Source organism: Malus domestica, chromosome 13 (genome assembly GCF_042453785.1).
Source record: "Malus domestica chromosome 13, GDT2T_hap1".
NCBI classification, from domain to species: domain Eukaryota; kingdom Viridiplantae; phylum Streptophyta; class Magnoliopsida; order Rosales; family Rosaceae; genus Malus; species Malus domestica.
The window spans coordinates 31,214,221-31,286,309 of record NC_091673.1 but is presented as its reverse complement, the minus strand read 5'-3'; the positions used below and the strand labels follow the sequence as shown (position 1 = coordinate 31,286,309).

Genomic DNA, 72,089 nt, shown 5'->3' with positions numbered 1-72,089 from the left:
TGCAAGAAGGGAGTTTCTACAGGAAGAAATTCAAGTATGCTTTGAACGTCCTACGTACCTTTATAAAAATCAGCACGCGATGAGATTTCAGAGATCGAAGAGGCGAGCTCAAAAATCAAAGAGGCCAACTCAAAAATCAAAGAGGCGCTAGCTTTCTCAAAAGCTAGGCTTGCTTAGAAACCACGGCCAATCTTCTTTTCCAGATTTGTCCGCACTTATCACATGCAACCTCGGCACTTGACAGGATTTCAAAGATCAAAGAGGCAATTCCAGATATCGAAGAGGCATCTGCTTTTCCGGACGTGTCAGCATCTGTCACATGCAGAGTAAGCTTTACGGAAATCACGGGCAGTTTGTTGAAGCGTTTTTCTAGACGTGTCAACATCTGTCACATGCAGAGTCAGCTTTGCGGAAATCACAGGCAGTTTGTCGAAGTGCCGATTCCAGATATCGAAGAGGCACTTGCTTTTCCAGACGTGTCAGCACCTGTCACATGCACAGTCAACTTTGTAGAAATTACGAGCAATCTGTCGAAGACCTCTTGTGAAGTAGAAAGCACGTGAAGTTTACTATTAAATCATCCAAGGGTTGCTGACAAGAGTGAAAAAATAGTACCAGTTATAAATTCTTATAAACGTCACCCTTCACCCTCTATTGCAAGGCAAACATACATAACCCTTCTTCTTCTCCGAGAATGCCTTTCCAACAAACCCTCTCGAGTCACTCAATGTTCCTTATTCCTTGGGGTACCTCTGCAAACAACTCATCCAAAGCAAAAGTATTTTATATCATGAAGGTTGAAAGCAAGAATATCTCATATCATGCTTTCTCCCTGTCATTCTCCTTGTCGTTGTTTTGGGACAAGTAGAAAGAGAGCAATCAGCCAGCACTTGGTATCAATTTTTCGATCTGGAACCGACTGCCTGGAACCCCTTCCTGATTTCTTACGTAGCCTTGCTCTTGAGTACTCATCTTCATCATTTTATGCTTCATCTTCGTCTACCACATCTGCCTGGGGAACAGATAAGGGAAGTGAAAATGATACCTCGAAGCATGTGGAGACAATTTGCCAATTCATCCTCAGCTAGGGATAAGGAGAAAGAAAGCAAGAGGTGGGCACTTGGAAAGATTGAAGAAAGAAACAGACCAACACCTCTACCTCGTGCCTGCTCGCCGTGCAGAAGAAACAAGCAGAGAAGAATCCAGACTGCATAATCAAATCAACCCAGCAGAAGGAGTCTGATTTGAAACCAAGGAACTCTCATATTCCTCGCTCAAAATTCCAAACCAGTTCGAGATCAAAGCTGTGGAAAGATAACAAGATCATCTATCTCTAAAACCAGATTTGCATTCTTAAACTCTACTCTGTCTAATTTTTACTTTGCCATACTTGTCATGTCTAATTTTTACTCTACTCTGTTAAAGAGAGTTATAAACATGGATGAAAATTTGATTTACTCTTTGGTGTACGCTACAACCTTGTGAGACTTGAGCCTAAACGTTTATTTGGAGAGTTAATAATATGTGCATCATTGTTTTCTAAAGTCGTTGCATGATCTCATTATTCTTTGCTTGGTTGCTACTTAGAAGTCGTTTCATCAGTTAGTTCCAAATGCTAGAACTCATGCCTATTTCATTCAAAGCATGTTTATGATTTGCATAATACATATTCAAGATGAAGTTGTGTAGCGACCACCATAGCCAAATTGCCATGCCCTATTTCATTATGTGTTTAAGTTTAACCCTGTTGAGCCTTGTGTAGCCTATGTTCTTTGTTAACCCACACTATCCTCACCTAGCCTAGATTAGGACCATCCATACCCTTGTTCTTGAAGCATAGTAAAACATATTTTAGAAGGAATTCCTTTTGTTGAACTTTTGCAGAAAAAACAAGTGTGGGGGAAGTGATTCTTATGTGTGTGTGTGTGTGCCAACGTCCTTAATAAGGCACAGGTAGAAAAGAAAAAGAAAAAAAAAAAAAAACCATTCGTGGAAAATAGAATGAAAAGAAGAAAAGTTGTGGAAAAGAGCCCTAAGTGTTGCATGAATCTTCCCTTTGTATTTAAAAGTTGATTCTGCATTCTAAAGTGAATTTCAAAGTGTCTATTTCATTGCTTTGCTTGCTATCGCTTTAAGAACATTTGTTATTCCTATCCTTTCTTTATTAGCCAATACCCCAAGCCCGGTTACAACCCTTGACTTCTATCTTCAGTTTTATGTGTTTCAATTTGTGGAGTTTGAATTTGGTATGAGTATATGGTGTCACTGGTTCTCGCATCTAAGTAGTAGCATTCCATTCATGAGATCATATCTAAACATGCTTATTAATACCAGAAAATGCTTTCTTGTTATACATATATGTGAGTACTAGTTTTCATGTTTACATCAATCTTCTCACATGTACCTAGTGTAGGGTGTGTAGTCAGAAAATCTGAGGGAAAATTGAGTGTATATCTTGTAAGGAATTGAGCAAATTCTCTAAGGCATGTTACTACATTCAAAACAACGTTTTAATTGGTTAAATGTGAAATAGTAAGTGGTGACTGTGATTAAGTATGTGCTCAAGTGTTAAGTTGACTAAAATCTGTGGGAATGATGATTTTTAACTTGTCATGTGCGTTGGAAATCCTTGAGGCAAACGTTGGAAGGTTTAGGTTGTGTTTTGTTTTCTTTATTTTGCTCAAGAACTAGCAACAGTTAAGTGTGGGGGTATTTGATAAGCTCATATTTATATATATTTTACATAAAATTCACTTGTCTTTTCTTAAATAGTTCCTAATATTTTTGAGCTATTTACTATGTTTTTGTGTTTTGTGTGATTTATCAAGCAAAGAAAAGAAAAGTAGCACAACTGAGATATTAAGTAACAAATTCATCAAAACTGCCTGTGCAGATTAGCTGAATTTGGAAGCATGTTACGAATAGCTCAGAATGAATGAGAGAATGAGCCTTATATGTTTGGAAAGTTATGGATGTCTATTTTCTGGAGCAATTTACGGATTGTTAATATTATGTTTCTAGAAGAAGTTATGAGCATTATAACACTGAAAGGTTCAGAAAAGGGCTAAGCAGATTTGGCTAATAAAATGAGAAAGTAAAGGCACTTGTTTTGTGTTTTGCTTTGTCATCAACACTCAGCAGCAAATGGGGTTATGATTGCACTCATTTGGCTTTGGAGCAAGTGGAAATGCACAACTAGAAAGAGAAGGCATGGCACATGCAAAAGAGAAACATGGACAGCTACACACATGCAAACTGCACAGGTTGGAGGGCATACACACACTCTACATGGACAGCACACATACACCAAGAAAGGCACGGCATGGAGGGCTTGGCATGGGTAGAAAATGGGTGGATTGTTGGCTGAAATAATGAAGAACATGTGTGTGCAAATGCAAAGGAAAACACACACACATGGGCAAAGGAAAGACACACACATGGGCAGAAAATGGGTTGATTTGTGGCTGAAATGATGAAGAACATGTGTGTAAATGTAAAGGAGAAACATGGCAGAAAATGTGTTTGTTTTGTGGCTGAAATGATGGAGGTAATGTGTGTGCAAATGTAAAGTGAAACAGGGACATCACACACCCATACAAACTGCACATGCAAGGAATTGAAGTGGTCATCTCCTTAGCCTATAAATATATCCACCATTCCCCTTCCTAAGAACCATCTTGATCCATCAAAAAAGAGCTTCATTCACAAACACAAGTCCCTTTCCGTGAGCTCCATTCCAATTCATCCATACATTCAAACACATCTCCATACACTTCCATTTTCCATGCCATGAGATCCATTCCATCCATACATCCATAAATCCCACATTTCATAAACACAAATACATTTTCCTTCCCTTGGCCGAGACATTCACCAATCCTAAATACATTCCTAACCTTTCCATATATCCATACACATCCTAGACACTTGTGCCGCAACAAAGAGAAGAAGGAGGAGCCTTGGACGTGCTTGCCATTCAAGTTGGATTGTTGGAGCGTTTTTAGGTGTTTTCATTCTTTTATTTTCAATGTCTAAATTTGTTTATCTTTGCTTTGTGAGTATGAGGAACTAAACCCCCCTTAGCTAGGGGGGAATTCAAAGCCATGAACATACTTGCAATATGAATTCATTACCTTCAGTTGTGATTCATAAGTTGTGAATTCAATTTGTTTAACTGCTTGATTGATAACTTATTTGTGTATGTTTATTAAGAGTGCACACTTAGTTTGTTTGCATGAATATGATGCTAGAGTATAAGGGAGTTTCACCTAATAGTTGCAAACTTATATTTACAAGTAGTGGAGGTCGCATATAAACGATCTCGTTAAATGAATTCTTGGTAGGAGTTTCATGCTCATCATAGTAACGAATGCCTCATCAATACTTATAGTTTTCATAATGCTTAATGATCTTTGATTGTATCTTTATTGTGTTGTTCACAAAAAGGACTTTTGAAGAATGCTTGAATTATTGTATGCACTTTCCCATTCAACTCAATAACTTAAGGAGAACTTGAAGGTTAATTTAAGCGGACTTAATTAACCGGGGGTGTTGAGTTTCATGATTTATTGAAAAAACAACTGAAAATTGGTTTATGTGCAAGTGTCATGTGTGGAGAAGAACCCTCCTAGCTAGCCTTCCATCCATTCAATTTACTCAAATTCGTGCAGATTTCATTAGTTCTTTAATTTACTTGTTTTGTTTTCAAATTCATCAAAACCAAAACCCCCTTTACCTTGTTGAGTCATATTAGTTAGAAACTGATTTAGTTTGTGCTTTTAAGTATTTTGAACCAAGTTGAAACCAAAATTCGTCCAAAAGTGTGTTTAGCGTCCAAATCTGCCCAGTTTGTGTTTTTAGGCAGATTTGAGTGTTTTTAGCTTGTTTTGAGTTCTTTCAGTTTGTTTTGAATTCTTTGAGTCTAGTTTAGTGTTTTTAACTTTGTTTATGAAGGAAATTTTGTGAAAACTATGTTCATTTGAGCAACATCTATGGCATGCAATTAACAATTAAAGGCGGAATCATGCTTGTATGCACTCAAAAACAAAACATTACCCATGTAATTCAAAGCCTAGTAGAAAGGTGAACCAAGACTCAACTCAAGAACAAAGTGAGTTGAGAGATTTTATATCTTTGTTGATTCCTCTTTGAATAAGCAAAGGCTAATCACCCAAGGAGAGGGCCTTCATTCCTTGCTTCTTAGATCCATGGATTTCTTGGATGAAGATGGTTGAAAGGATTCTCCAAGTTCCCAAAATTGAGAACCTCTAATTTTTCCACACCAAGGAAGGACTTGAAGAAGAGATGAGTGACCTTGGAGGATGAGAGATTGCTAGCTAATCTCTTCCAAGGGGGCCGGCCTCTTATAGAGAAAGGGAGAAACTTGGTGTTCTCATCTTTTCTCTAAAAGAAACCCTAATGAAGAAAAGGCTATAAAGTCATATTTCTACCTACCTTAGTGGCAAACTTGTAATAAGTCTAAAACCCACTACTTTATCAATATGGCCGGCCATAGAGTGTTATTGGGTTGTTTGGGCCTTTGTGAATATTTAGTCATTAAGTTGTCATACAACTTAAGTCAATGGGCTTGACGTTCGAAGCCCATTGGACCTTGAGGCCCAAAACTAACCCGAGGTTTTTAACGAACTTTATTCGTTTGATTAATTAACATATTAATTAATCCTTGCCATAAACAATTAAACCATTTAATTATTCTTACTCCTCTCCGTTGTTTCTTCAATCTCTACCTTACACGGTGTACAATCCATTAGGTTCCTTTTAGCGAGGCAGTGGGCGATTAGAACTTTTTCAAATCGATTGTGAATTGAAACTTACTTTCAATTCTCCCTTTAGTGATTATACACGTTTAGGGCTTCCACAAACCATGAGTGACACCTAGCAGTATGTCATGGTTACCCAAGCTAATCAGAAGAGGTGGAGAACCTATTAGTTTAGGATTACAATGCAATACGGTATTTCTCTAATACAATTCTCTTGACCACATTGTTTGGTTTGATAGTTTAATCATGTCTACTATCCAATGTGATTCATTTACTTATATGATTACCTTGAATGTGATTTGGAACGACTTCCTAAATCTCATTCATACTCTGGCCAAAGATTCTTAATCGTATCATAGAGTATTCTCCCTCAAACGGTTTGAAGGTTAGAGATCCCTTGTTGCGCATTCACTTGCCTCCATGGCTAAGTGACTTAACCCTAACTATGCTGTGGACACCTTTTGATAGAGTGACTTTGACATAGTCAAAGATCAAGGACCTATCCACAAGACAACTATGATGCCTCAGGTCAAAGAACTACTTTGCATTATCCCAACCATGAGTTCTCATGTGACATGAGTATGAGAACTCCTTATTGATCGCGTTCAGTGGACTCATTCTCTATTGAGCACCTACATGCTTGTCTTGATGTCAAAAACACCAATGACTCGAGACCAGTCACTCTCCCTGAGAGAAGACACATCGCGTACTGATCTTAACGGACTGTCAATGCCCAATTGGCAATCCTATGATAAAAAACGTTTAGGATATGTATACGAAAGAGAATGGTCTCATGAATCTAACTTCTTTAAATTACATTCTCCTAATTACATATTCCTTGGACTTTTCGTTTAAGCATATAACATTTATATGAGAGGGCTTAAAAGAATAATCTTTGCCCTTGATATTAAACTAGATTAGTTTAACATGTGAAATGTCCGTAAAGTATCATCATATGATTGGTTTTAGGGCACATTTCCAACAATCTCCCACTTGCACTAGAGCCAATCAGCTTGGTCATCAATGATGATACCTCTTCTGTAGTCATTTCAAAATTGGCTGAGTAGTAGGCTTAGGCAATGGATATCTATATGTTATCCATAAAAGCAACCATGAGAATAAAGTCACTATTATACATGATTCTCAATCATATGGTTCAGTCTCTCATTTGAGTTCGGATCTTGATGAGACCGTGATTCCCTGGCTTGAGCTATCGCCCCATTAGTGTCGTAGTGTCCATACACTGGAGACACTTTCTGGTTGGAACCGAATAGGGAGTTCATAAATGAACTTTCCCATCCAAACAACATTGTTGTAAGCTTCTATATGGCAATATATTTTGCATTTATAATGGAACACACTAAAGTCATTACTTTGAATGTTTCCATCCAAATATCTCTTTAGTCATAATAAAGAGATATCTGATTATCTCTTCATTCATAATGAAGAAACATCCAATAATGGATTAGATTCATAATCTAATATATTTACGCTTCCATTACGTTGCTCTAATTCTTCCTCATTCTTGAGGAATCCATCCTTTATTATTTCTCAAATACTTAAGGATTCACTTGACAGTTGCCATGGTTCTGATCCTGGGCTTGCATTGATATCGTCTTGTACCTATCTTGGTACAACTCATATCAACGTTTTTCATACAATATGAAATACATAAATCACCTTTCTGTGTATGCATAAAGGATTCTATTTATGCATTATTTCTTTGGGAGTCAAAGGGTACGTTCCCTTTGAGAAGAGCTACCTCCTAGTCTCACTAGAGTTGTTCTTCTGATTGAAGTTTATCATCATATGATAAACTTCCTAGCATCTTTTGTCTATTATTAGGGATTGATATAATCCAATTATATCTTGAAATCTATCATTGTAGATTTCCATCCCATGTATATAGACTATGTCTCCCATATCCATTCTATCCTTATAGAATGTTTAAAGTCATAACTTTAACGAAGAAGTATTCTTTTCATTTCCAAAATTAATATATCATATATGTGTATATATATATATATATAATCAAATTTAGGAACATGATTAACTCCCACTAATCTTATGTAAACCTAGTAAACAAAAGATTCGTTTACATCTTTATGAGAAATCAAACGATTTGATCTTTTCTCTCATAAGACTACGTTAAAGATGGTTTCTTCAAAGTCAACCAATGTCTTTGATTGTAGTCACTTTAAGCTACCAATTAGCTATAAAGGTTTCATTATTTCGGGTCAAATGGTATTTTACCATTTCCTTGAGTATATGTTGTATATACACTCAATGTGGTCATAAGGATTTTCATTCTTATTTCTTTCGAATTAAGAGGTGTAACTCTATGACATAATCATAAATTTCAAACCATTCAACTGATATAGTTTATAAATCCTTCTCGACTACCTTGGAGATTGTGGTATAGGAAATAGGTTGTTATATTTGTTGATCACTATCTTGTCTCTCAAAGAACCCATTCTTTGAGTTCTATCCCTTGTTCATTTGCTCTATCTTAGGCAAATCCTAGTGTAGGATTACAATGAACTACCCAACAAACAACATTTGTTAGTTGGTTTATAGAAGTGATATCCAAATGTTAATTTAAGGATACTCACAAGATAATTCTTTAAACAAATATTGCTTATTAGCACACAACCCCAAATCTTAACATGATTAAGATTTGTCTTTCTTTCCAACTACATCCTATGGAGTCATGAAAATCTTGGAAGATCTTCTAATTGACAATCATATTGTCTGAGAAGTGTATATCTTATATATGGGTAATTGATAATATCCAACGAACTAAATCTTATTTGAGTTCGTTCTTCTCTTAATGGAGAAATCCATTATCTTATGATGCTTCTTTCCTTGATATCTTTCAAGGAAACTGTTCTAAAGTGTTACCTTTCCTTGGATCAAATCTAAGGAGGTAAATACTTTAGACATCTTACTCCTCAACTTATATTTCTTAAATTCTTTGAAACCTTTTGCAAAGTATTCGGACTTGTGTTTATTCAAAATAAATGATAGTCCCACCGAGAGCGATCTTCGTTGAATGTCATACAACATGAGTAGTATTATGTTGTGGACAAGTGCCACTAACATCTAAGTGAATTTACCTCAACAACTTTGTGATTCTTTCTTCCTTTCCAAAAGAATAAAGATTCAAACATTTTGCCTCTATACAATTCTAACACGAAGGCATTGGATCCGGATCTAACGATCCAAAGCATCCATCTATGACCAACTCATAATTTATGTTTTAGAGGTATCACAACTCAGTTGGGTTTAGTCACTACCTTGCAACCTTTTGGGTTTTAAGCATCGTTATATTCTAAACAGTTAACACTACCATATGATCTCTACTATAGAGATAATCAATTAGATTACAATAATCTAATCATTCATTAATAAAGAACAATGTTTTGTCAAACAAAACATTCATCCATCTCTCATAGTGACGGAATTAAGTTCCTTAAAATTGGAATGTAAAGACAATCTTTGGTTTTTCCAATTTCTTTGGTAGTACTTTCTCTTCTCTCATTAATCTTCTACTTCTTATTAGCCACACTTTTACAACGATTGTAAAACATAGTTACTAATACGGAATCAAGCATTCAAGTAGAAGAACCAACTGTTTTGAACATTTCAAGAACAATTTACAACACCTTCAAAAGGTGTGTTCTTGACACTTGCAAGACATTTCTAGCAAATACCCCTTCCAATGTCCATCCTTTCATAAAGAAAGCTTGTTCCCTTGGAGTTATTTCCCCTTCTTCATTTGACTTCTCCTTTGACTACAATAGTCATGGTCCCTAAACTCCCACTATCTCTCTTGAAACTTATTTCAATTGTGTTATACACATCAAACGATTTGGAGAGCGTGTGGTTATTGTTCACTATATAGTTTACAATAAACTTAGTGAACCATTTGGATAGGGACACAAAGGTGAAGTCATTGCCTAGTTTCCGTCTCTAGAAGTGGTTTAACACTTCAACACTCAATGATTCAAAATCATCATAAGTCCATGTTGATGGACTATTTTTATCAACCAACCATTATGTTCTAAACATAATTACAAACTTTCAAGAGTTGTTCAAGGCAACTCTCATTTCTTCATACAACAATTTATAAGTGAAGAATCATGGCACACAGAGTGTCCATGTCCTTGTGCTTACTTCTCAAGTTCCTTGTTCATGTAACAAAGAAACAAGCACTAATGTTTGCATTAGCTAAGGGTTGTTCAAAGCAACTCTTATTTCTTCATACAACAATTTGTAATTGAAGAATTATGACATTAAAAGTGTTGTCCTCTTTATGATAGACTTATCTAACATGTTCTTCCAATGATACATTATCAATAGGAAGATTGTGAGTATGAGATTTCTTAGGTACATATACAAGCCATTATAGATAATCTATGGGATTGTAGTACCAAGTCCGGAAACTAAAGCTTTCGGCTTTTCTTTGTCAAATTTTTGGATAGCGTTTGCAAATATATTGATAAACAAATACATAACGAATATAAATTGATTTTAAGCCATTTGATCCGGGTCTTTAAATCAAATAGCACCACCCACTATTTTTGGCAAATTCCATATCCCTCATCGGAATTCGAGAGTTTTGGAGGAAACTCTTAGTAGGGTATGGGAGACTTATCATTACCAAGCCCACCTCACAATGATATGATGTTGGCTAGCATCAATAATAATGAGAGAGTACGCTTACTCATTTGCATCTCTTGCAAGTACCCATCTTATTTGGCCTCTAGAGAATGAAGCCTCACAATGATATGATGTTGGCTCCATTGCATTCAGTTAAGTCATTCCCACATGCAAGTTCGAGTAGGGGTTCAAGAACAACCTCACAATGATATGATGTTGATCATTCTCATTGCCTACCTTCACAACATCATGTATGCATATAGAACTCTTCCTGAGTGTAAGTACGCACTTTGTACTCCCCCATGATAGGGTGAAGTCGGTGTACGAGTCACAAGCGATCGGAGCCTACCACGGTGGAAGGCCACGAAAGAGTGTTCAAAGCACTCTCACGCTTATAAACTTAATAATGGTTTGGTTGAGGGTTTTAGGTCTCATCACATATAAACATACATTTTAATCTTATTAAAACAATTTGGTCCTATTACAACTATTGGTCCATATGATTGATTTAGTAGTATATGATACTCCAACTATGCTTGTAAAACGGTTTTTAAAGCAAGAGTATATGGTACTACTAACATAAGGTTTGCATTCCTTGATGGACTATATAGTTGCCTTAGAGCCTTAGGATGACTATGAACCTTTGATTAGATCGAACACGAGCCTAGTGTTGGATCTCGGTCTAGGGATGGTGATTGATTTTAGTTACGCGTTTAATCATATTAAGGCGCGTTTCTCCTATTCGGTGTTGGACCCAACTACTCCAATTTCATGCATATCAAATAAAACAAGAAAATGAGTACTTCAAAGTAAAGAAAAGCTTATGCTCTTTTACAACATTTGATCAAAACAAATTACTTTAAAGTAAAGAAGAGCTTATGCTCTTTTACAACATTTGATCATATCAAATTACAACCAAAATCTAATCTACACATTCCCATGGTTCAAACAAATTTGAGACGGCCTTTCACATAGCTCAATTATCGTAGGCTTAGGTTCATAATCACCCTTTCTTTAATTAATTAACGCTTTAACTAATTAAACTTGAATGCAACATTTTCATTTGGTTTTTGTTTCCATAGAATTGATTTAAATGGAGCTAAATGAAATGAAAATCCAATTCTCATTTACAGATACAAAACTATTTTGTTCTCAACTAATTTGGGCCAAATGCAATAACCACAACTTTTTGGGCTATGTTGTAAAACACAAACTTTTGAGGTCACTTTGTAAGAACACAAAAGTCCACTACTTCATGTAATTACAACTAGAACCCAAAAATTTCATCAAATACAAAAACTTCATTAAAGGAGCAAAACAATTTGTCCTTTAGTGTTTTTGGGCCTTTACGTAAAAACATAAACTTTCGAGTCAAAGTACAAATAAACAAAAGTATCAAAACTTTATGTAATTGCATAAAAGCCCCAAACGTACCCTATTTTAATAGGGTGGCCGGTTGGTGAGAGTGAAAAAAAGGAGGGGGGAAAAGGTTTTGGTGAAAAATTCAAAATTTGAAAGTGTTTTGTGCAAGTGGATAGGTAGGTGAGGAAAAGTTGATTGGGATGGGTTGTAAGAAAAATGTTTTGTCAAACAATAAAGGCATAAATCATCCATCACCAATCAATAATAAACCAAAACTTTATTCAAAGCAACAAACAAATTGAAACAAAACACCAAAAGTCACCTTAAAACACTTTTAACAAGACAAACAAGAACCCAAAAAACCACCCTTTGGATTTGGCCAAATTTCCCCAAAAACATGGCACCAAATTTTAGCTCCAAAATTCATGCTCATATGAACTACGTCTACAACATTGGAGATGGCAAATTTTCTAACAAAATTTACATTCAAAGAAGCAAGAATAAAGCTTCTAACAATTACAGCATTCAAATCAAAGACTATGAACTACAAAACCCAAAAGGATTCACCAACTACTAGACCCAGGCTCTTGATACCACTTGAAGGAAATTTTGTGAAAAACATGTTCATTTAGGTAACATCTATGGCATGCAATTAACAATTAAAGGCGGAGTCATTCTTGTATGCACTCAAAAACAAAACATTACCCATGAAATTCAAAGCCTAGTAGAAAGGTGAACCAAGACTCAACTCAAGAACAAAGTGAGTTGAGAGATTTTATACCTTTGTTGATTCCTCTTTGCATAAGCAAAGGCTAATCACCCAAGGAGAGGGCCTTCATTCCTTGCTTCTTAGATCCATGGATTTCTTGGATGAGGATGGTTGAAAGGATTCTCTAAGTTCCCAAAATTGAGAACCTCTAATTTTTCCACACCAAGGAAGGACTTGAAGAAGAGATGAGTGACCTTGGAGGATGAGAGATTGCTAGCTAATCTCCTCCAAGGGGGTCGGCCTCTTAGAGAGAAAGGGAGAGACATGGTGTTCTCATTTTTTCTCTAAAAGAAACCCTAATGAAGAAAAGGCTATAAAGTCATATTTATACCTACCTTCATTGGAGTGGCAAACTTGTAATAAGTCCAAAACCCACTCCTTTATCAATATGGCCGGCCATAGGGTGTTATTGGGCTGTTTGGGCCTTTGTGAATATTTAGTCATTAAGTTGTCATACAACTTAAGTCAATGGGCTTGACGTTCGAAGCCCATTGGGCCTTGAGGCCCAAAACTAACCCGAGGTCTTTAATGAACTTTATTCGTTTGATTAATTAACATATTAATTAATCTTTTCCATAAACAATTAAACCATTTAATTATTCTTACTCATCTCCGTTGTTTCTTCAATCTCTACCTTACACGGTGTACGATCCATTAGGTTCCTTTTAGCGAGGCAGTGGGCAATTAGAACTCTTTCAAATCGATTGTGAATTAAAACTTACTTTCAATTCTCCCTTTAGTGATTATACACGTTTAGGGCTTCCACGAACCATGAGTGACACCTAGCAGTATGTCATGGTTACCCAAGCTAATCAGAAGAGGTGGAGAACCTATTTAGTTTAGGATTACAATGCAATATGGTCTTTCTCTAATACAATACTCTTGACCACATTGTTTGGTTTGATAGTTTAATCATGTCTACTATCCAATGTGATTCATTTACTTATATGATTACCTTGAATGTGATTTGGAATGAATTCCTAAATCTCATTCATACTCTGGCCAGAGATTCTTAATCACATCATAGAGTATTCTCCCTCAAACGGTTTGAAGGTTAGAGATCCCTTGTTGCGCATTCACTTGCCTCCATGGCTAAGTGACTTAACCCCAACTATGCCGTGGACACCTTCTGACAGAGTGACTTTGACATAGTCAAAGATCAAGGACCTAACCATAAGACAACTATGATGCCTCGGGTTAAATGACTACTTTGCATTATTCCAACCATGAGTTCTCATGTGAATGAGTATGAGAACTCCTCGTTGATCGTGTTCAGTGGACTCATTCTCTATTGAGCACCTACATGCTTGTCTTGGTGTCAATCACACCAATGACTCGAGACTAGTCACTCTCCCTGAGAGAAGACACAGCACATACTAATCTTAACAGACTGTCAATGCCCAATTGACAATCCTATGATCATGAACGTTTAGGATATGTATACGAAAGAGAATGGTCCCATGAAATTTAACTTCTTTAAATTACATTCTCCTAATTACATATTCCTTGGACTTATCGTTTAAGCATATAACATTTATATGAGACGGCTTAAAAGAATAATCTTTGCCCTTGATATTAAACTAGATTAGTTTAACATGTGAAATGTCTGTAAAGTATCATCATATGATTGGTTTTAGGGCACATTTCCAACAGTTTATATGTTTTTAAGTTAGTTTAGAGGTTATTAGCAAGCCCTCCTAATCCCCGGTCCAGAATGATCCCTACTTACATTCTTTACTACAATTGACAACACTAGGGTTTAATTTGTGTGTTAAGTTAATTTTCGCATCAGAGTTCAGCAGGCAAACTCCCTTAGAGTTTGGCCAAGAATTGTACCTCCATTGATAACATAAAGCAATACAACTAGGCCAAAGAAACAACAAGATACTTGATGGAATCAATTGATAGAGCATAGAAGTGGAAATGAGACAAACAACCAATTGTCAATGACACTATTGTACTTTTAATGGTAAGCAACCAAAAACTAACAAAAAAGCGTTTTTCCTATTATTTTATAAAAGATACAAAATCTCTAATAAAAAAATCTTTTATTTGTCTACAGTATTGGATTTGTGATCACAGCCAAATCATCAAACCAATAAAAGGAAAGGAAAAACGCTTGCCAACAGCAATCAAGTGGGATTTCTCAGTTCTTCATGAAAAAAAAAATGAATAAAAAAGCAAATGAAAATTTGGAGGTAAAACTAATACTACATGTACTTTTGTGTAAAACTGGTGATGCATGTGTGATTCTGTATGTACTTGTTGTGTGTTGTTTTCAAACAATGTATCAAAAACCAACTCTTAAGACTTTCATAGATAGACAATGCAAAACCAATTGAGGATTCAGTTGAACAAGGATTAAAAGATGATGATGATGACTTTGTCGATCCTCCACTTGCATGAAAAAAGAGGAAATTGGAAAAGAAAGTAGCTAGGAAGGAGTCGAAAGCCAAAAAAGCTAAAGCAGCAAAAAAAATGGTGCTTGAAGATGCATAACCTAAAGAAGATCAAACCGTATTGGGGCCTAAGCAAGTAGCCAAAAAGGATACAAAAGTCAACAAAGATAAAGCAACAAAAAAATTGGTGCTTGAACACGAAGAACCTGAAGAAGATCACACTGTAAGGGGACCTGCACAACCTCCACAGGATCAAGTTACTGAAAAAAAAAAGATGACGACAATGATGAAAGAACCATATCAAATGGGATGGCAAAAAGTGTTGCTCAAAATGAAAATGATGATGATGAGATAGATGACATTCAACAGCAAGAAGAAGATGATGATGAAAGAACAGTTTCAAATGTTCCAGAAAAAGGTGATCATCAAACATATGATGAGGATATACAAATGACATTAGTTGCAGGGAACATAAAAACACAAAGCCAAGAGAAGCTCCAAAATCAAAACGAAGACTAAATAGACAAAATGATAAATCCAAAAACAAAAACTAATTATGCTTAATTTTTATGTGTATGTTTTATATAAACTAATGAGTTTGCATAAAATATTAAATGCCATCAACTGAATGATTATAGTGTAATTAATGTTGCATACTAATTCTGGTATAACTGATGTTGCATGCTAATTTTAGTATAACTGATACTACATACTAAATATGGTATAAGTAAATGATGTACGCTAATTCTTTTATAACTGATGCTCGATACTACTTCTTGTATAAGTAATAATGCATGCTAAAAACTTATATAAGTAAACATGCATACTAAAAATTAGATAAAAGCAATGATGCATGCTAATTCTTGTATAACTAAAATGATGAATAATAAAATTAGATTCATATTCCTGATTTATGTTATAACTAATGATGCATGATTATTCTGCTATAAACTGAAGCTTTGTGATTATATTCCATAACTGATGTTGCATACTAAACCTGATACAGTTGCTGCTGCACACTAATTCTTTGGATAAGTAATAATGCATACTAATTATGGTAAACGTAATAATGCATAATAATTTTGGTATATGTAATGATAGAATCTGATAATACAATAAGTAAATTTGCAAACTGATTTTTCAAGCTGATTAAGCACACTGATTCATATTCTTGATTTTGCATACTATCAGGTTTTGCATACTATCAGGAGGAAGAGGGGGCGAAAATGAAAATGATGATAACTTTGACACACTAGTTGATAGTCAGAGTATCTTTAGCACCCAAATTTTGAATGAGCAAGTCCAAGATGACCAAGATATTGCACATGATTCTGCCCATCCAACTATTGAAAGTGAGGAAAGAAATTTGGTTATTTTCCATATAGAATAGGCAGTACAAAAAGTGGCTCTAAGTACCTCAATTGAAGAATCAATTCCTCTAGTGCAATAAGAGGTAGTTCAAAAAGAGGCTCTAATTCAAGAATCAGTTCCTTAAGTGCATGAAGAGGCAGTGCAGAAAGTGGCTCCAAGCACCACAATTCAAGAATCTTGTCCTCAGATACTAGTTCAACATCAGGAACAAGCAAAAACAAATGTAGAATTAGTTCCTCAAATCCCAGTTCACCCTTAGGGACAAGAAGCAAATGCAGAATCAGTCCCTCTACTGCCAGTTCAAACTAAGGAGCAACAAGTACATGTAGCATCTGTTCCTCAACTGCCAGTTCACCCTGAGAAGCCAGCAATCAAGACAAGGAAACAACAAACATTCTATGAATGGCTTCTTGCTCCACTTACGAGTGAAGACAAATGGGAATTTGAAAATTCAGAGGAAGAATTAATACAAGAAGAGCTCTTGCAAAGCCAAACAGATCATGCAGAGTATTAGAAAATGAGGGCGAAACTTCGGCTTCAGATGTTGAAGAAGCAACAAGAAGAAATTGCTGAGCTAAACAATAATTCAGGTTTCATCAATGAGGTTGAAACAGAAAAAGAATAGTAATGTGAGGAACCTGTTAATCAAGCTTCTTATACTGATTCTGCAACTAAAAGTGAACCTGTTAACTCTGTGAACAAAATCGTAATTGCCTTTGATCAAAAGGTAGATATCCAGTCAAAACAGGTTCTGCAAACTTCATAAAAAGTACCAACATTATCTTAAACACATGTTCAACCTCAACTTCAAACTCGAACAATGGTCCGGCGCATCAAGCAAAAAGCCAAAAGGAAAAAGAGGGATATGCATTTCCATTACACGGCCATGGAGAAAACAAGAGAATTAAATAAATTTAAAAGCCATCCAACATACTTCCTCCTAACCACAATGGACAAAAAAGTCATCAACCTTTTTTTGAAAAAAGCACCAGTGTAAGAAAATTTACATCTGAATCTATAGTTTATGTTATACTTCCAATACTAATTCTCCATTAATATATTTCTATGTATATTGTATTTCAGGGACATATATTGGTCATTAACTGTAAATGAGTTCAACTACTATGACAATATTGTGATGAAAAAAAGATATGGATGGATTCCTTGGAGACGACAGAATTACAAATACTGTGATTGATGCACACAACTACATTCAAAAGGAAGAAGAACGCAATTTGGATTATCAAAACTTCTACTTCTCGGTCATTCTCTTTGTAAGTTATAAAAACTATTGAATGTCATTGAAACTAATTGATACTACATACTGATGCTTCATATACAAGTATCACACTTGATGATTCATACTAATGTTGCATATGATTCTACAATAACTGATGTTACTTACTAATCCTGATTGCCCATATACTATTTATATTTTGGATAAACAGATGAACTTCACCAAGGATGAAAAGGACAAAGCCCAGATGAAAGCATTAAAGCACAATTTGGGGGAATAATTAAATGAACAAATAGGAGTTGCGCGAAATTTTTTAATACCTCATCCATATCACAAACACTATACACTGTTTGTGTTCGACATAGAGGATATGTGTTTCAATTTTTACAACTCTAATAAAAAAATCTTCAAGAAGGTGAAACAAACATGCATAATGACAATGCATATAAAGTGATAAGTCTAAATATAGTATCGCTTATCTTTTCAGTGATTTCCTAGTACATTTTTCAAACCTACGCTTAATTTGTACACAAGTCAAAATGATTGAAGAATGGTACAACAATAGAGATAGGTTATTCCATTTGCCGTTGAATGAAAGGGAAAAAACAACAAATGACTACATGCAAAGGAGCCCTACAAATGCAACTTTTGAGATGGATGAAGATAAACAATATCCAATCCAGCTTGGCTTGTAAGTATAATTGTGTGTTTTGATTGTTTTAATTGAATTACTGTTCTTGGTTACATTCTTCCATAACTCAAGTTGTATACTTATTCTACGATAACTGATGCTGCATATTGAAGCTACATATTCTTCTATAACTAAAGATGTACACTTATTTTGCTTTAACTGATGCTGCATATTAATTTTGTTAAAATTGATGGTACATGCTAATCATGCAAAACTTATTTTATAGAGATGTTTTTATGCTGCACTACATACGAACAATAGCAAAGGGCAGACAAATGAAAAAGTCCTTAATCAAGCGGGAAGTCAACTGTCTGCACCGTGATATTCCATCTCAAATAATACATCATCGCTTGAACTGGAGCATGAAGCTTGAGGTGGAAAAACAAGCAACTGAAGGAAAGGATAATCAAAAATCATCTTGAAGTTTGAGCTGGACTTCTAACATTTAAATTGTTATGAATTTTGATGTTTAAAATTACATTGTTATAATTCACTTTTGAGATATTACATATGTTTTTCGAATGTTACATTTCTTTTTCAATCTATTCATCGCTAAATGTTACATAGCTTTTTCAATCTATTTATTCATTTTCTCTATTATAAAAAATTTGCAAAATTGGAAATAACAAGCTTCTTACTGCCTTTTTTCAATAACTCCTTGTTATAAAAACATGAATTCAATGCTAACTAAAAATTGCAAAATACAAAAAACTGATGTTGCATACAAAACAATAACCTGATTCTGCATAAAAATCAAAAATTGGTTCTGCACGAAAATATCAAAAATAGATCTAATAATAAACTTCCAAAACTAAAATAAATAAATAAATCAAATTAAAGTTTGACATGTCTGCTTGTTGTGGTGTGAAGTCTGATGACAACAACTGCATCTTACACCTCTTGTCTCATTTTTAGACTTGTAACAATGAATCCGTGGTCTACCACCTTGTCTCCTTGTAAGAGGGGGGCTTAATAGGAGCATTTATTAGATCAAAAGTGGGCTTGTTCAAATCAGAAATTGGAACAATAGGAAACTGATAGCTTAGCTTATAAGAAGAAACTTTCCAATAGTCATCCACGAAATCCTCAATATCACAATGATCATGTAGAATAACTTGCAAAGCATGAGTACAAGGAAATCCTTTAAATAGAATTTACAGCTTAATTCTCATTGTACTACATAACTTAAAATATATACAAGATACAATCCTTGTTCTATAAGGAAACAATATTCAATAAAGGACACAAACATATATCCTTGCTAATAAAGGACTCCTAATATTTACAATATATTTACATCCTCTTTTTAATTTTACTCATGGCAATACTCCCTCTCAAGTTGGAGCATAGATATCGCACATGCCCAACTTGACAAGTGAGTCACCAAATGACCTACTACACACAGCATGAGTGAGGACATCTGCAAGTTACTCTTCCAAGTTCACAAATGGTATTGACACAATCTTCTTCTCAAGCTTTTCCTTAATGAAATGACGATCAACCTCCATATGCTTTTGTTCTATCATGTTGTACTGGGTTATCTGCAATTTCACATGCTCACTTATTATCACAATACAAATTTATGGCCTCATTCGGTTTGAAACCTAGACCCTAAAGTAACTTACACAACCAAAGAACTTCACATACTCATTGCACCATACCTTTGAATTCGACATTAGCTGAAGACCTAGACACCACGTTTTGTTTCTTGCTCCTCCAAGTAACTAGATTTCCACCAACAAACGTAAAGTATCCAGAAGTAGAGCGCCTATTAGTCACATCACCTGCCCAATCAGCATAAGTAAATCCCTCAATCTTCAGATGATCGAAATTTTTATACAAAAATTTCTTTTCTTGGAGCTGACTTCAAATAAGCTAAAATCCGCATAACAGCTGCCATATGATCCACACTTGGTGAGTGCATGAACTGACTCACTACACTTACTGCATAGGCTATATCCGGACGGGTATGAACTAAATAAATTAGTCTTCCTACCAGCCTCTAATATCTGCCTTTATCTACTGGTTCTTGATCTGGATAAATCCCCAAGTAATGTTTTTCCACAATGGGCGTATCCACGGGTTTACACCCAAGCATACCTGTTTCCTTCAATAAATCTAGAACATATTTTCGTTGAGACAAGAAAATACCTTTGGATGAACGAGCAACTTCAACTCCAAGAAAAAATTTTAAGTCACCTAAACTCTTCATCTCAAACTCTGCAGAAGGGTTCCTCTCCAGTTTAACAATCTCATCTTAATAATCACCTGTTATTATCATATTATCCACATAAATAATCAAGGTTGTTACTTTACCATTTCTCTGCTTCACAAATAGTGTATGATCAGACTGACTCTGATAATACCCATTCTTTCTTATGGCCTGAGTGAATCTCCCAAACCATGCACAAGGTGACTGCTTAAGCCCATACAATGACTTCCGCAGTCGACACACTCCCGATTTTCCTCCGTTACTATATCCCAGAGGAAAATACATATACACTTCTTCCTCTAGATGTCCATGAAGAAACGCATTTTTTACATCAAATTGTTTTAGTGGCCAATTCAAATTTGCAGCTAATGAGATAAGGACTTGTACCATGTTCATCTTAGTCACCAGAGAGAAAGTTTCCTAATAATCAATCTCGTACATTTGAGTGTATCCTTTCGCCACCAACCTTGCTTTATGCCTATCAAGTGATCCGTCAGCCTTCTATTTAATTGTAAAAACCCATCGGCACCCGACTGGTCTTTTTCCTTCGGCAACTCAACTACTTCCTATGTATTATTTTTCTACAATGCCCTCACCTCTTCATCCATTGCTTTGGTCCATTCTTGACTTTTCAAAGCATCTTCAACTCGAGTTGGTACTTGAATTGAATCCACATTATTCACCTAAACTTGACATTCGGATGAAAGGTTTTTACATGGCACATAATTGGCTATTGGATACTTCACTTTTCCTTCTAGAGAAAGCCTTGGTGGCAATTTATACGTACTTATAACATCATTAGTTACATGAGCACCACTAATACTTACCTCAGGAATATCCAGAGAAGACGTATTGGACAATGACATGATTGAGCTAGAGAAAGGGAGAGGGAAGCAGGCTCGGCAAGAGTTTCGGTAGTATTAGACTTGGCAACAACCTAATGTAGAGTTGTTTCTTCTTCGGCAGAAGCTGGCTGAACGCCAGCACACTCTTCCTCAGGAAGACCTGGTTGACACGCTGCACTATTCTCAATAGACGGCAACCGAAGCCTTATAACATTCTCTGTAGTTTCTTGCCGAGACCTATCGTTCTCATTGTCATCAACACACGCTCCCCCTGAACTACATATCACATTTTCTGGTATCTTTAATCACCTAAGATCACCCTGATCACCACTAGTATTCTCCCCCTGGTAATTTAAAGGTGATGGGATCAAAGAATAAAATACTCGGATTCAGAAAAAGTAACATCCATGGTCACATACATATGGCGAGTTTCAGGATGATAGCACTTATACCCTTTCTGTTAGGAGGCAAACCCAACAAAGACACATCGAATAGCACATGGATCCAATTTGCTACGATGAATCTTGTGAATATGAACATACGCTACACATCTAAACACACAAGGAGTTAGGGTGTTGGTGGATACTACGGGAATATGTTCTATAAATACTTGAAGAGGTGTACGGAAGCCCATAACCCTAGATGGCATACAGTTAATCACATATACATCATAGGTAACGGCTTCAGGCCAAAAATGTTAAGTCATAGACGCACTAATAAGCAAGGCACGATCAGTTTCCAAGATATAACGATTCTTTCTCTCAGCAACCCCATTTTGTTGCGGAGTATGCGAACATGTAGTTTGATGAAAATCCCACGATCTTGTAGAAACCGGGATAACTCAGAATTTATCTACTCTCCACCATTGTCAGAATGTAAAACTTGAATATCAGAGGAATACTAAGTTTTAACCATCTGATGAAACAGACGAAAAACATCACAAACCTCACTTTTATTTTTCAACACATACAACCACGTCATACCAGTGCAATCATCCACGAAAGTAACAAACCACTTAATTCCTGAAATAGTACTAACAGGGGAAGGCCCCTACACATCCGAGTGTACTAGCGCAAATAAAGAAGATCTTCTATTCATATTTGGAGGGAATGAAGCACGATGACTTTTAGCTAAAATACATACTTCACATTTCATTTCTAAGTCTTCAATATTACTGAACAAATCAGGTAATATATGTCTCAAATAACCAAACGATGCATGCCCCAAACGACGATGCAATAACAATACCTTCTATAGATTAATATTACGTGACACACGAACCAAATTAGCTCTTCTAGGAACCATGTCATCCACATAATAAAGGCCCTCTCTTAGTGCCATGCCCAATGATCTCCTTTGTCTAAATATCCTGAAGCAAGCACAATGAAAGATACATTAATACAACACAATCCAATTGTTCAGTGACTTGGGGTACAAACAATAAGTGATGGGACAATGTCGGAACCAATAAACAATTATGTAAGGGAAGAGATGGTGTAAGAGACACTGTTCCAGCTCCAACAACAACATCAGTAGTACCATTGGCAGTTGCCACACACGTTCTATGAGGATGGGTCATAGATTGAAACAAAGTCTTATCATACGTCATATGATCCGTTGCACCGGAATCCAAAATCCAACTTGTATTCACCATTGTAATAACACGACTGCGCAAGAAGGTACGATAACAACGAAGGTTACGGTCTTAATTGCAGCTGGTGCAATACACAAGTTGCACTATGTGACAGCATTGCACACCTCATGGATAAAAAACAACCAACTCAATATGCTGCAATCCCAGGTAGCAGCAAAACCACAAACAATACCCACACGGCATAAAAAATCCAAAGGCCCAAACTAATTGCTGTAGCAATTATCGAAATACAGTTGCTTAATGCACAATTGCTACAATCAGTATAGCAAAGCAATACCAAAGTCCCTCTTTCTTGTTTTCTTTTTTCTTTTCTTTTTTATCAATAGCAGCGGCAAATCACTACCCGGCACAACCAACAATTGTTAGAGTACAACAATTACCACAGGAACACACACTCGGAGCAGCACAATACAAGACAGAACTGCACATCAGTTAGTTTTTTGCGGCAGGGATGCAGCAAAAGAACAACCAGACACTAGCAATTTTTTCTTTTTCCTTCTACACGACACAAGCAGCAAAGGAAAAAAAAGACAAAAAATTTCAAGGTCCCAATACAAAACTCCAAGATCCTAATAATACTCACAGCAAAGGCAGCACGCACAACCTTCGCAAATTTCTTGGCAGCATAATGGCACGGGATGGGTATTTTCCTGGTTAGGGTTACGACAACTAGCCTCTGATGACAAATAGAATTTTACGACTTAATTCTCATTGTATTACATAACTAAAAATATGTACAAGATACAATCCTTGTTCCATAAGGAAAATGTTTATACCATATTTAGGGCCTCGTATTTAGACCTTGTATAAATACTCGGGGGACTTAAATGTAATTATATAATAAAGGAAGGGGCAAATATGTAATTATTGGACGAGCCCTTATTCTATAAAAGGGCCTCCTCACTCACAAATCCTAAGCCTCCGATCTAGAGCAAAGCTCTCACACTATCTCCTTCACTTCTCAAAGAAATACAATACAATCAGTGTGGACGTAGCCCAAACCTTAGGGTGAACCACGATACATCTTGTGTTATTTACATTACTTGTAGATTCACGGTCGGATTTACGTAATATTACTCATGGCAATACTTTATGCTTCCATTGAATACATGAACACTGATGTTAATCAAACATAACAACAAAAGAGTTCTTATCCCCTCGAACCTCAAATACATCATTAGATGACCTACTAACTATCCAATGACTACCTTATTGAACAAAACCTCTAAGATCATCTTTTCTTTTTTTTTCGGACATAACAAAGAAAACCATTTTTTCTTAAACACGCCTCCTATCGGACATCATAACCATCAACCTTCCCCTAATTGATTAAATCAAATCAAGAATAGGCATGCGACGCTTTTCAGAAACCATTGCTTTAAATAATTTTGCAGTTGCCTTACTCATTTCGCCTTATTGATTTTCCTAAAAATGTATAATAGAATAATGCTTTGTAGGAAGATCATCTAAAAATGAATCAGAAATTTATCTGCCAACACTTCTTATTTTCTCAATATTGCTATCCAAATCTTCAACACTACATGCATATGCACAAGTTTTGAAATACTCACACAACTGATCATTCAAACACTTATTACCCGCATATTGCCTCCCTAAATTTTTCCTCAAATGTATAATGCAGAAACCATGAGAAGCAGTAGGGAAGTACTTTCGAATAGGATTCAAAAGTCCATGATGTCAGTCGGTGATGAACGTGGTCTTTCTTCTTTGGTAATTTAATATCCAAGTCAAATGTTTAACAAACTACATCCAATTGTCTTCATTTTCTATGTCAACAATACCATAACACACAAGAAAAATCTCTGTTTAAAAAAAATTAATAATTACATCACAAAACAGGTTATGCAAGTAAAAATAACTGATGCTGCACATTAATAAACTAATGCTGCACTTTAATAACAAAATCTACATAGAAAGAATAAACTGAATCATTAATAGTTTTTCTAAAACTGATGCTGCACAAATGCTAATCAAAAAGTTGAAATTCTTAAACGTATATGCCCCCTTCCCATAAATTGATTCATAATCCATTAACTGTTTCCTAATTCATTGCACATTAATAAATTGATGCTGCAATTTAATAAACAAAATCTACACAAAAAGAATAACTTGATTCTCCAAAATAAATAAATATTGAAATTTAAAACAATATCACAAATCTATAATTTATAATAATTAAAAAAACTTAGCATTATTTGCATTTTTAGCACAACAACCAAGAAGAGTACTGGTATATATTCGCTTAAAAAATGTACCATCAACGAAAAACATTGGTCTACACCATCGAAATCCTTTAACACAAGCTTCAAAAGGTATGAATAACCTTTCAAACCGATTACTATCATTATCAAGTTCTAGTGCATAAAAGGATCCATCACTAGCATGCACAAACTCATCAAGATACCCAGGCAAATATCAAAAAGAGAGAGCTTCATCACCATTAACCTCGTTATACACAATTTCTTTACCACACCAATCTGCATGGTATTTAACATCAAGACCGTAACTCTCCTTCATTTCTCTCATAACATCCTTTACCTTGATAGATGGATTCGAACGAACATTTGCAACCAACAAAGAAGACAAAACAGAAAGACCAAACCTTTTATTCTCCTTTTGACGAATACGTCCACTGCAAGTATGAATATTATTTAATATTTTAATAATAAAACAACCACTAGGCTGTTGCACAACAACATGAACACACCATTGACACCCCTCTAACAATTTCTTTGAGCAAACAACAATAACACGCTTTCAATCATTCTTAGTGTACTTGAAAACAAAACCAATCTCAATAGAGTATTGTACATTTTCTACGAAACTCAAATGCACCGTCTTCATAACTTTGACCCTCATAAGAAATATAACTCTACCACTCATTTGTTGCATAATTGTGAGCTCCATAAGAGCCATACTTACCCAAATATTGGTTCTCATATCCATTACTAGTAGTTTCACTTAGACAAGAAGACGACACACTACTAATAGAAATAATAGACATCTCATTCTTAACATGAACATAAACATCAACAACTAAATTTGAAATCAAAATTTTCACCAATAGAAGTGTCTGAATATCTTCATTGCACTACATAAACAGTTTGGTTCACCTCCATATAATGAGTATTTCAACAAAAAGCCTCCTGATGACAAACTTTAAAACCTAGAAGTTAATTGCCAACACAAATCCTCATAACTAGAGTGTGGATAAAGAGGCACAACTACTGCACAATTTTTCTATACACACTTAACAACAGACATGATGTACACAAAAAAAAATAATAATAAACATAAAATTAAATTGATGTTGCACATAAATAATTAAATATATACATGCATTTCAAAATGTAAATCTAATAATCAATAAAAATTGATGTTGCACAAAGGTTTCAAAATGATAAACTTCAGAAGATTCTGTAAAACTGATGCTGCACAAATATTCTGTAACACTCATGCTACACAAAATGCCAAATGATTAATAATCCATTGTCCTTTTAATAAAATAATGTAAAATGATTCTTTATGATTTTGTAAAACTGATGTTGCACATATTGTAATCGAAAATTGAAAATTATTAAATATTTATGGGGAGGGGGGGACCCCCCCTAAAACATATGCCAACTAATACCACATGATTCTAAAAACTGATGTTGCACATGTCACAGCCCATCCTGAATTAGTACTATCGATGATGTAAAATGACGGACTTATCTTTGGACGTTGAAATTGTAGTGTGTGTGTGTCATACTATGGGGACTTAGATGTTAAATTTTGTGACTTTGGATTGGTGACACACGTGGATCACACACACACACACACACTATCCCTCTCTTTGTTCTCTCCTGTACTCTCTCACCCTCGGACTCACTCTCTCTCCTTCCCTCACGTACGGACGAGCACCAAACTCACACTTCATGCACGGATCGACGTTTTTAAGGTGATATTCTTATTCCTTACAAGCTATTGAGTGCATATATGTCCTTTTTAGTACTTGAAACAATGAAAAACCTGAGAAACCATAACCTCTTATTTGAGGTACTGTTCATGTAAACGTAAAATCTTATGTTTTTGGGGATTTCAAGCTCATAGGTAGCTTAAGGAGGTCCTCAAGAGGCTAAGAGTGGTTCGTTGGAAGAATTTGGACTTCGGAATAGCGAGAACGATGAGTTTTAAGTTTGGCCAGATTATCGAGGCTTTTTTCGATGGGTTTCTGGTGGTTTCAGGGCTCAACTCAGGTATGATTCGATTCACCTTGGTGAGATATTTAAAATGGTTCAAATTTCATTAAGTTTGGTGTTGAAATGAGGCAAAAATAAGGATTTGAAGTTTTTCCAAAAACCAGCGAACAGTCGCCGGCGTCCGGTGACTCGTCGGGGAAGAAGGGTATATTCCGTCAGTTTTGAATGAATATGCTAACGACGTAAGGTGACGCTGTTAGTTTTTAGACGAAATATTCCAGAATTTAACAAAATATTCCCTAACACCGTTACTACCACCGTCAGTGTGCCAGGCACGTGCCCGTGCATGGGCGGCGCTTCTGGCCGTGCCTTGGAAGGCGCATGGCAGCGCGTGGGTGGTCGAAATTTTTTTCTAAAAATATGGGGATGTTCATGGAGTTGTGTAGATCACATTGGTATATTCAAACACCCCATTTGAGCATTGTTGGAGAAGTTATTAGCTAGTTTTGTCTATGTGTTTTAAATAACGTTTTATAGTTAATTCGCATATAAGTGATACTTATCCTGAGGACGAGCACGCTCAAGGGTGACTCGGGGGCTACGACCCTTCAACATACCTGTGAGTGGGCTTTTGGTTTTCAGTATATATTTATATACTTGATATTTTCTTAGAAAATATGTTTAAATGAGATTATGCCTTGAATGCCATGCATATGAATTATATTTCGTATATGAATTGGTATATGATGCATTATATATATAATTGTGGTGCAGTGGACGCTCAAGTAAGTTCAGGTTAGTTATACTTGGTTATGTGAATTATCGATGATGTCATATGTGATTGAATAACGTTGAGCTCTTAAAACTGTACCTAGGGTGATTGCAATTTAGCCAAAGATATGGCACATGCCTGTTTATAATGTCACTCCTGCACCATATGCTCATATTGGATCCAATTTTGGGTGCACAGTCTTGTCGTACAGAACTTTACTATGGTTCCGACTCGTAGGTGACTAGCGATTTATCGCCCAACTATTATATGAGAGTAATATTGAGCATAATTATATTATACCCAGTATTGTCGTACAAACCTTTTCATTTGGTTCTGACTCTTGTGCAGTATTGTGCCATATAGGTCATCGTAGTGACTACGGTTAGTTTAACTTTTGAGCTATGAATTCAGCCGTACAGACTACCACAAGGGTTCCGGCTAATATACTATATTTCTTTGAAGTTATTCTCACCTGAATTACTTACTCTGTTATATCTTGGCATGGCTTACATATGAATATGATTATGTGAAGCATGAATTGAATTGATATATTTACATATATATTTATGTAGATGCTTATATTCTGATTTTGGGAAAAATTATACATGTTTTACAGCGAGGGGTCAGAAATGTTAATAAATGAAATGGTTTTGTAAAACATTTGTTTTTGCCTACTCACGTTTTATGTGTTGCGCCCTCCAGGTTTTAGGTAAGCTTGCTGTTGGTGGCCTTGAGGACTTTGGTGGTTCTAACATAAGAAAATAATTGTAGGACATCTTATGGTCTTGTATAACTAGTACTTGTCCTACTGGACTACACCTAGACTTTCCATGCTCTGATTAGGAGTATTTACTTTTGTATCTTACTGCTAACACTTCCTATTTACTAGTGCACTCTAGTAGTTTAGGTTTTTAATTATTAATATATTTCATATCTTTATTGCTTCCGCACTGTGCACATGGCTACGTCACCCTCACGTGACGGCCACTATGCTTTGAGTACGTTGATCGTAAGAAACAAGAGTTTACCTATTTGAAGCAAGGAAAGATGTCAGCTATTGAGCATTACAGGAGGTTCACTGATTTGTCGCGTGATGATCCGTAGGTTGTTGCTAATCCGGTTGAGATGCTCCGTCACTTCAGGTTGGGTACTAAGAAGAAATGGTGTCCTATAGTGACATCGACTCCCTGGGCCACGTACCAGGAGTTTTATGAGGTTTTAGGATTCAGAGAACATGTCAAGTTAAAGTGAGGATGAGGAAGAAAAGAATGGGAACTAGAGGCGAGATGATAAAGGAAAGGGGTAAACATCTCAGGGACCTCGTAAGACCCAGAGTTTTAAGAGAAGTGGTGGCAGTTCCAGTTCTTCAAATGGAGGTTTGAGTTCTAATTTGTAGAGGAGAGGTGGTTCAGGTGCTCCTTTATGCTGCAAGTGTAATAATAGTCATTTTGGGGAGTGTAGGAGAGGCAGCGGCGAATGCTATACTTGTGGACAGATGGGTCATAGGGTTGCTCAATGCCCTTAGAATCAGCAGAGACCCCAACAGGCTTCCTTCCCACCACCTGTACCAACCCAGCAAGCTTCAGGGTCTAGTGGTTATACCCAGACTGGAGGTACCTATCATTATCAAGGCGACGCCGCTCCTTATACCTCAGGGCAGTATCAGTATTCTCATGACCCTCAGTATCAGGGAGGTTCTATGTCATATCAGCTGCATTCATCCAGTGGATCATAGTGGTACCAAGGGGGACAGCCTCAGCAAGTCGAGATTGCTGTTAACAGTGCAAGATCTTCGAGGCAGTCTAGTCAGCCAAGATAGGGACGTGGCGTTCATGCTAACAGAGGTCACGGTGGACGACAACAGAATTAGGGGCATATCCATAACATGTCACTGTAAGATGCTCAGAACAATCATGATTTAATCATAGATACATTAAATATTCTTGGTCATTTTGCTAAAGTACTAATTGATTGTGGTGCTACGCATTCAGTTATTTCTCATACATTTGCTCAAGTGACGCAACCTCATCCTACACCTTTAGGATATGATTTAGAATTTTCTATGCCTATAGGGGATAGATGTTTTGTGGATCGGGTATATCTAGGATGTCCAATGATGATAGAGGATGTTGTTATGCCATCTAATCTTATGCCATTGGATATTATGGATTTTGATGTGATTTTAGGCACTGATTGGTTGCATTATAATCATGCCAAGATAGATTGTTATGGAAAGACAATCACCTTTCATCGTCCTGGATTACCTGAAGTTACATTTGTATGAGAGCCTAGTAGAGTGAGGCATGGTATTATTTCTGCCATGAAAGCCAAAAGATTGTTGTCGAAAGGTTGTCAAGGATATTTGGCTTATGTGGTACTGAACGATGATGCTCCTAGTAATGTGGAGGATGTATATGTGGTTAGGTATTTTCCAGATGTATTCCCTGAGGATTTGCCTGGATTGCCACCAGATAGAGATGTGGAGTTTGTTATTGATCTGCTTCCAGGTACAAATCCTATATTTTTGACTTCTTATAAAATGGCTCCTGCTGAATTAAGGGAATTGAAAGTTCAGTTGCAAGAATTAGTGGATAAAGGTTTTATACAACCTAGTACTTCACCTTAGGGAGCTCCAGTCTTATTTGTGAGGAAGAAAGACGGAACCTTGAGGCTATGCATTGATTACAGGCAATTGAATCGGGTAACGATTAAAAATCATTATCCATTGCCTCGTATAGATGATTTATTTGATCAACTCCGAGGTGCCTGTGTATTTTCTAAGATTGGCTTGAGGTTGAGTTACTACCAGTTGAAGATTAAAAATGAAGATGGCCCTATAGCCGCATTTAGGACTTGATACGGTCATTATGAGTTTCTTGTGATGCCACTCGGGTTAACTAATGCGCCATCAGCTTTTATGGATTTGATGAATCGAGTATTCCAGTCATATTTGGATAGGTTTGTTATTGTCTTCATTGATGATATTCTGGTATACTCTAAGTCTAAGGTTGAGCATGCCAGACATCTTAAATTGGTGTTGAACAGTTTGAGGGAACACCAGCTATATGCTAAGTTTAGCAAATGTGAATTTTGGTTGAATCAAGTGGCATTTTTGGGACATGTTATTTCTGCTCAAGGCATTCAAGTGGAGTTTTAGAAAGTGGCAGCTATAGGGAATTGGGAGCAACCTTGAACCGTCACTGAGGTACGAAGCTTTACTGGCCTAGCAGGCTATTATAGATGGTTCGTTAAGGATTTTTCAGTGATTGCCTTGCCACTGACGAGATTGACTCGAATGGATGTTAAGTTTGAGTGGGATAATAATTGTGAGCAAAGTTTTCAGCAGTTGAAGTATATCTCACTCATGCATGCACCTGTTCTAGCACTCCCAGATGATAGCGGTAATTTTGAGGTTTATAGTGATGCTTCTTTGAATGGTTTGGGTTGTGTATTGATGCAACATGGTAGGGTGATTGCTTATGCTTCGAGAGAGTTGAAATCTCATGAGAAGAATTACCCTACTCATGATTTGGAGTTAGTGGCAATCATCTTTGCTTTGAAGATTTGGAGACATTATCTTTATGGTGAGAAATCTAAGATCTTTACGGATCAAGAGAGTCTTTAGTATCTTTTTACTCACAGAGATCTTAATCTTCGGCAGCGGAGGTGGATTGAGTTACTTAGTGATTATGATTACACGATTGAGTATCACCCTGGTCGTGCAAATGCAGTGGCAGATGCATTTAGTAGGAAGACTCGAGCTAGACTTAATGCCATCTATAATTGTCATGTTCCTCTTCTTACGAATTTGAGGTCCACTAGAGTAGAGTTAGGAATTGAAGATCGAGAGGAAGCATTGCTTGCTAATTTTCAAGTTAGGCCAATTTTAATTGATCGTGTGCTCGAGGCCCAGATGAATGATGAAGAGACCCAGGAACTAATTCAAGCAAGGAATCAAGGCAAAAAGAAAGATTTCAAAATTCAAGAAACTGATGGTATGCTTATGCAGGAAAGCAGAATGTATGTGCCGAATAATGCAGAGTTAAAGAAAGAAATTTTGGATAAAGCACATATTTCAGCATATGTGATGCATCCAAGAGGCACTAAGATGTATCATACCATTAGACCATTTTATTATTGGTTGGGTATGAAAAGAGAAATTGTTGAATACGTGAGTAGGTATGCCATTTGCCAACAGGTTAAAGCTGAAAGGAAGAAGCCGTTTGGATTGATGCAGCCACTTCCTGTTCCACAGTGGAAATGGGAAAATATTACTATGGATTTTGTGTACAAGCTTCCTCGTACACAGAATGGATATGACCGCATTTGGGTAGTAATTGATCGGCTTACTAAGTCATCACACTTTATTCCAGTGAGGGAAAAATATTCGTTAAGCCGATTAGGTAAGTTATTTATATCGAAGATTGTGAAGTACCATGGTGTTCCAGTTTATATTATCTCGGATCGGGTTCCTAGATTTACTTCCCAGTTCTGGGTAGCATTCCAGGAACCTCTTGGTACGAGATTACTTTATAGTATGGCATATCATCCTTAGACAGATGGGCAATCTGAGAGGACTATTCACACACTAGAAGATATGTTGAGATCTTCAGTGCTGCAGTTTGGAGATAGTTGGCATGATTGTTTGGATTTGATGGAATTCACCTACAACAATAGTTACCATTCGAGTATTGGTATGGCACCATTTGAGGCACTTTACAGGAAATCTTGTCGTACGCCTCTATGTTGGTCAGAGGTAGGTGAAAGAGTTTTAGTGGGCCTTGAGATTATGGACGAGATTACTCAAAATGTTCAAATAATTAAGTCTAACATGAAAGTGGCCTAGGATCAACAAAAAAGCTTAGCAGACAAGCATGCCACTGATCAGAAGTATAATGTAGGTGATTGGGTATTTATGAAGTTATCACCTTGGAAAGGTGTTGTGCAATTTGAAAAGAAAGGCAAGTTGAGTCCCAAGTACATTAAACCTTATATGATCACCGAGCGAGTCGCTTACAGGCTTGAGTTGCCTTGAGAGTTGTCCAAGGTACACGATGTGTTTCATGTTTCGATGCTTCAACATTATGTCTCAAATCCTTCTCATGTGATTCCTCCTCAACCTTTGGAAATTAATCCGAATTTGACTTATGATGAGGAACCAGTGACCCTTTCGGATTGGAAGGATAAGGAACTAAGGAATAAGACTGTGCGTTTGGAGAAAGTATTATGGAAAAATCATTCAGTAGAAGAAGCTACTTGGGAGACACAAGACCAGATGAGGGAGATGTATCCACTTCTATTTTATGATTATTAGTGGATGTATTTGTTGCGTGTAATTTTGAGGATGAAAATTTATATGGTAGGTAGATTATCATAGCCCGTCCCGAATTACTACTATCGAAGATGTAAAATGACGGACTTATCTTTGGACGTTGAAATTGTAGTGTGTTTATGTCATACTTTGGGGACTTAGATGTTACATTTTGTGACTTTGGATTGGTGACCCACGTGGACCACACACACACACACACACTATCCTTCTCTTTGTTCTCTCCCGTACTCTCTCTCCTTCCCTCACGTACGGACGAGCACCAAACTCACACTTCATGCACGGATCGACGTTTTTAAGGTGATATTCTTATTCCCTACAAGCTACTGAGTTCATATATGTCATTTTTAGGACTTGAAACAGTGAAAAACCCGAGAAACCATAACCTCTGATTTGAGGTACTATTCATGCAAATGTAAAATCTTATGTTTTTGGGGATTTCAAGCTTATAGGTAGCTTAAGGAGGTCCTCATGAGGCTAGGAGTGGTTCGTTGGAAGAATTTGGACGTCAGAATAGCAAGAACGATGAGTTTTAAGTTTGGCCAGATTATCGAGGCTTTTTTCCGGCGGTTTCAGGACTTGACACAAGTATGGTTTGATTCGTCTTGGTGAGATCTTTAAAATGGTTCAAATTTCATTAAGTTTGGTGTTGAAATGAGGGAGAAATCAGGATTTGAAGTTTTTCTAGAAACTGGCGAATAGTCGCCGACATTCGGTGACTCGTCGGGGAAGGAGGGGTATATTCCGTCAGTTTTGACAGAATATGCTAACGGCGTAAGGTGACACCGTTAGTTTCTAGACGGAATATTCCCTAACGTCGTTATTGCCACCGTCAGTGTGCCAAGCATGTGCCCCCGCATGGGCGGCGTGTCTGGCCGTGCCTTGACTGACGCGTGGGTGGTCGGATATTTTTTCTAAAAATATGGGGATGTTCGTGAAGTTGTCTAGATCACATTGGTATATTCAAACACCCAATTTGAGCATAATTTGAGAAGTTATTAGCTAGTTTTGTCTATGTGCTTTAAATAACGTTTTTATAATTAATTTGCATATAGGTGAGACTTATCCCAAGGACGAGCGTGTTCAAGGGTGACTTAGGGGCTATGACCCTTCGTCATACCAATGAGTGGGCATTTGGTTTTCAGTATATATTTATATACTTGATATTTTCCCAGAAAATATGTTTAAATGAAATTATGCCTTGATGCCATGCATATGAATTTATATTTCGTATATGAATTGGTATATGATGCATTATATATATAATTGTGGTGCAATGGACACTCAGGTAAGCTCAGGTGAGTTATGTTTGGTTATGTGAATTATCGATGATGTCATATGTGATTGAATAACGTTGAGCTCACAAAACTGCACATTGGGTGATTGTGATTTAGTCAGAGATATGGCACAGTGTTTATAATGTCACATCCCACACCATATGCTCATATTGGATCCAATTTAGGTGCCCAGACTTGTCCTACAGACCTTTACTATGGTTCCGATGCGTAGGTGACTAGCGATTTATCGCCCAGCTATTATGTGAGAGTAGTATTGAGCATAATTATATTACACCCAGTATTGTCGTACAGACCTTTTCATTTGGTTCTGACTCTTGTGCAGTATTGTGCCGTATAGGTCATCATAGTGACTACGGCTAGTTTAACGTTTGAGCTATGAATTCAGCCGTACAGACTACCATAGGGGTTCCGGCTAATATGTTATATTTCTATGAAGTTATTCTCACCCGAATTACTTACTATGTTATATCTTGGCATGGCATACATATAAATATGATTATGTGAAGCATGAATTGAATTGATATATTTACATATATATTTATGTATATGCTTATATTCTGATTCTGGGAAAAATTATACATATTTTACAGCGAGGGGTTAGAAATGTTGATAAATGAAATGGTTTTGTAAAATATTTGTTTTTGCCCACTCACGTTTTCTGTTTTGCGCCCCTCCAGGTTTTAGGTAAGCTTGCTGTTGGTGGCCTTGAGGATTTCGGCGGTTCTGACATAAGAAAATAATTGTAGGACATCTTATGGTACTGTATAACTAGTACTTATGCTACTAGACTGTGATGAGTAGATTTTATATTATATATTTTACCCTAATCTTAGTATATTTTGGTTAATATTTTGGAAGAATTTTGATACTTTGAATTGTATTTTCAATATAAGACATTCAACTTCCTCTGGAGCAAAACAGGATCAAAAAGGCGAATTTTGGAGTACTTTCGAAGCACGTTCATGAGTCACTTAGCTTGATTGTATCAAAATTTGGGATTTTTCCCCCAAGCGGTTATTTTCTGGTGATAAAATAAAGAGCAATGCGCGGTGCTGGAAAATGACATTTCTGGACTTAAATTGCGTTTTTGGAGCCCAAGATGACCTCGGATGGGTTCGTGGCCCTCTGGAGAAGTGTTCAGAATATTCCAAACATAAAATCTAGCTATATTGGGCCAATTCTGGAATAGCTTATGGGTCCAAAGCGTGGCTGTTCAGATTTTAGGCAAATTTTACCATTTAATTTAGGGTTATGTTTCTTAGTGGAGATAAAGGACCTATTTTTAGGGTTTGTGTGGGGGCTTAGCAAATATATTGCTTGGCCGTTTATAGTTTTTCACTACGCTTTATTTTAAGCAATTTTGGAGACAGAGAGAATTGCTAGGGTTTTGGAGATTTTCTACTTGAAGGTGTTTTCAATCATTTTCTTAATAATATTTTTCAATGATTTTAATTATGAATATGCGTAACTAATTTCTTTTGCTAGGGAGAAACCTTGAGCCTTTGCATGCATATGTGATTTTTATTTAATTGCTTATGATTGATTGCATGCATACTTTGAACTATTAATCACCGGGATTAAAACTATTTAATTGTCTTAATGCTTGATCACCATTAGGATGTTTAGAAAAGTAATTTGATGCAATTTTGGTCAGAAGGTTCCCTGAAATTAACACTGGCTTCTTGTGATAAATAATTGTAATTTCACTTAGGATGAACACCACGTCTTAAGGATTGCATGATTTTTTAAAGGGTTTTCATAAAGCATAATGAGTCTTTCATGTTCAGATTTGATCCGAACGTCCAGACGGGTTGCAAGTTAGATATACATTCTATGTTGGAGGTTCCAAGTAGAATATAAATTAGGAAAACCTAACCTTCAAAGTGGCATGTGTAGATCATAAGTATTTGGTAAAAGTTCATAGGATTGCTAGGTGATGGTGGAACCCTAGTGTTTTCTTAATTTGATTTCTCCCAAAACTGTTTTCTTTTCCTTCTAGTTTTCAATATTGCATATTGTCTTATCTTTAATAGTTAAATTCGTTTTTAATTTAAGTATATAAAATCAATCATCTCAATTTCTACTTTACAATAATTAATTGGAATTTAGTTTGCTTTGAATTATTTAATAATCTCTATGGAGAACGACCTTGCGAGATTCGTTTATACTACATCAACTTTGTGATTGTTGCAAGTGTAATAGGAGTTTTTAGCCCGTTCACATGTGTAGTAAAATCCCTATCAAGAAAATGGTGCCGTTGCTAGGGATTATTTAAAATAATTCCTACTAATCAGATTTTCAATTAGTTATTGCTGTTTAATTTATACATATAAAAAAATTAATTTTCTTTTTTATTTTATTTTTCTCAGATTACAACAGTACATTGCATATTATAAAGATAATCTGTCCATGGTCAGCACCCGTTCAACAGTGCAGAAATTGCTTCCTTTTGATCCAGAACTCTTTAAGGAGACGCAGGGAGAAAAATTTGCAGTGGGTTCCTTCTCTGCAAGGGACGTTTCTGTAGTCTTTATTTTATGGGGATCTGCACAATAAGGAAACAATGGCATTTGTAATTCCAAAGACTGGTCAGCTCCTGGGTGATTCACTGACAGCACACAACACTAATATACTAAGCTGCATTACTTGTCCAGCAGTGGATGAAGGGTCTACAATCGAAATAAAGCAGTACATGTTGAATATTCTACCTACATTTCATGGGTTATCAACCGACGATCCTAACATGCATATTGCAGAACATTTAATGGGATGCAAAAATATTTTGGTGAGAGGATTTTCAACTAAATCTATTAAGCTCAGTTTATTTCCATATACTCTAAAAGATCAAGTAAGGAGATGGCTCCTCACTCCCATCTGGAAGCATTAGTACTTGAGCCCAACTTAGTGAAAAAATTTTAAACAAGTATATCCAGCTTCAAAGACTCTTGACATGAGAACTCAGATTTTATCTTTTGCCCAAAAACCAAATGAAGAGTTTCATGATGCATGGGAATGGTTCAAAGAGTTGATTAGAAAATGTCAACATTCCGGTATTAACAGTACATATCAAATGCATATATTTTTCAGTGGGTTAAATATGACTACAAAAACTCTTGTCAACGCTTCATGTGAAGGTTCATACAAGGATAAAACTGCACAAGAGGCTTGTTTATTATTTGAAAAAATGGCAGCAGATACACAACAGTGGGCAGTTGAGCAGCCACAATCTATATCCGTTTTTGAGATGTCTAATGGTTCACAAATTGAAAAAATGGATAAAAAGCTTGAAAGATTTGATGCAAATCTGACATGTTGTTACAAAGAATTTCAGGTTCACAGGTTGCTGTACAGCAGCCTTTACAAGCTGCTTGCAGCATTCGCAGCATGACAAATCATGATTTTTTGAGCTGTCCACATAAAGATGCTTATCCGGAGTTTACAGCATAGCAGTTTAATTCATTTAATAATTTTCAACGTCCCCGAAATGACCCTTATTCAAATTTTTACAACCCGGGTTGGAGAGATCATCCTAATTTAAAGTGGGATAGAGATCATCATGCTAAATCACAATTTCAACAACAGATACAACAACCTGCTGCACCTAAGGCTACTTGGGAGATAGCAATTGAAAAATTAGCTAATACTACTAGTCAAGAAATCCAAAATCTGCATGCATCAATGAAAAATATGGAAAAACAAATTGAGCAGATTGCGTTGCAGGTTTCAGAAAGAGCTCCGAGTACATTTCTTAGTCAAATAGTACCTAATCCAACAGGACGAAAAGAATGCAATGTTGTACGGACTTTACGGTCTGGCATAAGTTACGACAACAAACATGAAAATTCTACTGGAAATTCGCGGGCAGCAGAACTACCCCAAACTAAATCTGCAATTTTTGTAGATTCTGGGCAGTCCCAAGATAGATCCGAAAATACCACAAAAAGTGCAGAACGTGTTTATGTGCCTCCTATGCCTTATCCTGAAAGGTTGAAGCCTAAAGCTAAAGATCAACAGTTAACAGATTTTATGAAGACTTTGTCTAAAGTTCAGATTAATCTACCGTTAATTGATGCAATCAAGAACATTCCATATTATGCCAAGTTATTGAAAGATGTTTGTTCAAAGAAAAAGAAGCTTGGGGATTCCAAAAAAGTGATTCTAACAGAATAGTGCAGTACGGTCCTATTGCATAAATTGCCTCCAAAGAAAAAATATCCTGGGAGTTTTACTATCTCTTGTACTATTGGCAATTCTGATTTTAAAAGTGCTTTAATTGATTTAGGTGCTAGTGTAAACTTAATGCCTTATTCTGTTTTTAAACGTTTAGGTGAAGGAGAGCTAAAGCCAACCTCCAACATTATTCAATTGGCTAACCGTTCAATTACCTATCCTAGAGGGATCATTGAAGATGTTATTGTGAAGGTTGAAAATTTCTATTTACGAGCTGATTTTATGGTGTTGGACATGGATGAGGATTTGACAACACCCATCATTTTGGGCCGCCCATTCTTAGCAACTGCCCGGACTCTTATTGATGTTGAAGCCAGAACACTAACATTTCAGGTCGAAGATCAAACAGTTGTTTTTAGGTTGTTTAAAGCAAGCATACATTCAGGTGATAAGCAAGAATGCATGCGTGTTGATGCATTAGATGGTTTACTAAGTGCCGAGTTTATAACCAGATCATTAACTGACCATCTGTCCATAAAGCCCCCGAATTTGACTCATGATTGCATAAGTCCTAAACCACAGCAGCAAAGGGTGTTACATGATGACCGGCCGATTAACATTAAGAAAAAACATGAAAATTTGCCAGACAGCCCACATGTTAAGAAAATACAACCTGGTAAAAAGGTGTGGTTGTTAAATTCCAGTTTCAAGTTAATTCCAGGGAGACAAGAGTCTCGGTGGAAAGGACCTTATATGCTTAAGCAGGTTTTTTTCAAAATGGTAATGTGCAGATCACGGCTGAGGGCAAAGATTTCCCATTTAAGGTTACCAAACATCAACTTAAACCATGCATATGGAAATTTGGTGCAAGCGAGTCTTTGACTCTGAAGGAACCAGTGATCTAGCCACTGGACTTCTGCGACGTCTAGCTACAGACTTAAAATAAAGCACTTGCTGGGAGGCAACCCAATTTTTCTAAACTCTTTCCGTATTTTATTTTTCGTTTGATTTTTTTTATTAGTTAAATTTCTAGATGCATTTACATACCTAAGTTTTAATAAAAAATAATAATAATAAGAACGTGAAAAATCCAAAAATATTTTGCTTTCTTTATTTACGCAGTTGATTTTTGCTCTGTTTTTAATATTCGCATATATTGGTTAATTGCAGGTTGCACTCATGGAAACTAAGGGAAAATAGAGACAGCTTATCTTATACTGGAGTCATGCACCCAGCAGCAAGTCTACATTAACATCAACCACATCTACACTATGCTAAAATTTAAAGCAATTAATATGAGCTCATTCAACGATGCAAGTTAGGGGGTGGGAAATTGCAAGGATATGAAATTTTACCTCCCAGATGCACCGATCTGGGCTCTGGAAGCTTGTGCCGTTTTTGTCAATTGAAGCTGATGTTTGTCCATCCACTTTCCTTCCCACGGATCTATCAGTGATCCACCTTTACTGTACAAAGACCACACCATTATAATTACATGCAACGGTAATGCAGCCACTGTTTCACAGATTGGGGTTCATCACTGACAGCGAACAAGATTTTACCTTTGCAATACCTGGATCTGCACAATCTTCGTTGTTTTCTCCTTTCCTTTGCCGTGTTCAGCTTCTAGTTCGTGGATTTTTGCACTCCAACGACATACACAGCACACCAACATGCATCAATCACAACATAATGGTGCTCTACCAGTTACTAAGAACACAAAATAAACAAGGGCTGCGGTGACTGAGTTGTACTTACAGATGGATGGTGTGACATTTTTCATTGTGCACCCGAGGATCCTCGCAAAGGAATAGATCAGCATGTGTTAGTTTTGTTCTTTTCTATCTAAAATCATTAGCTGGACATATAAATTGAGCAGGACATGGGCGATGATTTACTTTTGAAGGGCGTGTGGAGCTTCAATGTACCATCATTTCCATGGCAGAGTCGATTGTTTTGGTTTTTTTTTCCGAGCCGTGGGTGTGGTCGGCTAAGGGTGAGAAGGGGAGATATTTTTCATTTTACAGAGAAATGGGGTCTGAGAGCAAAAGAGAGAGGGGGGCTGAGGAAAATGGGAGACTTATTTCTGATATGGATGTGCGTTTGGGGTTGTTAGTGAGAGAGAGATGGGGTCTAAGGGAAACGAGATAGGTTTGAAGAAAAAAAATGGAAGGTTTGTATGAAGAAGGGTGCCAAACTAATAAGACAATGGAGAGATTAAAAGCCCTTTCAGATTTTCTAGAGAGAGAGAGATGGGCAAATGGGGTTTATCTTAGCCTTTGATTTGGAATCCTAAGAAATTAACCACATGGATGCATGACATGTGGCCAGCCTTGTCTGTTGAAAGGGATGGTCTGACACGGAGAGATAGAGAGCCGTTTGAGACTCTGGGCTCGAGGTAAAGGCAAAGATGTAGCAGCTGCTAGGGTTTTTCAATTCAAACAGGAAGTTGCTGCATCAGCACATATTGTAGTTGTCACTGCACTTTGCAACAAGTGTGGACTTGAACGTGTTGGTCCGTGTTTCTTTTCACTGGCACCAGGTCTTCAGTTCGAATCCAGGTGCTCTTTGTCCTTTTTTCTTCTTTTATTTTTGTTTTATTATTTGTTTATTTTAATTTGTTTGTTTCTTTTCTATTTCCCTTTTTCTTCTAGTATTTAGTCTAGGCTTTTGTTTTATTTTTTTTCCAGTTTGGCGTTTTGTTTTGTTTTTTTTAGTTTCTATTTGTCCTTTTTCCTTCTTTTCTTTTTGTTTTATTATTTGTTTATTTTAATTTCTTTGTTTCTTTTCTATTTTCCTTTTTCTTCTAGTATTTAGTCTAGGCTTTTATTTTATTTTTTTCCAGTTTTGCGTTTTGTTTTTTTTTTAGTTTCTATTTATTTTCCACACCTTGAGGACAAAGTGTGATATAAGTTTGGGGGTGGGAAAGTAAAATTTTAAGATTTTAGGATTTTAATTTTTATGTTAGTTAAAAATTTTCATTCTTTTTAAGTTAATATCCATAGATTATTTTAAACGTTATAACAAATGGACATGGTAAAGATTAATGACACACCCCGTCCCGAAGGAGGGCATGCTGGCCGTCACGTGAGAGTGACGTAACCATTTGCACAGTACGGAAGCTTTAAGATACAATTTAAATTGATACACCCGAAGGTGAGTCCTAATTTTGTCCAATCTGTCAGAACACCGTCGAATTCCTCGTAGTCACCACACCTTTGTGATTCCTGAACCTGGAGGGGCGCAAAACCAAAATTGAGTGGGTCAGTAAAACAATTCTTTTCCAAATCCAAACATTTCTCAAAACGTTGTAACCCCTCTCCGTAAAACCTGTATACTTTCCCAGAAATGTAAAATATAAATATACATATATATTCTCAAAACTTCATTTTTACTATCTCAACATTATCTCTTTATCAATCATGCCATGCCATGTCATCTCAACATTTCTCATATTAATTATGCCATGCCACATCATCTCAACAGTAATAAGGTATGAATGCATCAACATAATCATATCAGGTGCAAGAAAGTAATCAACCGTAGGCCCTCTAATAGCCCTATACGGTTGAACCTAGAGCTCAAAATCTATCATTATCACTCTACCGGAGTCACCTCTGTGACCCGTCCGGCCTTCTGCACACAAGTTACGCTCTAGTGCTTCTCATAAATCATCTGTGCACATAATCTAAGGTCACCCACCAGTCGGAATCTCACTAACACTCTCGCGACTGGTCTGTCGTACCCACTCCGCGTGGACTGTACGACTAGCATCTACTTGGATCCAAGGCGAGCGTGCGATGCGGTGAATACTATAAGCACTAAACCATGGTGCAGGATTTGAGCTCAATATATATCATCATCATCATAACAGTAATTAAATACTCATCTGTGCGTCCACCGCACCATTTCATACATATGCATCATAAATCAATTCTTACCTGTGCGTCCACCGCACCAATTCATACATATGCATCATATATTAATTCATGTATGGCATTTCAACTCACATTTCTATATACTTTTCATATCAATTCTATGCATGGTATTTCACTTCCCGTTTTTCCACATAACTCATATGCATTTCATTTTAAACATAATTTCATGCATTTTCAATTTCTGGGAAAACGTTAAGTATATATATATATACGGAAAACAAAACTGCCCACTCACCTGGAGTTCGCCCTACAACTCCCTAGCACAATACGCCAAGGCGTCATGACGATCGGCGCCTAAAACAATAATCAATTCCAACCTCAGAATTCATATCGATAGAATATATAACTTATATAAAATACGTCACTACGTAGATTGATCCGGAAGATCCACCCCTCAGATTTTAAATCCATAACTTCCAGAGGTCCACATTATACCTCTAGGACAACATCCTAAAATTTCATTACCATCCAACGGTCGGATCTCCGTCAATTTCCAAAACTAAGTGACGGTTAACATTTTATATTATGGACTTACAATTCCAATTCCGGAAGATCCGTAACTCGGATTCCCAATCCGTAAGTTCCAATAATCCTCAAATATTACGTATTACAACGTATCAAAGTTTGGTGACGATCCAACGGTCGGATCATCAATTCACATTTTCACCTAAATGTGAAAACTATAAAACGTTATTTGAACACCTAACCAACAATCTTCAATAACTTTCTCATACGGTGTTCAATTTAGGTATATGAATATACCACAGTGATCTACTCGACGTCACGGACGTCGACATATTTTTAAAATAATTTTATTTTTATTTTTTATTTTTACTGTAGCACCTTCTTCTTCCTTGGGTCGCCGGACTGGTTTTTCCGGCGGCCGTTTTCTGGGCAGTTTTTCAAATTGCCATAACTTTGTCATTTCTCAACGAAATCAAGTGATTCAAAAACGAAAGTTGTAGCCCTTGAAGAGACAAAGAGAATGGTACCTTTCCCAACACCTAGTTCGCCGTAGTTTGGCCGGAAACTGCCTCGAAAGCCTCGGAGGTCGCCGGAAACTGGGTATTTTTCAAATGAGTATAACTTCTTCAATACTCAACGAAATTGAGTGAAACAAAAAGGAAAGTTGTAGTACTTGACGAGACGAAGAGATTGATACCTACCTCGACGCCTAACTCGCCGGGGATTCGCCGGAAAATGCCTCGAAAGCTCCGGCCAAACTTTGAACTTATCGATCTCCGTGTTCTTACGTCCAAAAACTTCCAACGAAGCACTCCGAGCTTCCTTGGGACCTCACTAAGCTCACTATGAGCTTGGATTGTCCTAAAAATCAACCAATTCAAAGCTCATGAACAGTACACTTTCATGGGGAGTTTAGAATCTAGGTTTTCCGAAGTAAAACTTACCTGAAATGGATACCAACGTGATCGTGAAGTCCTCAGGATTCCAATTGTGGTCTCAAACTTGACATTGGTATAGATTTAGGGTGGTTTTGGTGGTGGTCCGTGTGAGTTCGAAGGAGAGAGACAGAGAGAGTGAGAAATCGTGAAGGAGGAGAGAGAAAGACAGTGAACGGGAAATGAGGAGGGTTTTGAGGGATGTGGGGATCCCACGTGGTCCTTATTCCCATCTCCAAACACCAAACTTTAACATTTTAACCTAAAAATCTAAGTTCCATCCTTATTAAATTCCATTTTATTTTCAAAACTTCGGAACCTAGATAATTAGCAACCTGAGCTTCACAAACTTAGTATTTCTTAAGGGCAATTTCGTCCATTCACAGCCACGAATATAATAATTTGGAACGGGCTGTGACAATCTTCCCTCCTTATAGAATTTCGTCCCCGAAATTCCAACAACCAATCCAAACATCTACTCATACCAACCTCGGTAAATCTCTCTTATCCGATTCTCTTTCTCCAACAATTTTCTACTGAATGATTTTCTTCACAAAACTTTTACCACTTACTCTGTCTTAATTCTCAGGACCTTCTTTTTCCAATCCAAATTATACTTTTCTATGGTGAACACTTCGAAAATATAAAACCATTTACCTTATATACTCGATTAGTGGCATATCCATCTGTTGATCTCTTTTGTCATTCCTGGCTACCTTCAGGTTAAACTTAATCACCTGAATACTTTGAGGAGACTCATCCATAGTCTCAGGGTCTACTAAAACTCTTTCTTGATCGAATCTTTCTCTACCCAGAAATATTCCATTCACAAGTCAACAAAACACACACATGACACACTTCATGAACCTTATGGCTTCACTTCGGAAACTGCGCAACCAACATACTTAAGAAACTTAGCAGTTCCGTAAACCAATTCTTCTTTCTATAAAACAAATAAGTACCGTTACTCAACCCTGGAGTAAATGTACTAACTTGGTACATTGACCAATCAACACCTCACATTCGATCGTAACCATCTTGTATACAAGGAAACTTGTACACATAGTCCAATGTAATATCTTTCCATTTCCGTTTCGAAACAGAAAATAGCTGTCTCAATCCAAAGGTTTACTTCTTTCTACTTCAATCTGTTGACCAATAAAAACGTCAAATGGTATACTAGATCTCATTACTTTTGGAATATTGCAGAAGTTGTACAGTGTACTTCGTCCAAAATTGCTTGCTTTAAATCCTCAGCATTCGGTACATACTTCATACTTTCTTGTATCCACATACCATTTGATTCACGAATCATGTACTTATTCTTTTTCCTTTCTTTCCTTGCCTTGGTTAATTCTTAAATTCCTCGTCAAACATTTAAGTTTCGAGTACGACCTTACCAAACAGGCCTAACTTGAAATTGAACAAGTATAACTTCTTCTCGATCTTCCATTCTTAATTTTTCTTCCGTTGGTTTTCAATCCACAAGATGATACTCTTGGCAAACGTGCCAGACATTAATCATACCGTAGTCTTCTCACCAAGTGCTTCAGCTACAACAATTCACGATCACCCTGATCGTACCATCATAATCACTAAGTAATTCAATCCACCTTTGTTGCCTCATATCAAAATCCTTCCGAATAAACAAATATTGGAGACTCTTTTGATTTGTAAAATCTTGCATTCTTATCAACATATAATGTCTCCACAACTTCACAGCAAGGATGATAATCGTGACTTCCAAGTCACCAGTAGGGTAATTCATCTCATTAGGTTCCATTTGTCGTGAAACATATTCAATCACCCTAACATTTGCATCAATACATCTCCAAGAATATTTAATGTACCATCACCATAAACCAATAATTACCACTATCTTCTAGGATTACTAAAATACGTGCATGAGTGAGGAAATACTCCAGTTGTTGAATCCTTTGCTCACAATTTCCTTCCCACTCATACATAACCTCCTTTCTCAACAGTCTTGTCAATGATAAAGCAATGACTAAAAATTCTTTCACAACCATCCAAAATAGCCTGATAAGTTAAGAATTTCCGAATCTCAATTATGGCTTGTGGTTGTTCCAATTTCTCAATTCTGCTGCCTTTTAAGAATTCATTTGAATACCTTAAGCAGATATAACCAATCTCAGAATGCCACCTGATTCATCTAACTTTCGCATTTGCTAAACTTAGCATACAATCGACATTCTTCCAATCTTTGTTCCACCGACTTAATACGTTTACATGCTCTGCTCTTGCTCAGAATATGCCAGAATATCTTCAACGAAAATGATATCAATTATCAAAGCATTATTGGAATACTTCATCCATCAACTCATAAAACAGCATGAGTATCCATATAGCATCACCAAACTTCATAAAGACTATAACAAGTCCAGAAAACCATCTTATGATCAACGTCACTTATAATATTCAATTGGTAGTAACCAGATCTCAATTCAATCTTTGAATCTTCGCAATTACTTCTGAGCTGGTTAAATAAACATCAGTACATCACGATGGATAACGGTTCCCAATCGTTACCCGATTCCATTGTCTATAATCAATGGATAGTCTTAAAGCCCATTTTCTTCCTTACCAACGAACTGGGGCTCCCCCAAAGCGTTGTACTAGGTTGAATAAAATTTTTATCAACCAATTCTTTCAACTGAATTTCCAATTCCCTTAACTCATCATGAACCAATCTTTAACATAAATTTATACCTGGCAACAAATCAATAGTGAACCTCATATCTCTGCCTGAAGGCAATCCAGGTATACTTTCAGGGAAGACATCAAGAAAATCTAACCCTTTCGACATTATTCACACTACTCCAAACAACATCATTTAGCACCACATGAGCTAAGTATTTTTGACAGCCTTTCGAAAACAATCTCTTTGCTCTTACAGTATAAATAACGGCCTGACTCAATCCACTTTGCATACTTACAAAAGTAATCTTTGGTCATCCAGATCGATGGAAAATACTGGTTTCCCGTAACATTCCGTCTTGTCACAATTATAACCAACCAATCTAATGGAACAAAATTAACTGATACAATATATATTCTATTATTATTAAGCATTCTAAATAAGTACAATACTAACATAAAATAATCTACCGGGTTGCTTGCTTAACGAATCCACGAATGAGTTATTAATATTACGGTCTGCAGCCCGCAATACTGATAAATCATCGTTGTCTCGATAAGTAGGCAACCACTCTCAAAGATATAACATTACTATTTTGTCACTCAATGCAAAATACATACACTCGTCTCAACTACATTTATTTACTACTCTCTAGGTAATAACATACATAATAAGAAATATATCAGCCGAAGTCAACTAGAATGATCAATACGGCTGATTCAACTCTTATCTCAATAATACGTCGGCCGGATCCACTCCGCGTGGTCGGTACGGCCGAACCTATAACTCACCAATTTCTCATGTGTCAGTCGAATCCATTTCTCATGGTCTGTACGGCTGAACATATAACTCATCAAATCTCTCTGTACTCACGGTCAATCCGACCAAACTACTAAGTCCATAACTCTGCTGAATCGACACTATGATATCATGGAAAATTGTTGAGTACAACTGATTCTAGGGACAATTCACAATTCTGCGTTCCCTCTGTTCACATAAACACATTTATTAATTTCACACTTCCCAAAGTGTTAATTTTGTACCTGCTGCACAAGGTACATTTCCTTTACTCGAGACACCTTGTCTCAAATATCTGGATGGAACGAGGCAAGTCTGAAAACTTTCTATAATATTCATTTATCGTCAACTTCCTTGATTCACATTTGCAAACTCTTGCTTACTACCATCGATAAATGCCGGAGGGATAAACTTTTCCTTAAACAAGTCCTTAAATAATTCTCAATCAGCTGTTTCCTCCGGTGACAACAATTAACAATCATGTTTCCACCAGGATACAAATTCATACCCAAAACCAGGTAGTCGTCTCGACCCCTTGTCAGAAGGAAATTTCCTTTAACTTGCATAATCTGAAACATCTTTTCCAAATGGTTAAACCGTTACTTCGCTCCCTCAGGTTCATCATTCCATAAGGTGATTCAAATTCAACTCATAACCCGTCTTAAAATGTCCATTTTGATAATATACTGAATCACCATAATAATAGTTTCCTCTAAACCGCTAAATCAGGGAGACTAAATTCCTCTAACTACGTGGTTTGCTACGAGGCGGTGTAGTTCTGACAGAATTCACTAGAAACTTCTCAAGATGTCCAAGATTGCAACCATGCTCTGATACCAACTGACACACCCCGTCCCGAAGGAGGGCATGCTGGCCGTCACGTGAGAGTGACGTAACCATTTGCACAGTACGGAAGCTTTAAGATACAATTTAAATTGATACACCCGAAGGTGAGTCCTAATTTTGTCCAATCTGTCAGAACACCGTCGAATTCCTCGTAGTCACCACACCTTTGTGATTCCTGAACCTGGAGGGGCGCAAAACCAAAATTGAGTGGGTCAGTAAAACAATTCTTTTCCAAATCCAAACATTTCTCAAAACGTTGTAACCCCTCTCCGTAAAACCTGTATACTTTCCCAGAAATGTAAAATATAAATATACATATATATTCTCAAAACTTCATTTTTACTATCTCAACATTATCTCTTTATCAATCATGCCATGCCATGTCATCTCAACATTTCTCATATTAATTATGCCATGCCACATCATCTCAACAGTAATAAGGTATGAATGCATCAACATAATCATATCAGGTGCAAGAAAGTAATCAACCGTAGGCCCTCTAATAGCCCTATACGGTTGAACCTAGAGCTCAAAATCTATCATTATCACTCTACCGGAGTCACCTCTGTGACCCGTCCGGCCTTCTGCACACAAGTTACGCTCTAGTGCTTCTCATAAATCATCTGTGCACATAATCTAAGGTCACCCACCAGTCGGAATCTCACTAACACTCTCGCGACTGGTCTGTCGTACCCACTCCGCGTGGACTGTACGACTAGCATCTACTTGGATCCAAGGCGAGCGTGCGATGCGGTGAATACTATAAGCACTAAACCATGGTGCAGGATTTGAGCTCAATATATATCATCATCATCATAACAGTAATTAAATACTCATCTGTGCGTCCACCGCACCATTTCATACATATGCATCATAAATCAATTCTTACCTGTGCGTCCACCGCACCAATTCATACATATGCATCATATATTAATTCATGTATGGCATTTCAACTCACATTTCTATATACTTTTCATATCAATTCTATGCATGGTATTTCACTTCCCGTTTTTCCACATAACTCATATGCATTTCATTTTAAACATAATTTCATGCATTTTCAATTTCTGGGAAAACGTTAAGTATATATATATATACGGAAAACAAAACTGCCCACTCACCTGGAGTTCGCCCTACAACTCCCTAGCACAATACGCCAAGGCGTCATGACGATCGGCGCCTAAAACAATAATCAATTCCAACCTCAGAATTCATATCGATAGAATATATAACTTATATAAAATACGTCACTACGTAGATTGATCCGGAAGATCCACCCCTCAGATTTTAAATCCATAACTTCCAGAGGTCCACATTATACCTCTAGGACAACATCCTAAAATTTCATTACCATCCAACGGTCGGATCTCCGTCAATTTCCAAAACTAAGTGACGGTTAACATTTTATATTATGGACTTACAATTCCAATTCCGGAAGATCCGTAACTCGGATTCCCAATCCGTAAGTTCCAATAATCCTCAAATATTACGTATTACAACGTATCAAAGTTTGGTGACGATCCAACGGTCGGATCATCAATTCACATTTTCACCTAAATGTGAAAACTATAAAACGTTATTTGAACACCTAACCAACAATCTTCAATAACTTTCTCATACGGTGTTCAATTTAGGTATATGAATATACCACAGTGATCTACTCGACGTCACGGACGTCGACATATTTTTAAAATAATTTTATTTTTATTTTTTATTTTTACTGTAGCACCTTCTTCTTCCTTGGGTCGCCGGACTGGTTTTTCCGGCGGCCGTTTTCTGGGCAGTTTTTCAAATTGCCATAACTTTGTCATTTCTCAACGAAATCAAGTGATTCAAAAACGAAAGTTGTAGCCCTTGAAGAGACAAAGAGAATGGTACCTTTCCCAACACCTAGTTCGCCGTAGTTTGGCCGGAAACTGCCTCGAAAGCCTCGGAGGTCGCCGGAAACTGGGTATTTTTCAAATGAGTATAACTTCTTCAATACTCAACGAAATTGAGTGAAACAAAAAGGAAAGTTGTAGTACTTGACGAGACGAAGAGATTGATACCTACCTCGACGCCTAACTCGCCGGGGATTCGCCGGAAAATGCCTCGAAAGCTCCGGCCAAACTTTGAACTTATCGATCTCCGTGTTCTTACGTCCAAAAACTTCCAACGAAGCACTCCGAGCTTCCTTGGGACCTCACTAAGCTCACTATGAGCTTGGATTGTCCTAAAAATCAACCAATTCAAAGCTCATGAACAGTACACTTTCATGGGGAGTTTAGAATCTAGGTTTTCCGAAGTAAAACTTACCTGAAATGGATACCAACGTGATCGTGAAGTCCTCAGGATTCCAATTGTGGTCTCAAACTTGACATTGGTATAGATTTAGGGTGGTTTTGGTGGTGGTCCGTGTGAGTTCGAAGGAGAGAGACAGAGAGAGTGAGAAATCGTGAAGGAGGAGAGAGAAAGACAGTGAACGGGAAATGAGGAGGGTTTTGAGGGATGTGGGGATCCCACGTGGTCCTTATTCCCATCTCCAAACACCAAACTTTAACATTTTAACCTAAAAATCTAAGTTCCATCCTTATTAAATTCCATTTTATTTTCAAAACTTCGGAACCTAGATAATTAGCAACCTGAGCTTCACAAACTTAGTATTTCTTAAGGGCAATTTCGTCCATTCACAGCCACGAATATAATAATTTGGAACGGGCTGTGACAATTAATCCCACAGTAGAGTCTTTTCTATTTATCGTTACTTAGACACTAATTCATGAATTATACTTTGACCTTTGCACATCACACCAACATGGTTTGTGGGGAGTGAGATTGAAACACTTACTTTTAGTCTAAGTTTATTTTACATTTTTTATTTAAGTAAAGTCAGTTATTATTGTGTTATAAAGTAATAATTGTCTCACCCGAGATTTTGCCTAGTAACCAGGCCAGTCCTGCCTAATCAGCAATGATTCTCGCGTCAAACGGTAGAGTTTTGGCATGGGGCAGGGTGGTCAGTTGGTTTTGTAGCCTTTTCAGCTCAGGTTAATAAGTCTTTAGGGGTGTTCTACACCTAGTGCCCTAAAGCCCTAGTGGTTTGGGAGTCATTGACCTAAAGCTCACTACATGGGTCGAAAGTTTAAGTGAACCGACATTGCACAACCACTACTGTTACTGAAAAAAAAATTGAAAAAGAAAAAGAAAGATAGTTATATTCAAAGTTAGTATGTATGAAATAAAGAAGGACGAAAGGTAAGACTTTTAGTCGAGTCTCCTTAACTACGTTGGTTCACTTTACACCAAAGGAAGTTTGTGAATTCTTTTCTAATTGATTCTAAATGGTTTAGACTCTGTGTTGGGATTAGTTGGAACTTTTGAAAAGATGTTCTAGTTTTTAAAATTTGCTATGGATTGCAACTTGAAGGTGGAAGTTTTGTCTTGGTTGAGTTTTAGCTAGTTGTCAAGTTTGTTAAGTTTTTATTTTTGTTTGAGTCTTGTTTGAGTCTTAGCATATTTTGGTTACTATTTTGGAAGAATTTTGATACTTTGAATTGTATTTTCAATATAGGACTTTCAAATTCCTCTGGAGCAAAACAGGACCAAATTGACGAATTTTGGAGTAATTTCAGTTGGAGGACATTCGTGCGTCACTTAGCTTGATCGTATCAAAATTTGGGATTTTTCCACCAAGCGGTTATTTTCCGGTGATAAAATAAAGGAGCAATGCGTGGTGCTGGAAAATGACGTTTCTGGGCTGAATTGCGTTTTTGGAGCCCAAGATGACCTCGGATTGGTTCGTGGCCTTCTAGAGAAGTGTTCAGAATATTCCAAACATTGAATACAGCTATATTGGGCCAGTTTTGGAGCAGCTTATGGGTCTAAAACGTGGCTGATCAAATTTTAGGCGAATTTTACCATTTAATTTCGGGTTATGTTTCCTATTTTATTTGATTATTATTTTTAGTTTCCTAGTGGGAATAAAGGACCCGTTTTTAGGGTTTATGTGGAGGCTTAGCAGATATATTGCTTGGTTGTGTACAATTTTTCACTACGCTTTATTTTATGTAATTTTGGAGACAAAGAGAATTGCTAGGGTTTTGGAGATTTTCTACTTGAAGGTGTTTTCAATCCTTTTCTTAATAATATTTTTCTATGATTTTAATTATGAATATGCATAACTAATTTTTTTTGCTAGGGCGAAACCTTAGCCTTAGCATGAATACGTGATTTTTATTTAATTGCTTATGATTGATTGCATGCATACTTTGAATTATTAATCACCGGGATTAATAATTGTCTTAATGCTTGATCACCATTAGGATCTTTAGAAAAGTAATTTGATTCAATTTTGGTCGGAAGGTTCCTTGAAATTGACCCTAGCTTCTTGTGATAAATAATTGTAATTTCACTTAGGATGAACACCACGTCTTAAGGATTGCATGATTTTTTACAGGGTTTTCATAAAGCATAATGAGTCTTTTATGTTCAGATTTGATCCGAACATCCGGACGGGTTACAAGTTAGATATACGTTCTATGTTGGAGGTTCCAAGTAGAATATAAATTAGGAAAACCTAACCTTCAAAGTGGCATGTGTAGATCATAAGTATTTGGTAAAAGTTCATAGGATTGCTAGGTGATGGTGGAACCCTAGTGCTTTCTTAATTTGATTTCTCCCAAAACTGTTTTCTTTTCCTTCTAGTTTTCAATATTGCAGATTGTCTTATCTTTAATAGTGAAATTCGTTTTTAATTTAAGTAGGTTATAAAATCAATCATCTCAATTTCTACTTTACAATAATTAATTGGAATTTGGTTTTCTCTGAATTATTTAATAATCCCTGTAGAGAACGACGTTGCGAGATTCGTTTATACTACAACAACCTTGTGATTTTTGCAAGTATAATAGGAGTTTTTAGCCCGTTCAAATGTGTAGTAAAATCCCTATCAGACTTCACCTAGACTTTCTATGCTCTGATTAGGAGTATTAACTTTTGTATTTTACTCCTAACACTTCCTGTTTACTGGTGCACCCTAGTAATTTCGGTCTTTAATTATTCATATATTTCTTATCTTTATTGCCTCCGCACTGTGCACATGACTACATCACCCTCACGTGACAGCCAGCATGCCTTGATCTCGGTCGGGGTGTGTCAGCACAAGTATTAAGTTGAAAATTATTAAATGTTTATTGGAGGACGAGGGGGGATTCCCCCCAACCCCCCTTCAAAATTTATGCCAACTGATTTTGCATGATTCTATAAGCTTATGCTGCATAAATATTATTAAAAAAAGTTTAAATACTAAACTAATTCATAAGCCATTCGTATTCTAACTAATATAGATAACTATAATGTAAAAAACAAAAGCAACTCAATGAAGACGAAAACGGCAAAACAGAAAATCACCTTCACCAACACTCGATCAATAAAAACTGAATCAAAATCTTCAAAAATTAAAAAGCGTGCTTGCAAAAAACAAAAACAATCAAAAGAAGCTCAATGCGAATAATAAAAAACTGAAAAATTAGAGACTCGTTTTCAAAATCTAAACCAAAATAAATTCAAAAACACACAACTCATTCAAAATTGGAGCAGATAAACTTGCAAAAAGAAAATTTAAATATAAAACCAAAAGAACAACTTACCTTCGAATAAATTTGAGAGACAAACTTCAGAGATGAAGAAAAATAGCAGAGAAATGAAAATAGAAATTCAATTATTCAAATAGAAGAGAGTAAATTTGAAGCTATATTTCCATCAATCTCCGCCGATCACATTTAACAGAAAAGGGAAGGGTAAATAAGTAACTACGTTTCTAATGGAAAAATAGGACATGATGTCATCTTACACGGGTTTTAAAAATGTCTCCTTGAAATGTTTTAAAAGTTTTGTTTTAATATATAATTAAGTATTGAAAGTATACTCTAAGTGTAATTTTTCCTATAATATTTTGGTTTGAAAAAAATTAGGGTAAATTACATTTTACGCCCTTAAGTCTGGGGGCAATTGCAATCTCATACAATATCTTTAAAACATTTCAATTTCATACATAAACTCGTATTTACTTGCAATTTCATATATCTATTAGTCAAACCGTCAATTTGACTATTAAGTGATGATGTGGCTACTATAGGTCCTCATATTTTTGCTGATGTGGCAATCATTGTACCATGTAGACAGAAATAAATTATTAAAATAAAATTTTAATTATTCAATTGGGTGCTTTATATATAGAGACAAAAACTTTCGTTATATTTCAAGGAACTCTAATAGTTTTTAAACATGTCAAGGAGACAAAAGCATAAAAACAATTAAAGCCCAACCCAATAACATGGAACAATGCTGTAAATACCTATCATACCCCTAAGGGTTTGGGGCTGTTAATAGAACACAACCCTCACAATTCCAGCAAAATTAATATGTAACATAAACTCAACTCATCCTCGACTATTTATACAGAATCAGTTTTGAAACTATATGTAAAATCAATTTGTATCCTTTATTACTAGAACCAGTTCAATCTGTCCTCGATCATTTTTGCAGAATTAGTTCAACCCGTACTCAGCCATTTTTGCAGAATCAGTTCAACCAGTTCTCGACCATTTTTGCTCTATTTTTACGAAATCAGTTTAATTTGTCGTCAACCATTGTTGCAGAATCAGTTCAAACCGTCTCGACCATTTTTGCAGAACCAATCCAACCCGTCCTCGACCATTTTTGCAGAATTAGTTCAACCCGTCCTCGACCATTGTTGCAGAACCAATTCAACCTATCCTCGACCTTTTTTACAGAATCAGTTCAACCTATCTTCAACCATTTTTGCAAAATCATTTCACCATTTCTGCAGAACCAGTTCAACCCGTGCTCGATCATTGTGTAGAATCAGTTCAACCCATCCTCGACCATTTTTGCATAATCAGTTTAACCCGTCATCGGCCATTTTTGCAGAATCAGTTCAACATTTCATTGATCATTTTTGCAGAATCAATTCAACCTGTCCTCAACTATTATTGCATAATCAGTTCAACCCATCCTTAACCATTTTTGCAGAATCAATTCAACTCATTGCCGACCATTGTTGCATAATCAGTTCAACCCGTCCTTAACCATTTTTGCAGAATCAGTTCAATCGCCCCAACGTCTGCTACTTCAAGGTCAAAGACTCGGTTAAGAAGTTCGCCGTGCTTCAGTTCGGTGTTCACCCCTTTCATTGGGACTCCTTTAAGGGCTTTTAGATTGCTCATCCAAATGTGCGTTTTGCTTTTCCTTTCTGGTTTTTTTGTTTGTGCTATGTTTGACTGCTGAGAAAGTGAGAAAGAAAGTAAAGTACAAAAATTTAGGAATTTGCACATGCAACATGACCCCGACATCGAATCAATGAAAAACGAGAGAAATCAGAATGAAATTGAACTATATCTGAGAGGCTTCTCGCCGATTGCCAGTCTTTCAAGCTCCACTCCAACTTCACCTTCGGCCTAATATTTCTTGAAGAGAGAAATGAGTAATAGGTGAAGAGATACAATTGTGAAGGAAACATTATATTCGAACACAATAATTATCTTTCCACAGCCAACTTAAATTTTTTATCTTACAAACGTCTTGTTTCACCCTAAAAAATGTTTGGTGTAGAAAGAAAATTGTTATGTAAAAAATTACAACATAGAAAACCCAACCACCACCAACCATTGTAGCAACTGTAGATCCCATGGTTGTTTGAGAGAGAGAGAGAGAGAGAGAGAGAGAGAGAGAGAGAGAAAGCATTGATTATGTGATAATCCCAGCAAAGCGTCTAGTGTAGCACTTGGTCATCTTGCATGGCGACTACTTCTTTTATCATTTATCAGTTCAACATTAGGGTTTTGAAGGTAGGCCACAAATTGATCAATTAGAGTGGCTGGGAATAAAATTTGACCTTTCCTTTTTCTTTTCTAGAGAGAGAGAGAATTGAGAGAGAAAACGACACTGTGGGTGCTGAAGACTCGACGACCGCCAAGAGGGTGGAGATTATTGTCGTGTGCAAGTTTCTTTGCTTTTGTGATTTTTATTTTATTTTTAGTTTGATTAAGGGTTCCGACCAAAACAAAGTTTGATTAAGGGCTTAAGGGGAATAATGTAGAACATTTTTATAAGTTGGGATTGGAAATATAATACTTGAGTTTTAATAAAGTCACCTTACCACTATAAAGGGTATATTTGTAACTTACACTCTAGAGAAAAAAAGTTGTCTCAATATAAAATTAATTATTAAAAGTATACTCTGTGTAATTTTCATCTTTCCCGACCCACTGCTCACATTCCTCTCTCTCTCTCAGCCAGCAACATAAAAATGGTCGAATCTACTATGCTCCACCACGTTCTTCTCACCATCTCTCTTGCTTTTCCTTTCTATCATCTCATTCTACCTCTTCTTCTACCTCATCTTCACCTCTGAGAAACCATCTCCACCATCCACTTCAGAACCCCACCGCACCCTCTTTGCTTCAATGCCACACCAGATAACTTCCTTCCTCTTCTCAATCCCATTTCACAACAATGGAGCGGGTTGCTATGGCCTGCAACAATGTCGCCCATTAGACCCCTGTAAGATTTTGAAGTCGATGATGTGAATCTTGGTGAGATGGTGGCGGCGGCGTTGTCATCAAATCTGACAAAGAAGAATGAGGGATTGGGATGGATAGAGTGGATGAGATCATGAGAGGGTGGTTGTATATGGTGTGTGAGATGTTGGGGTCCTTATGGGTCATTCTTGTGGATGCAAATTTCTTTCTCCTTGTTCTTGGACAAAATTGCACCTAAAAAACAAATAACACCTTAGATGAAGGCCAAGAGCCTCACACGCCCATGATGAATTGGGGGGGAGGGGGCGAAAACCTCCGATGCCAAAGTTAGAATTTTGAGATAAAAGTGTTCGGAGAATTTTGAGAACTTAGCAAGAGAATTGGAATTGAGTTTTGGAGAGAATGAGGGTGTTTCTATAGGGATGTGGCCGGCCACCTTGGGAGGAGATGGATTGGCCACTTGGATAGTTTTGTGGGTGAAGTTCATGATTTGTGTTTAATTGGCAAATTAATTGAATAATTAATCAATTAATTAGCTAATTATTATAATAAAAATAAAAGGAATGATTTACGGGTTACCTTCTGGAGAAGATATGATGAGGGATTGATGAAATAGGTTATAAATAAATAACTATTTTGGGCACTTTTGACTTGATTGAGGGATGATTTCCCACTACTTGCCCGTAGAAGCTTCAGTGTGCCGCGAGGGTAATTTTATCTTCTTCTTACCCTATAATCCATGTGTCGCCTCCATATTTTTCTCGATTATTTTTGGCTCCACAAATGCCCCCACACTTGCTGCTCGCAAGAAAGGGTAGCATGTGTAGAGATCTCCAGCTTTGATGCAAATTCTCACTTGGACTTGGAATTAGATTCTTCTAGGAAAGAGAAATAAATTGCCTCCAAAGCCTATTTAAGCCTACCTTAAGTAAGGGATTAAATCAAATTCGAAGGGCGATTATTTGTCCTTACGAGAATGAGAGAAAACTAGAGGATATTTGTTCCCCCTCCCCTAGCACTCTTCTTTGCTTACCCATGCAAAGAACCGTCTTCCGCAGATTTATTTGCCTTCTTCGCATCGCATCGATGTAAGAAAAACTTAATTCTCCTTGTTTCTTCTTGGGTAGTGCTACCACAGGGCAGCCATCGAGGTGGTGCGACACGTCTGCTGGCAGGGGCCAAGAGTCGGCTTGTCATGGGCCAAAAAGATGGTGTGGTAAGGGCCATTGCTTGTGCTGCTTGGCTTGATTGAAGCCAAGGATTGGCTCAAGATGGGCCAAGAAAATGGTGTGGCATGGGCCACGGTTTGGGCTGCTTGCTAAAAATGAGGAAACTGTTTGAATTTGATTTCTTAGTTGTCGTAGATGGAGCAGTCAAGGATGGAGCTGCCAAGATTGGAGCTGTTGAAGTTGAAGTGTCAGCTGAGCAAACTGTTGAGTGTAAAGTGGCTGCTGCCCCTAACCATTCGCTCCTTAGTTAGTCTTCAAGCATTCAATCTTTTGAGCTATATGGCCTTCTTATTCTAGAAAGCTTACCCAGATGGGTGTCGAGGAATTAGTTTACCTTCTCGCACCGGAGAACAATTAGTTTACCCTCTCGCACTGGAAAGCAATTAGTTTACCCACTTGCACTAGAGAGCTTACCCATATGGGTGTCGGGAAATTGGTTTACCCTGTCGCACTGGAAAGTAATTAGTTTACCCACTCGCGCTAGAAAGCTTACCCATATGGGTGTCGGGAAATTGGTTTACCCTCTTATACTGGAGAGCAATTTGTTTAAACTCTCACAGTGATGAGCTTACCTATATGGGTGTCGAGGAATTGGTTTACCCACTTGCACTGGAGAGAAATTAATTTACCTTCTCACACTTGAGAGCTTACCCATATAGGTGTCGGGGAATTGGTTTACCTTCTTGCACTGCAGAGCAATTAGTTTAACCTCTCACACTAGAGAGCTTACTCATATGGATGTTAGGGAATTGATTTACCTTTTTGCACTGGAGATCAATTAGTTTATCATGTCGCACTGGAGAGTTTACCAGATGGGTGTTGTGGGATTGGTTTACCCTCTCGCACTGAAGAGCATAGAAGTTGTTGTCGTGAGTGCAGCTGAGGAAAATTAGACTGCTGGACAACTGAAATAATCCTCAGCCTACGAGGTTTTATTTGGCGAACTGCTTAAGACTTCGAACTGCTTGTGGAACCCGCGTAAGGGTGTAAGTGCAGTGAGCTACTCCTGAAATTATTGGGCCATAATTAGGTTTTTCGTCATGTGCCTTTTTAAGGCTTGGTTGGTGCAGCCACAGGGCAAGATTAGCATGGCTAGGAGTCGTGATGCAAGATTGGCACAGTTCTAAGCCATGGTGATAGATAAATGGCTTCCAGGAGCCGTGGAACAGGTAGGCACGACTGTGAAAGTAGAGTTGGGGTTGGCTTGGGCCAGGTTGTACGTAGTAAGAGGAATTAGACCACTAGGTCCATAATGCTCGGCTATTGATGATGTGCTACTTCAGTATCGAATCGTCTGGAGTGGTGAGAACAAGGCCTGCCCTCGGTTCTTAGTAATTGGGCTGGTGTGTCATTTTGGTACTTATTTGTCCCCAGCACGCCATTAAGTTGAGTTGCTACCTTTGTCAGAACAAAAGTAATTTTTGTATTCAACAATCTATGTGCGATAGTCCCACCTGCTCAATCTTGTGATTGAAAGTTAACCCACTTATATTGGTCATGTCTTATCGGAGAGCCTCGTCAGTAGCTTTGTTGCGTTAGAAATGACATAATCGCTTGGTCAGGGGCTTCTCAACTTCTTTCTAAATTTGCCTTTGTTGGGGTAGCAGAGCTTTCGGCTGCCCCTAGTGGTGACCTGCTGATCTAGGCTGCTTTTTCATGTGTTTGGCTCGTTTATGCCATAGTTGCGGTGCATGTGGTATGTTCCTAATAGGCAAGCAGGTAACTCACAGGCTGCTGGTTAAACTTGAGCCGGATTAAGTGACTGCTTCTCTCCATTCGCTGTGTTGCCTACTCCGATATGAGGTGGAGGATGCTCTTTGTGGGCTTTGCTACGAATGAACACTTCTCCTGGAAGGTTGCTCATGTTGATTATCGGAGTGTGGCCTCAACCATGAGTGTATGTTCGTTTGTGGGCTTAAATAAGAGTGTACACTCCACCGCGCACTAAGACGAGAGTATACGCTATCTCGGGGGCCCAGTTGGGAGTGTACTCTGTCAAAACACTCGGTTCGTGACTGGTCAAGTGGCTGCTTGTTGGGACGCTATTGGAGAGGTTCTTTGTCTGCCCTTGTCCTACTTCGGGATACCTTATCTAGGGGACGTTGCATCTTGGTACGCTGCAATAACTGATTCACCAAGGTTGTCTGATGTGCGAAGGCGCTTGTCAACTCTATGACTTCTCGAGACAAGTGTTATTCACCATTCGGGTTGGAAAAGCTTGGACAAAATACATCTCCTTGAGTAGTGGAAGTGTAATGGACTCCGGGCGTGAAATTTGAGTTGGGATGTCAAATCTGCGGAGAAATGGGATGAAAATACCCTCGGTTCAATCGTCGGTCAAGAAATCTATAGCCGGGACAGTTAAACTGGTATTAGACCGGCTTGAGCTGCTTGGGACACCACGAGAATGGGCTGCGATGTGTGTGCATGTTGAGCCTAGGCTCGACTCTAGAGCGCTGGGCTCGCGCTAACTTTGGGCCCGCAAGTGTTAGGCTGCTTCTCTTGCTGCAGCTGTTTGGGCTTGCGCTACTGAGGTAGTGGCTCGGGCCAGCTCGTGCTGGGCCTAGCTCAACTGCCTTGCAGTGTGGACTGTAGATTGGGTCATGCACCAAGTGGACGAGGCTTGGGCCTGCGTTGCCGATGCCAAGTTAGAATTTCGAAAGAAACGTGTTTGGAGAATTTTGAGAATTTAGCAAGAGAATTAGAATTGAGTTTTGGAGAGAATGAAGGTGTTTATATAGGGATGTGGCTAGCCACCTTGGGAGGAGATGGACCAGCCACGTGGATGGTTTTGTGGGTGAAGTTCATGATTTGTGTTTAATTAGCAAATTAATGGAATAATTAATCAATTAATTAGCTAATTAATATAATTGAAAAGCAATGATTTAGGGGTTACCTTATGGATAATATATCATGAGGGATGGATGTAATAGGTTATAAATAAATACCTATTTTGGGCAATTTTCACTTGATTGAGGGATGATTTCCCACTACTTGCGCGTAGAAGCTTTAGTATGCCTCTAGGGTAATTTTGTCTTTTTCTTGCCCTAGTTTTCCACATTTTTTGGGATGAGGGAAGTGAGGATTTTGAGAGTGGGATTTGCGAAACAAATGGTATTTGCATATGGGTTTTGCTGAAAAGGGGGTGTGAGTGAGAAATTGGGTATGCCGAAAAGAAAAAAAGATTGACAAATTAGGTGTGTGGGATTTGACTAGGAAAGTGGGATTTGGTTAAGAAATGGAAATTTCATGGTGCTAACAACTAAAGGGATTGTAGGGTTTGGATCTGGGAGGGATTTGAAAGTGCTGCCATGGATGATGGAGATGCATAGTGGAAAGATGGATATGAAGGTTGTAGACATCGAAATTTCGATGAAATAAATGTTGACCAATGCATTAAAATTTCAACGTTCACATGTCACATAAATTTTACACGCAGCGTGTGACTCAACAAAAATCGAAAAAGTCATAAAAAAAGACATGTGTCAATACCTGGTAGAAATGATTTATTTCATCTGATTATTATATTCAAAATTAGGCCTTGAAATTTTCTATAAATAGAAGGCCAAGCCTTTCATTTCATTTCACCAATTCACATATACATTTCTCTATTCCCAAATTGGAAGAGAATTCCCCAAATCTTTGAAGCTTTGAAACTCTAAAGCTTTCAAGCATCCAACCTCCCAAATTCCCAATAATCCCGAAGGATCAAGAAAGCTCTCTTCGTTCTTCGTCAAATCCTTGAAGAAATCCACACAACTGTTCATCAAGATCAAGCCCTGAAGGGCCTTGAAGATCCGTTCATCAACATCAAGCCCAACGCCCCTTGAAGAAATCCACACAATTGTTCATCAAGATCAAGCTCCGAAGGCCCTTGAAGATCCGTTTATCCTGTTCATACCTAGATTAAGCCCCAACGGCCCTTTGGATCAACATCCCATCTACAAATCTACACCTTACGAAGATAGAATGCGAGGATCAAATTGTAAAAGAGATTGTATCCCCAAAATTAATACAAAATATTACTTTGTACACGTGTTCTTGTTTCATTCATCGTAAGAATATTCGTGTTTACAAATTTGGCACGCCTGGTGGTATAGATCTCTACCTCTCATCTCTATCTTCAAATCCTCAAAAAAACACAAATGGTACCAAGGAAGGTTGAAGTTGTTCCCGCAACCAAGGCAAAGAACAAGAACGCCCTTGCCGTAAGTGGTGACAATTCAGGCATCACAACTCGAAGTAAGGCAATACACTTTTCGCCGTGTTTTCCACCCCTGTATCAACTCTGCCAAAGGAACAAGAGCACCTGTGGCACCAACCCCTGATCATCCTGGCCTCACTAAGAGCACCAAAGGGGGAAAGTCCAAAGAAGTACTCCGAGTTCATGCTCTCCGATGCTGACCTGCGCAATTGCACAGCCATACAAGTCATAACCATCGGAGCGACTTCAATCGAGGAACAGCTAGCTCAAATGAATGAAGCGATCACAAAATTCACACGGACTATGGAGGAGAAAGACTTGCAAATCGCCGCACTCGTCAACCAACTAGAGGCGCAGCATGACGTGAAAGTCGTCCCAAAGGTTGATTCGCTAAAAGAGAAGCTGATGAAGAATACGAGCTTCTGGTGGAGAAAGTCGAAGAGAAGTTGGTGCAAAACTAAGCAGCGGCACTCATGGGATCTTTCTCTATCCAACAGCTGCAGCAGATGATCGCCAGCACCATCAAGGCGTAGTACGAAGGGAGCTCACATACCTCCGTGTTGTACTCGAAGCCCTACTCCAAGAAGATTGACGCAATGAAGATGTTGAGGGGTTATCAACCACCAAAGTTCATGCATTTTGATGGAAAAAGGGAAACCCAAAGCAAAACGTCACCCATTTCATTGAAACTTGCAACAATGCAAGGATGGAATGAGACTCATTTGCAAAGCAGTTTGTCCGCTCTCTGAAAGGGAATGCATTCAACTGGTACACGGACTTAGAGCTTGAGTCCATCAACAGTTGGGAGCAATTGGAATGGGAGTTCTTGAACTGCTTCTATAGCACCCACCGTACTGTAAACATGCTAGAGCTGACAAGTACGAAGCAATGGAAGGATGAGCCAGTTGTTAATCAACCGATGACGCACTCTAAGCCTCGACTGCAAAGACAGGCTCTTGGAGATCTCCTCAATCGAGATGTGCATCCAAAGAATGTAATGGTGATTACACTACATCCTTCAAGGCATCAAACTGCAGACCTTCGAAGAGTTACACCCGCACCCATGACAGTTGAGCATCGCCCATCATGGAAAAAATAAGCCAATCACCGACTTCAAGAAAGACAAGGTGTTTGCTCCGAAGGTGGACAACCATGGGAAGAAGCCCACCAAGAAAGCTTTTACCATCAACACTACCCCCATCATGACCTCCTCTATACCCGTCAAGATCTCCTCCAAGAACAAAACGAATGAGATGAAAAAAGGTGAGCCTCCTCGCACCCAAGATAGGTACAAAAGCACCTTAAGGGAACTGGAGCAGAAGATATACCCTTTTTCGAACTCTAACATGGTCGCAATGTTAGACAACCTATTGGAGAAGAAGGTAATAGAGCTGATTGAATGCAAGCGTCCCGAAGAGATGAATTGCATTGACGATCCCAGGTACTGCAAGTACCATCGTATTGTAAGTCATCCCGTTGGCAAGTAGTTCATCCTCAAGGAACTCATCATAAAGCTGGCACAACAAGGGTGAATTGAACTCAACCTAGAAGACACAGTCGCAACGCACACCACTACGATTATGTTTGGATCCTTTAATCTTGTGCCTTTTCAAGTGACGCATAACCACTTCTATCAATGCTCAAATCACATGGCACCTTCTACACAACCATCACTGGGGGCAAGCAACGAAGATGCACCTACTGACGATGACAAAGGATGGACATTGGTGACCTACAAAAAGACAAGGAAACCAAAACCACAAGCCATAAGGCCAAAGGTGGAACAAGGGAGAAAGCACCGTCGCCGCAACAGTAGGAAGCCTAAAAGAAACGTAAAAGATGTTATACCAACCTATGTTGGGGAACCTATGGAGCAAGAGCCACGCATTCCTGTCTCCTTGCACGAGTACTTCCCGAATGACTTCTTCCAACAATGCACTACGGCTACATGTCACATGGTCGAAGTAGAAAAGGAAGAACCCTCAAAAGGCAAGGCTAGATGCGGAATGCACTAATATCGGTTTTGGCGAGTCCCGACGACCATGAGGTACAAGAAAGCAAGGACAAAGGCTTGAAGCTTTGGCCACATGTTGTGCCACCCATGACGCAATCCACTTCACTGACGAAGACTTACTGCTAGGATCAAAGCCTCATAACAGTCATCTCTTCATCTCAGAGCACGTAAGGGAGCACAAAGTCAACCGCATGCTTGTGGATGTTGAATCGGCCATAAACATCATGCCAAAGTCAACAATGACCACAATCGACATCAAGGTGGATGAACTATCCCTAAGTCGTCTGCTGATCTAGGGTTTTAACCAAGGAGGACAAAGAGCAATGAGCATGATTCGAATGGAGATGACCATTGGTAAACTCAAATCAAGCACTATAGTCCACGTGATTGATGCAAAAACTTCCTACAGCTTGCACTTAGGAAGACCTTGGATCCACGAAAATGGAGTAGTGTCATCCACCCTCCACCAATGTGATACCAAGCCATTCACCGAAGTTGAAACATACTTCGCATACACCAAGTTCTACATGAAGAAACACATGGTGCCAGAAGCTCTTCCAAAAAAGATCAAATCCACGAGCAAAGCAACACTTAAAAAGTAGGAGTGGCAAGCCATGCCCAAGAAGTAAGAAGGAGAAGCCGTGCCATCTTCAAGCAAAAACAATGATGAGCCTACTAAACCTGCAACAACCAAATGGAGCATGACGCCCTTAAAAGGACCAAACACACCCGTTTTCTGATACATCCTGGTGTCGAGAAGAAAGAATGGTCAATCCTTGTTCGAAAATAGAGCAAGCAAAGCCGACACACAGCTGCATAAGGATGATGTAAAGTTGCTCAAGACGAATGAAGTTTTTCCTTTGACACAGCTAGGCGATGCTAAGGTTGCAAGACCACCACAAGGCTTCATAAAAGCTTTGCCAAAGGGGATAGAACCAAGCATTCTTCCAACCAAGAGGACCGAAGAAGGTTTTGATCCAAACACCACTAAACTTATGTCCAAAGCTGAGTACAACTTCGCTTCATCTTCGAATCCTGGAAAGAAGGTTTCAAACACCATCAACGACAAAAAGCGTAACCTTATCGAATTCTAAACTAAAAAGACTCAGAATACTAAATGGGGAGTTGTTTTGAACGAAATTTAAAACTAAAAGTAATTAACTTGCAGAAAACAAACTAATTGATACGAAATTAGGGTGAATGAAAGGGTGAAAGACTAGCTAGAGGGTCATTCTCCACACATGACACATATGCATACAAATCGATTTTCAATTATTCTTCCTATAAACCATGAATGACAATGCCCCAAGTTAACCGTGAACTGCACAAACCATCAGATTTTCCTAAATTCATTGAATTTGACTCAGCGACGCAACCAAATTATTCTTATCAAGTTCCCTACATGAACTGCATAATAGAGATACATATCAAAGATCATTAAGTTCTATGAAAATCATAAGCATTGACATGGCATTCGTAACTACGAAACACATGATACTCCTGCCAGGAATTTACTTAATGCGAACGTGACTAGCAACCTCCACTACTTGTAAATATAAGTTCATAACTATTAGGCGAAATTCCCTTATATTCTATCATCAAATCCCTGCATGCAAACTAAGTATGCATCCTCAATCAACACATACGAATAAGTTATCAATCAAACAGATAAGTAAATTACATTCACGATTTATGGAACAATAACTGGATGTAATCAATTCATATGACACATATGTTCATGGCTTTGAATTCACCTCTAGCTAAAACAAAATCAGTTCCACATGTTTACAATTAAACAAAGACAATTAAAATTAAACATTGAAAACAAAAGATAGAATACACCTAGAAATGTTCCAGCAATCCAAAAGTCTTGAATGGTAGGCACGGCTCCAAGCTTCTTCTCTCCTTCCTTGCAAAGCTGCGACACAAGTATGTATTTTTCTGATTGATAGTCGTTCTGAATGGTAGTCGTTCTGAATGATATGACAAAGGTGTATATATAGGGCTAGGGCACGACACCAAGGTAGTAAAGGAAAAGGATTAATTGTTAGCATTGTTTTAGGACTCCTAGAAATCAGATAAGAGGTGGTTTAATAAGAAAATGAGTCCCCCTTGTAGCTAGAAATAAGGTAGGATAAGATTAGGATAGGATAAGATAAGATATGGTTAGTTTAGATAAAACAGGACTGGATAAGGTTTTGAATAATGTTCCTTCCTTTTAGCTAATTCCTTATCTTCCAAGTCTTGAATTAATTTCTCCAACTCTTTAGCACATTCCTAGCCTCTTTTGATCTTAAAAAACGTCCATCCATTATGCTCCATTCATTTGTTGTCCATTTGACGCCCAAAACTGTTTTAAAATGCTCCAAATTGCCTTTTCTTGCCACTTTTTCCATTTGGACCTACAAACACACGAAAATTGCTTAAATCACTATAATAAACGAAAACTAACTCACTAAATGCAAAGAAACAAGCTAACAAAGTTTCATAAATATGCTCCCATCAAATTCCCCCACACTTATCTTTTGCTAGTCCTCGAGCAAAACAAAACAAACAAAACATAACCTAAACCTTCCAACGTTTGCCTCAGGGATTTCCAATGAAACATGACATGTTAAAAATCATTACTTCCACAGATTTTAGCTATCCTTACCCTCGAGCTCAAACTTAATCGCAAGCACCACTCACTAGCTCGCATTTAATCAATTAAAACAATGTTTTGAATGTAGTAACATGCCTTAGAGAATTCACTCAATTCCTCACCATATATACTCTCTATTTTCACACAGATTTTCTAACTACACTCCCTATAATAGGTACATGTGAGAAGATTGATGTAAACATGTTGACTAACACTCACATATGTTATAATCAAAGCAGGCACTTTCTGGAATTATTAATGCTTGTATATATGATCTCATGAACAGAATGCCACTACTTAGACGCGAGAACCAGGGATTCTATATGCTCGTACCAATTTCAAACTCCACATATTGAAACACATAACAACCAAGATAAAAGTCTAAGGGTTGTAACGGGGCAAGGATATTGGCTAATAAACAAAAGGTTAAGGATAAACAAAGGTTCTCAAAGTGATAGTAAGCAAAGTAATGAAATCAACACTTAGAATTCAACTTTTGAATGCTGCAACTTACTTTAAACACAAGGGAAAGATTCTTACAACACTTAGGGTCGTATTCAAACTTTTGGACCCTTTCTTCAACAACCAATACTTGTGGGTTCATTCTCACTTATTACTCAACTCTGTCTTTTTTTTCTTTCTTTCTTTCTTTGGCACACTAAGCGTACAACCTTATAGATTTCCAACGAAAAACCTTCCCCCACACTTATTTTTCTACATAATGTCGATCAAAAGGAATTCCCTCTAAGTCATGCTCCATTATTCTTTAAAAACAAGGGTATGGATAGTCCTATGCTAGGCTAGGTAGGGATAATGTATGCTAACAAAGAAAATAGGCTAAATAAGGCTCAAATAACCTACAAAACATATGCAAGGGAATAAGGCTTTTTGGCTCTGGTTTAACTAAACACTTCATCTTGTCTTCGTTATGCAATCAATTTTAAGCTTTGAATGAAACAGGCATGAGTTCTAGTATTTGGAACTAAAATGATGAAAAAGCATTCTAAGTAGCAACCAAGCAAAGAAATAATGAGATCATGCAACGACTTTAGAAAACAAGAATATCACATATTAATAACTCTCCAAACAAAGAATAGGCTCAAGTCTCTCAGGGTTGTAGCGTTAGTTTGAGTTCCTTCCTTCAAGCATGTTACAAAAACCAAAGCGCATATCAAACTTCCATCCATGTGAATTCGTAAACGTCAACTACAACTAAGCATAAACCAAAGAGCATATCAAACTTCCATCCATGTTTGTACTTTTCTTTAACAGTCATGCAATTAAAAACCAAATCCTCATCATTGTGTTGGAAGGTACCTTAAGACACAAACACACAAAAACGACTCTAAAAACGACTATTTTTCGGTTTTTCAAAACTTTTTCGAATTTTTTTTTTCAAATTTTCGTATTTTTCTTTCAAAACACATTAAAACACTTCAAAACACAATAAAAACACTTAAAACAGTGAGTAACAACTCTAGAAGTGCTAGGTGGTGAAACCCAACGAACATTCATGAAAAACACTTTGTTTACCCCCCCCACACACTTAAACCAAACATTGTCCTCAATGTTTCAAACATAGACTCACACGCAAGCAATCAAACAACACAGCGAACAAACATGACAATTATGGCAACGAAAAAGCAATAAAGAGTAGGGTTAAGGAAAGCAAATTTGGTTTTGGAGCCGAAGAGTCCTAGGTCATCTTTATTTGACCGTATGAGTTGCCTCCCAAGAAGCGCTTGCTTTAACGTCTTCCAATTGGACGACACCTCTAATTAATCCTTACTAGGACCCATGACATGGAGTTGATCTTTGAATGGAAGGTGATACTTGAAATGATCCGGTAATGGTTTAAATTCTAGAGTAGGTGCCTGAATCATTGAAATCAACATGTTAGCAGAAAACGAAATTGAAATTTGAGGAGGTGGCTCACCTGTGTCATGCGACAAGAACTCAAGGACAAACACTACTTCGAAAGTTTCAGGAAGCCATATTTGGTATGAGGGCAGTGACTTGTCCTGTTTCACAAAATCCAACTTTTTTAGGGATAGTTGTCTTAAGTACATCCTCTTTGATGAATTCTAGATATTCTCCAACCACTTCTTTCTCTTGAATCTTCGGAAAGGTTTCGAAGATGTCTTTCTTTCCCTCTTTTTTCTTGGATTGCAAAAACTTGCAAGAAAAAGGTACATTTGGTGGAATGCGGTTAGAAAGAATTGAATTTGGAACAAACTGACTTGAATTGGGTGGTGGTGGAGCAAGGGTGGCTGCAGCACTAGGATTAGAGATGATTTGGTGATGCGGCAAGGCTTTTTCAAAGCTTGCTGTGGCTGAGTCTTCCTCATCCTCTTTGGATAATAGCTCTTTGTCCACTTCTAGGCTATGTTTGGACATCTTTGGTTCAGCTCTAACCTCCATGCCACTTCCCAAAGTGATAGCTTCAGCGATTTCAAAATCTCCCGTTGAATTAACAATAGTTGAGTTGGAGAGTTCGCCTTGTTCTCGAATTTGTCCCATGAATTCTGCCACTTGCCCCATTTGATTCTTCAATTCGCCCACCTCTTTGGCTTGATTTTGTAATCCCCACGTCAATGAAGTTAGTATTTGAAGAATTTTATTGCTATCCATTGACGAACCTGAATTTGGTTGGGAAGGTTGTGGGGGCGGCTGTGGTGGTGCAAATGGCCTTTGATAGCACTCTTCAGATTGCTGCCAATATCCTTCTTGTTGAACTTGTTGAGGTTCGCCCACATAAAATTTGAATGATCTCTCCCACCTGGATCGTAAGTGTTGGAAAACAAGTCGTTCCTTGCTTCATTATGGCCTTGATAACCCCAAGCATTGACACTTTCCCAACCTCCATTCTCAATTAATTGAGGATGTTGATTAGTTTGATATCCTTGCCTATAGGACACACCAAATGTAGGGACACTTTGCATTGTGGACCTTTCGACATACTGCGATAAAAGAGAAGTAAGATTTGTCATTTGAGCTTGAAGATTAGCAATTGCCATGTCTTGCTTCTTTGGTACCTGAAATCAAACAAATAAAACAAAATCAAATATCAAAAGAAAAATAAACAAAAGACATAGTGATTAGCAATGTTACTAATCCCTGGCGACGACACCAAAATTTGATGTGATATAAAATAGCACACAAACTTAAACCCTCTTTTTTATAGTTGTAGTATGTGTAAGCAGGGATCGTTCTAGGCCCGGGATTAGGAGGGATGCTAATCTACACAAATTTAACTCAAAAACACAAAACTAGACTCTAGTGACTCAAAACTGACCAGATTGACTCCAAACAGCACAAAACAAACAAATTGACTCAAAGCAAGAACTTATGTCGAAAGCTGAGTACAACTTTGCTTCATCTTCAAATCCTGGAAATAAAGTTTCAAACACCGTCAACGACAAAAAGCGTAACCTTATCGAATTCTAAACTAAAAAGACTCAGAATACTAAATGGGAAGTTGTTTTGAACGAAATTTAAAACTAAAACTAATTAACTTGCAGAAAACAAACTAATTGATACGAAATTAGGGTGAATGAAAGGGTGAAAGGCTAGCTAGAGGGTCATTCTCCACACATAACACATATGCATACAAATCAATTTCCAGTTATTCTTCCTATAAACCATAAATGACAATGCCCCAAGTTAACTGTGAACTGCACAAATTAACCATCAGATTTCCCTAAATTCATTGAATTGGACTCAGCGTCGCAACCAAATTATTCTTATCAAGTTCCCTACATGAACTACATAATAGAGATACATATCAAATATCATTAAGTTCTATGAAAATCATAAGCATTGACATGGCATTCGTAACTATGAACCGCATGATACTCCTGCCATGAATTTACTTAACGCGATCGTGATTAGCAACATCCACTACTTGTAAATATAAGTTCATAACTATTTGGTGAAATTCCCTTATATTCTATCATCAAATCCCTGCATGCAAATTAAGTATGCATCCTCAATCAACACAGAAGAATAAGTTATCAATCAACCAGATAAGTAAATTACATTCACGATTTATGGAACAATAACTGTATGTAATCAATTCATATCACACATATGTTCATGGCTTTGAATTCACATCTAGCTAAAACGAAATTAGTTCCACATGTTTGCAATTAAACAAAGACAATTAAAATTAAACTTTGAAAAAAAAAAGATAGAATACACCTAGAAACGTTCCAGCAATCCAAAAGTCTTGAATGGCAGGCACGGCTCCAAGCTTCTTCTCTCCTTCCTTGCAAAGCTGCGACACAAGTATGTATTTTTCTTATTTATGGCTCTTATGTGTGTGGTCGTTCTAAATGATGCGGCAAAGGTGTATATATAGGGCTAAGGCACGACACCAAGGTTGTAGAGGAAAAAGATTAATTGTTTGCATTGTTTTAGGACTCCTATAAATCAGATAAGAGGTGGTTTAATAAGAAAAAGAGTCCCCCTTGCAGCTGGAAATAAGGTAGGATAAGATTAGGATAGGATAAGGTAAGATAAGGTTAGTTTGAGATAGAACAGGAGTGGATAAGGTTTTGAATAATGTTCATTCCTTTTAGCTGATTCCTTATCTTCCAAGTCTTGAATTAATTTCTCCAACTCTTTAGCACATTCCTAGCCTCTTTTGATCTTCAAAAACGTCCATCCATTATGCTCCATTCATATGATGTCCATTCCACGCCCAAAACTACTCTAAAATGTACAAATTGCCTTTTCTTGCCACTTTTGCCATTTGAACCTACAAACACACGAAAATGGCTTAAATCACTATAATAAACAGAAACTAACTCACTAAATGCAAAGAAACAAGCTAACAAAGTCGCATAAATATGCTCCTATCATTTGCATAGACTTTCGAGACCTCAACGATGCTTGCTCGAAGGACGACTTTCCCCTGCCAATCATCGAAATCATGGTGGTCGCAACCACTGGCCACAAGGCACTGTCATTCATGGATGGCTCTTCTAGATACAATCAAATTTGCATGGCTCCCGAAGATGAGGAATTAACAACCTTCCACACTCAAAAAGGTATCTACTGCTACAA

General features: G+C 37.5%; 3 long non-coding RNA genes and 1 other non-coding gene across 4 annotated transcripts; all 4 read right to left on the bottom strand.

Moving 5' to 3' along the window:
* Window positions 1-36,850: 36,850 nt before the first annotated feature.
* Window positions 36,851-40,457, bottom strand: LOC103426820 (uncharacterized). Its single transcript, XR_528181.4, has 3 exons — window positions 40,316-40,457; window positions 40,109-40,219; window positions 36,851-37,128 (listed from the first exon to the last, which is right to left on the bottom strand). It is a non-coding gene; the product is annotated as an uncharacterized lncRNA (long non-coding RNA).
* Window positions 37,531-37,635, bottom strand: LOC114820787 (small nucleolar RNA R71). Its single transcript, XR_003768265.1, has one exon. It is a non-coding gene; the product is annotated as a small nucleolar RNA R71 (small nucleolar RNA).
* Window positions 40,458-41,737: 1,280 nt separating the features above from the next.
* Window positions 41,738-45,350, bottom strand: LOC139190357 (uncharacterized). The gene is made up of 5 exons (XR_011574532.1): window positions 44,101-45,350; window positions 43,858-44,017; window positions 43,684-43,752; window positions 42,927-42,985; window positions 41,738-41,986 (listed from the first exon to the last, which is right to left on the bottom strand). It is a non-coding gene; the product is annotated as an uncharacterized lncRNA (long non-coding RNA).
* A 2,971-nt stretch (window positions 45,351-48,321) lies between these two features.
* On the bottom strand, window positions 48,322-50,911 carry LOC139190358 (uncharacterized). Its single transcript, XR_011574533.1, has 5 exons — window positions 50,690-50,911; window positions 50,447-50,606; window positions 50,273-50,341; window positions 49,516-49,574; window positions 48,322-48,575 (listed from the first exon to the last, which is right to left on the bottom strand). It is a non-coding gene; the product is annotated as an uncharacterized lncRNA (long non-coding RNA).
* Window positions 50,912-72,089: the final 21,178 nt, after the last annotated feature.